At 41.3% G+C, this 72,089-nt stretch overlaps 1 protein-coding gene across 1 annotated transcript; it reads right to left on the reverse strand.

Moving 5' to 3' along the window:
- Positions 1 to 22,968: 22,968 nt before the first annotated feature.
- LOC147435536 (ras-related protein RABE1e-like) lies at positions 22,969 to 56,573 on the reverse strand. The gene is made up of 8 exons (XM_086488581.1): positions 56,417 to 56,573; positions 56,249 to 56,321; positions 56,010 to 56,110; positions 55,865 to 55,930; positions 55,658 to 55,755; positions 55,509 to 55,571; positions 23,256 to 23,348; positions 22,969 to 23,184 (listed from the first exon to the last, which is right to left on the reverse strand). The coding sequence occupies exons 1-8, from the start codon at positions 56,484 to 56,486 to the stop codon at positions 23,107 to 23,109; spliced, it is 642 nt and encodes a 213-aa protein (XP_086344707.1). The 5' UTR covers positions 56,487 to 56,573; the 3' UTR covers positions 22,969 to 23,106.
- Positions 56,574 to 72,089: the final 15,516 nt, after the last annotated feature.

Below are 72,089 nucleotides of genomic sequence, written 5' to 3' on the forward strand. Positions count from 1 at the left end.
AGGTTCTACGCATCTTTGGGGAAAGGTGGAGGAGTTGCTGCCATGAAATCTTTGGTCCTTGCTTACTCACATCTGCTACCAGGTCGTAAGGTATGGATCCTACCCCAAGTGGAAAGTCTTCTACTCCTATGTGCCTCCTTGACCTACTCTTCCTTTTCTTGTCTCCTATCACTTGGGAGGAACCCTCGTTCCCTTTATCCGGCTCTGAAGCTTCCATTTCATCAGTTCTTTGTCTCCTAACTCTCTTTATTGGCATGGCAACAGCTTCCTCCATTTTTTCTTTCCCTTTATCCTTACCATTGTCAAGACTTATGACAGAGACAGCCCTGTCCTCCCCTCCCAATGGTAGTGGAGGGATCTCTGCTGGTGCTTGTGGTGGTGGAGGAGGGGGTCTCAATATTTGGATTGGTGGAGCCACGTGTGCATTTTGTCCATTTAGTGGCCTAGCTCAAGGAGGAGTGACTTGCTGGCGAGGAGGTCGTCTTTGATTACCATTTCCTTGATAGCGTCGTGGATGGGGGCAATAATACATGCCGTGACCTACCTCTCCACAATTGTAGCAAATGTACTCACGTGCTTGCCTTTGTCCTTCTTGTCTATTTCGTTCATTTCCGGGTTGGGGAGCCCTTACACCTTGAACCAGATTGATGGACAGGCTCTCTAGTTGATTGGTGATTTGTTGAAGTAATTCTTGTTGAGAGGACTCTTGGTCTGTTGCTCCTGTCCCTGCTACTACCCTTGTCGTAGGTTGAGCTAGCGGTGGAGGCTCCATTCCCCCTTGTAGTTGAGCTTGGAATTTTAACTTCCTATCCTTCTCCCTTGCATAAGTCATAGCTTTATCAAAGGTATCTGGGAATTTACCTTTTACCTTTTCTCGAAGGATGGGGTAAAGCCCTGCCAGGAAACAGTCCTTCTTTAGGCATTCTGGCGCCTTTTCTCCTTCACCTAGTGATGCACACCATTTCTCCCACAGGTTGGAAAACTTTCCTTCATAGCTTCTATAGTCATTGGGTGATGTTTGGCGTAGCTCTAAGAGCTGTCTCCATATCTCCTCTGGAGGCTCATGGCGGCGAAATTCTTCGATGAAGGCCATCTTTAAGGACTCCCAATCTCTTCTTTCTTCAGGTGCCAAAGTTTGATACCATAATTTTGCACCTTCCCTCAAGACCAAAGGAAAGGCCCTTAACATAGTAGCTTCGTCATCCCTTCCCGATACCAGAAAGGCCATTTCCAAATTATCCAAAAAGTCTGGAGCAACCTCCCCAGGCTTACCATAAAAATTAGGGAAGGCCATAAGTGAGAGAGTAAACAATTACACAAACAGCTCCAATTTATTTTAAAATAGAGTATGGTAATTACAATTTGGAGCTTTAGCACAACTTAGCTCAAAATAGGATGAAGATCGACACATCAAAGGAATGGTAATAGTCTAGTAAGGGTAGAATGACAGGATGAGGAGAGCGCAAGATTTCCCCAAGTCTCTCGGCTCCAAACAACAAGGCTATTCTTTGCTGATAAAAGATTTTTCTATCAATACAAATATTCACACGGATATGACGCACAAAATGGAAAGGAAACATGCGGGGATCATCATTCTCATTATTGGCATCCATACTTACACACAAGAGCCTAGCTTAGTTGCACCACTTTGGGACCAATGAGCCTGATCAGCCACAGAAGGTCAGCACCTCGGATCACTTCGACTCTTCCTGATGCATCTGTGAAGACGTAAGGCGTGATGGCAACACTTTGTACAATGCTGAGCCTTTTAGCAAGCAACAATTGGATGCTATTACCATAATCAGCATGACGAATGAAAGTGACACCATTAATGTGCAGCACATCATCAACTAAGATAGTTTCCTTAGATTGAGATAACTTCTTGAAAATTAGCAGCAAAGGTAGGGCAGGGAGGCTTTTCACCCGGTCTCCAAAGAGCTTTGGACAATATCCAAAGTGATCTTCACGCGGACATGAGGTTGGCTTGGGATTGGTGGTGTCTGGATTCACAAAGTGCATTGGGAGCACTCGTAGACGGGCGGCAATCTTGTAGGCAAGCCTTCGCCTCTTTGCTTCAGGAGGATTTAGGGGTGAGAGTCGTGGTTGCAAGTTGGAGGTTGAAGTTGGTTGCTCACTAGCCTTTTTCTTGCCTGTGGTGGTCATGTAATCCCTTATTAATGAGATTAAGCCAAATGTTACCTTACGCTTGAGCACGCGCTGCGGCCTTGGGCCACTTAGGTGTAGAGGTGATCTTCCTCCTCTTAGTCGTCTCCTCAGGAAAGAGAGGTCTAGTGATGCTTTCTCTTCCCTTAATGTGTGTCATAGTACCTTCGTGTATGTTGATGTAGAATATTTCAAGCTCGTGTGCGTTGGAGGTTTCTGGAGCACTCATAGGTTGAGAGGAGAGGTATATCAAGCTCTTCTTCTTACTCTCCTTCGTTGGCGACGATCACGAACAAGGCATGTAGAAGAACTTACTTCTTGAATTTCAATGACACTGCAACCTGGTAACAAGACCTCGATGAAAGCTTTTAAGGCCTCTAAAGCCTCCTCCTCTTCTGTTCTCCAATTTGCAAACTCCTCACGCCATTCGTCCATGTTGTAGATTGCACATCTTCATTGCTTGTGGACTGAAGGTCTGTGTAGCCCTCCTCAGTGGGGGAACCAAAATGATAGCGGGAAAAAGAGCAGTGCAATCGGGTGGCCTCTTCACTCGTGCACACTCCACAAACCACGCCTCATGCAAACAAGCAAAGAACAAAACAAAGGGGGCACCACCCTAAATTAAGAGGTTTAGGGACCTCACACATAGTGCACATAGGCAAGTGAGACTTCTGGCATTATGATGGCATCCAAACATATGGCAAAACACATAGAAACGAAGCTTAGGGACCTTATGTAGCATATATATACACAAGACATCAGCTTAACAATACAATGGCATCTGATCATACATAACAAGGATATAGAGAAGCAAGCCAAGGATGGCATAATCCCTTGTCAAAAACAATCAACCCAGCAAGTAGGTATGATCCTACTAGCAACACATCAATACCTTAGAGAATGATGGCGAGGATGGTGGCCATGGAGCATGAGAGAAGACTCCTTATTTAGGTTTTAGGGCTAGTAATGTAGCATGCTAGAGGGAGAGAGAGTAGAGCTCCATCCATAGCTCCTCGTTGTGAGCAATGTCGTCATAGCTTCATTGCTTGGTGAAGTGGGTGAAGTGTTGGTTTTGAGTGAGAGAAGGCCTCCTTATATAGGTTTCTGAGAGGGTTTAGGATTAGGGATAAACATGCTTAAATCCGCTGATTGGGGTTACTTTTTGCTTAGGGTGATCAACAGATTGAGGTCACCTGATATGTCACCATCAAGATATTCTCTAGAGTGATGTGAGAGGGGAGGGTAAATGCTGATTTTTCTGATTGTGACACATGGGATAAGGCCTTGACCAGCATTTAAGAGCAGGTAGGTGACTGTTGAAACTGGAGGTTCTGCACATGTCAGGGGGTCCTCCTAAATATCAAATTCTCAAAAAATCCTCAACCATGGCCACTTTTGACATGTGTTCTTTGAAAAAATCAGCATGTCTCTTTTCAACTCAAAAGTCTTTATCCCTGTTGACTCACCTTTACCATAATATTTTCCCCTTTTCTCCTCCTGTAACTGCATTGTTGATGCCCAATCACTGCTTCTAGTAACAGTGAACTGTTACCTACCAAATACTTATGGTGCAGTAAAAAATATTTACCATGGGTAAAAAAAAGTTACTGTAGGTAAAAAGTGATTTGTATTTACCATGTAGGTGAAAAATATTTACTGTGGTAAAAAATATTTACTGTCGATAAAAAAGTGAAAACGGAGTATGTTGTGCTGTGAGTCCACACGAACATCCTCGTGTAAATTTCACTAGAAATTCACACCTAGAATGGGCTATTCTGTAAGATATAGGTTGTAGGCATGCATAAGAGCTCGTTCCCACGTATCTTCTGTCAATGGCACTTTTTACTCTTTGGTGCTTGTGAAGTAGATTTTTCTTCTCTTTCGAGATCCCTTGGACTAGAGTATCCTCATCTCCCCAACAACTGACTGTGCCTTTATTGCATTTTCAGAAGGGGTCCTAAAAACCATGCATCACCATGCATGCATCATGGACAGCAGGATTATATGTACACTCTGCACATTAAAATCCCATTCTGCATCAACATCATCATCACAATCTCCTTTCACAAAAGACTCAACAATAGTTGCATTTGTAGTGGAACCAGCATTTGCAGTGGAACCACCCTCTTTCTTCTTAGCATCTTTGGCCTTTAACTTAGCACACTACTTGATAAGTGATCATTAGCTTTACAATAATGGCAGCACATCTTCTTTTTGCCTTTATCACCAAAATTTCCAAGCGAATTGCTGTCAGCAGAAGCATTAGAAACAAGTGATTTTCTACTCGCAGAAGAACCATAAGAAGTGGTTGCATTGCTCTTACCACCCTTTCTTTCAGCAACAATTAAAGCCTGTTCAACTGCACACTGTCTAGTCCTGTTTTTTTGGAAAGTGACTCTTGCAAGCAATGTGCATAATGAATCAAACTTGACAACTTCAGGATTTCCTTGGGTCATAAGTCTCCAAGTACTAGCAAAAGTCTGGTAAGAATCTAGCAAGGCATCAAGAACACTCTGCACAAGCGAATTGTTTGAAATTACTTCACCTGCAGAAATAAGTTGCTTATTGATATCCTTGACACCACCAAGGAAAGTGTCCTTGTCATCTTCCTCATGCATAATCTTTGATTCTAGCTCTTTACGTAGCAATGCAATTTTAGTCTCATTGTGACTTGTATAAAGACCAGCCAAAATATCCCAAGCCTGTTTTGCAAATTTTGTTGAACGAATGTGGGGAGTAATAGTGCACTCCACAGACAATACAATCAATGCATGAGTCTGTGCATCTTTTACATCCCAGCGAGCTTGCTTAGCTATAGGCAAAACAACTCTAACAGCAGCAAGACCTGCAACATCCTCAACATCGCCTACATCTTCAGAACCACGACGTATAGCAATGCCCTACATAATATTCCAAATGCCCTTTGACACAAGAACATGTTGTATTATATAAGCCCACATAGGGTAATTGTCCCAATCCAATCTATCCTCAGCAGCAAACATCTTGAACACATCTGTGTTGTTGTCAGCCATGGTAAATGTTTCACCTGATGTGAAAACTGTCCAAAAAAATAGAAGAAACAAAGCGAGAACAACACTTTCTATATAGCACAAACTGTAGAAGACTGCAAGAGACCTGTTATGCAAAAAACGGTGCTGACCAAAATTCTGCACAAAATGGTGAAAAAGCTTGTGCAGTACTGCCTGTAGTAGTGGAAAACGGAGGCCGAAATGAGCTCGAATCAAAAATCTGAGCAGACTAGGCTCTTCGAGCTACCCCAAATTTTTTGTCGAGTTACGAACGCTCACCAAAGCTCATTAAAAACGAAGAAAGCGAGCAAGCATGTGCTGGAGATGCCGGCGACTAAGCCCAGGAGGATGCAACCTTCTCTGATACCAATTGTTGGAATTAGGGTTGCAGGAAAACACACACAGCTTAGAGAAGACAAAGGAAGCTCAAGACACACAACAGAGAGTGTATTACTTAGTGTGAAATGGAAAGATAGATAGCCCTAGAGTGATGGGCGTATGTACAATGCACGGGGAAAAAACCTCCTAAAGAGGGGGAAAATGCCCCGACGGTCCTAGTGTGTTCACACACATCACTACCACATGTATATGGTAACATTAACTAGTATTCTCACTAGCATTATGAGTATGTTGTTTACACAAGGTTTATGCTAGTTAGAATTTCTGGTATGTTGGGAATGCTATTTAGCATAATGAGTATTCTAGTTACCATGCCTAGTAATCTCCTAGCATACAGAGTATGCTAGTTAACACAATATTTATGCTAATTAACATGTAAGCAATCTTACAGAGTATGCTAGTTAGCACAATATGTATGCTAGTTAACACCCTGCATACCTAGTATGCTCACTAGCACGCTGAGTACGCTATTTAACATAAGCTCACTAACATGTTGAATATGTTGTTAAACATAAGGTTTATGCTCGTTAACATTCCTAGTATGATGGGTATGTTGTTTAGCATAATGAGTATGCTAGGTAGCATGTCTAGTAATCTACCTAGCATATAGAGTATGCTAGTTAACACAATATTTATGATAATTAACACCACTTATGCTAGTTGGCATGCCTAGTATGCTCATCAGCATGTTGCTTATGTTGTTTAACACAATGTTTATGCTAGTTAGCGTTCCTAGTATGAAAACTAGCATGCTGACTATGTTGTTTGATGTAATGAGTATGCTAGCTACCTTTCCTAGTATGCTAATTAGCATAATGGGTATGCTTGTTAGCACATTCTATGCTTGTATAGCATACCTAGTATGCTAATTACCTGGGTATGATCAGTTGCATAATTGGTATGCTAATCAGCACACCTATTGTTCTTGTTAGGATGAAAAGTATGCTAGTCAGAACCTAGTTCATGCTCATTAGCATACTTTCTATTCTTCTTATCACACATTCTATGTAGTTTAGCTTACCTCATATGCTAAACAACACATTGTTATGCTTGTTAGCACAGCTAGTATGCTAGTTAGCATCCTAGGTATGCTGATCAGAACATTGTCCATGCTAGTTAGCATACATGTTATGCTAGTTAGCATATCTAAGGATCACATAAAATTCAAAAGGAACAATGGCCTCCTATCTGTGTATTAACCTTTGAAAGAAATTTGGAAAGCCCAAAGTGTTGACGACAAATGAGTATCCCAAGTAGTCCCTTTCTTTTTGCACCATAGTGGTCAGTATTCTTTTTAGAGTGTTGTTGTAGATTTCAGCGTGTCCATTGCTTCTTGAGTAGTAATAGTAGTGGCTTGCCGATGCTTGATAGAAAAATCTTCATTTAGCTACTCAATCACTTTCTTTAGAACCATTATCAAAAATCGATTCCAAAGAGCAACATATCTAGTTGTGAGGTTTTTGTATAGGAATTTTGTAGTGCACCTGGATGTCTTATCCGACAATGCTTGAGCCTTAATCCATTTGGTGACATAATTTGTTGTAGTAGCAATGTGATTCTTCCCTCTGGTCATTTTGAAAATCCCCATGAAATCCAAACCCTGTTTTATGAAAGTTTCTAGGGGTGATATTGGGTGTAGTGGCATCATGTCCTTGGCATTGGGTCGACCTAAGTGTTACCAAGCATCACATTGCTTGGCCACCTTCCTTGCATATTTGAATAACAAATCTTGCCATAACCCAGCCTAAAGAATTTTAGCCTGGTGGTTTTACCTAAGTAGTTCCCAGTTGAATCTCCTTCATGAGCTCTAGGAGAATGTCGGTACTTTTAGTTTCATAGATGAATAATATATCTTGTCTTTCCCTAGTCAATATAATGTGTCATTTATCATGGAGAAATTTATAGATTGCCACAAGGTTTCCAATGGATATCCCTTGGAGCACTTCAATGTTTTCAAGAAGTAAACAATGTTGTCCCATGGAGTGCTTTTTGAAACATTGAATAGTATTGCATCTAGAAACTAGTCTTGAATGCCCAAGACATCTTCATTGGATTCAAGGGCGACCTTGGTCAAGAAATCGGCTTCAAATTATTATTATTTTTTCTTGTGGTTAATCTAAGTAATTTCCCCTTATTATGTACTTTATTTTTCAAAAAAACAAGGGCTTGATCATTTGTAAAGAAGATGAATTCATTGCCTCAGCAATGAATTCATTGCCTTAGCAAGTAGCGATGAAACTTATCCACCACTGAGTACACCATGCCCAAAGTTTCTTGTTCTATGGTGGAATATCCTTTCTCTACATCCAAAAATTGCTTGCTAATGTAGTAGATGGGATATTCTAGATCCCCATTAGGTTGAGCTAGAATAGCTCCTAGAGCGATGCCTGATGCATCCACTACACATGAAAGATGGTGTTCCATTTTGGCTGATGAAGGAGAGGTCTATTGTATACCAAGTCCTTTAGGGTGGGAAATGCCTCTTAGCACATGCTCATCCACTGAAATAAAAGTTCCTTCTTGGTGAGTGCATGTAGAGAATTATCTTTCTTTGCAAATCTTGGTATGAATTGAATATGAAAAGTGACATACTCTAGAAAGTTGCTAACCTCACTTGCCGATTTTGGTGCCTCTGCTTCCATAATAACTTTTATCTAAGCCATTTTCATACCTTTGTTGAACACTATATGTCCCAACAAGATTTCATTGAAAACTCCAAACACATATATCAGGGTTTAGATTGACTCGCTTTTCTCTACATTGATGAACACTATTTCATGGTATTTTAAGTGCTTGGTTATGGCCAAAGACACAGCTAAGTCATCCACAAAAATTTCCATTGAACTTTTTGAGGTACTTTTAGAAAATTTGCATCATTACCCTCTGAAAAGTGACAGGTGCATTGCACAATCCAAATGGAATTGCTAAGTACATGAGTGCTCCTTATTCTAGTATAAATGTTGTCTTATCTTTGTCCTCCAAATCTAAGGTGATCTAGTTATACTAGTAGACACATCTAGAAAACTAGACATCTTAGGATCCACTACCTAATCCAACATCATGTATGTGAATGGTAGGGGAAAGGTGTCATTGACATTCTTGTCATTCATTCTTCTAAAATCCACACACACACACATGTGTAGCTTCATATTCTTCTTTGAGACCAGTACTATAGAAACAACCAATCTCACTGCTCTCAACCTCTGCAATCAAACTTGCTTTGAGAAGATTATCAATTTCCTTTTGCACCTTTTCATGTCAATATGATACCACGCAAACACATCCTTGTACTCTCTAAACAACTTGATCAACTTTTCCTCAAGCTCTTCAGGCAAGTCCTTGTTGATCTTGACTATTTGAGAGTTTTCCATATCTCTTAGCTCCATTTCTTGTAGTTCCTCTTGTGGATTTTTTTGTGTCACCTGTATTGTCCTGTTTTGTCTAAGGGTTGCGAATTCTCTGACCCCCTCCTGACATTCTATGAAATGAGCTGGAAATCTTTGTTTTTGTTCCTCTAGCTTTAGACCAATAGATAATGATTTAAACTCAATGTGGTCATTGGAAATATGTATATTTCCCTAAGGTCCCAAAGCACGTTCTTGGTGGATTCAGTAAATCCCATAGCATTAGTTGGTACAGTGACGCCCTTCTTTCTCTTTTTTGTAGCAGTACGAGCGTTCCCACAGCATTAGGTAGTACAATGAGTCCTTCTTTCTTAACGTGATCATTGACTCATTGGTTTGTCTAGCACTCTTGTAGCTCTTAATCACGGTCTTCCCAATAGAATTTTGTAGGTAGTTCCAACTTCTAATACCAAAAATGATGCTAGAAACTCTCGAGGCGATCACTTTCTAAAATGTGTATCATATCATGTGAGTTAACTAGAGAGGATTAATAATAATCCAAAATGTATACTTTTATGAATACATTAGAGGGAGTGAGGGTTTTTTAAATAGGCACAGAGTGTAAATATAGCATGTATATATATAGGGGTATTAACACTAGGTTGGTAATGGAACACTTGTCCTGAGACACTTTTATGTCCTAGTGTTAAGTGAGCAACTTCCTTGAACTGCATCTACATCAGCATCACAATCTCCTTTCACAAAAAACTCTACAATAGGTACACTTGTAGTGGAACCAACCTGTTTCTTTTCATGAGGCTTTTCATTTTCTAAACTCACCCTTCACTTCACTTATGCACTCGATATGTGTTGAAAGTATTTCTATTTTTCCAAGATTGGGGAGACCTAATTCTTAGCCTCTTTTGCCTTCCAACTTAGGACACTGCTTGATCAAGTGATTATTGGCTTTACAATAATGGCAACGCATCTTCTTTTGCTTTGTCACCAAAATTCCCAGACAAAGTATTGTCAAGAGAAGCATTAGGAAGAGGTGATTTACCACTCGTAGAGGAACCATGAGTAGTGGTTACATTGTTGTTACCACTTTTCCTTTGAGCAGCAACAAAAGCCTATTCACTTGCATGTTGTTTAGCCCTGTTCTTTCTTGAAAGTAACTCTTGCAACAACAATGTGCATAATGCATCAAACTTGACAACTTCTGGATTTCCTTAGGTCATAAGTTTCCAAGTACTAGCAAAAGTCTGGTAAGAATCTCGCAAAGCATCAAGAACAGTCTGCACAAGGGAACTGTCAAAAATGACTTCACTTGCAGAAATAAGTTGTTCATTAATATCCTTGATACAAACAATAAAAATGTCCCTTTCATCTTCCTCATGCATAACCTTTGCCTCCAACTCTTTACGCAACAATGCAATTTTAGCCTCAATGCGACTTGCATAGAGACCAGCCATAATATCCCAAGCCAATTTTGTAAATTTAGTTGAACGAATGTGGGAGTAATAGTGCACTTCACAGATAATGCAATCAATGCATGAGCCTGTGCATCTCTAACATCCCAACAAGCCTGCTCAGCCGTAGGCAAAACAGCTCTAGCAACAGCAATCCTACCACTAAAACCTGCAACATCCTCAACATCGCATGTATCCACAGAACCAGGACGTACATCAATGCCCTGCACAAGATTTCAAATTCCCTTTGATACAAGACCATGTTGCATTATGTAAACCCACATTGGGTAATTGTCCCCATCCAATCTATTCCCAACAACAAACATCTTGAATATATATGTGTTGTCAGCCATGGCGATTGCCTGTATCTGATGTAAAAACTGCCCAAAAAGAGAAGAAATAGAGAGGGACTAATGCGTGCTATATAGCACAACCCAAAGAAGATTATAAGAGACTTGTTATGTTGAAAACGGCACTAATAGATATTTTGCACAAATGACAAAATTGCATGTGCAGCAGTGCTCGGAGTGGAAACGGAGGCAAAAATGAGTGTGAAAGGAAAATCTGAGCAAACCAAGCTCTACGAGCTTGCCCAAAGTATTTGTTGACCTGTTGATACTCACCAAAGCTCACTGAAATCGGTGAAAGTGAGAAGGCATGTGCAAGCGATGCTAGCGACTAAGCCCAGCAGGATGCAACCTGCTCTGATACCAATTGTTGGAAATAAGGTTGCAAGGAAACACACATAGCTTGGAAAAGACAAAGAAAGATCAAGGCACACAGCAAAGAGTAGTGGTACTTAGTGTGCAATGGAAAGATAAGATAGCCCTAGAGTGATGGGCGTATATACAATGCACGAGGGGAAAAACCTCCTAATGAGGAAAAAAATTCCCCAACGGTCCTAAGTGTATTCACACACATCACTACCACATGTATATGGTGACATCCGCAAGCCTCTGTAATGAAATTTAACATTGCTATTTATTGCACATCCATGGCGATCAATTTCAACCATTGTGCACATTGAGAAAAATCCTTCCCGAGCGTAAAGTAAATTTGATAACTCGTTTCCAATGTGACTACATAGCCAAAGTGAAAATCAAGTTGACTGATGCTTCGGCTTTGACATCAGTATTTGTTGGCTTAAGTGTGTTGTTGGGGTAGGTCCTCAACCAATATCCATTGATCGGCTTCTTTAGACACTCTCCATCAAAAGAAAAAATATTTCATCCACAAAGTAGGGACCTATCCACATCAATATCAACTTCCCTAGAATCTTGTCGGCTCTTGTATTGGACACTACAATAAAGCACTTTCCTTAAAATACCTGAATCTTTTAATGTCGATCTACAATTGTTTTCCTCCGCATTTGTGCTATATCACTTATTGCTTGAGCATGAAGCCAATTTTCTTGAAGCATCAAAATATTTTCCACTCAATTTCTCCTAGATTGCTCCATCAACAAGAATTCTTGCACTACAATGCACCTACTAGGCACCAAAAATTCCATTTTCATCATTATCTCTATTCCATGGACCATTTTGAAAAAGGTGGAGTTGGTACTTGTTTTGTATGTGGTTCTGAAAACCCATAATGCCATGTGTAGTTTCTACTCTCAATCTATTTTCTTCGTCTCAAAAATCTCAATCTATGTGTAGTTTCTACTCTCAATCTATTTTCTTCTACAAAAAATTTCTTGTCAACTCGGCTTGCCCATTGGCCTAGGAATAATAAAATCTCAAGTCCTTGTACACAGTCAAATGAGTTTGGACTCATAAACCACTTTTTTAAAGAACCTGATGTTACCATATACATGTGGTAGTGATGTGTGTGAACACACTAGGACCGCCGAGGCATTTTTTCCCTCTTTAGGAGGTTTTTTCCCCCGAGCATTGTATATATGCCCATCACTCTAGGGCTATCTATCTTTCCATTGCATACTAAGTAGCACACTCTCAATTGTGTGCCTTGAGCTTCCTTCGTCTTCTCCAAGCTGTGTGCGTTTCTCTGCAACCCTAATTCCAACAATTGGTATCAGAGCAGGTTACGTCCTCCTGGGCTTAGTCGCCAGCTGCTCCAACACACGCCTGCTCACTTTCTCCGATTATAGTGAGGTTTGCCAAGCGTTCGCAGGTTGACAAATATTTTGGGAGAACTCATAGAGCTTAGTCTAGTCAAATTTCTGATTCGGGCTCATTTCGGCCTCCGTTTCCACTACAGGCAGGTCTGCACATGCAATTTCGTCGTTTTGTGCAAAATTTTTGTCAGTGCTGTTTTCTGCATAACAGGTGCCTTACAGTCTTCTACGGTTTGTGCTATATAGCACGTGTTGTTCCCGCTCCGTTTCTCCTAGTTTTGAGCAGTTTTCACAACAGATGCATTACCATGGCTGACAACAACACAGATGTCTTCAAGATGTTTGCTGCTGAGGAAAGGTTGGATGGGGACAATTACCCTATGTGGGCTTATATGATGCAACACATTCTTGTGTCAAAGGGCGTCTGGAATATTGTGCAAGGCATTGATGTACGTCTTGGTTCTAAGGATGTAGGCGATGTTGAGGATGTTGCAGGTCTTGCTCGAAGGATTGCTGCTATTAGAGTTGTTTTGCCTACGGTAGAACAAGCTCATTGGGATGTAAACGATGCGTAGGCTCATGCATTGATTGCGTTGTCTGTGAAGCGCACCATTGCTCCTCAGATCTGTTCTGCAAAATCTGCAAAACAGGCTTGGGATATTTTGGCTGGTCTTTATGCAAGTCGCAATGAGGCTAAAATTTCTTTGTTGCATAAAGAGCTGGAGTCGAAGATTATGCATGAGAAAAATGATATGGACACTTTTCTTGCTGGTGTCAAGGATATCAATGAGCAACTTATTTCTGGAGGTGAAGTCATTTCAGACAGTTCCCTTGTGCAGACTGTTCTTGATGCCTTACCAGATTCTTACCAGACTTTTGCTAGTACTTGGAGACTTATGACCCAAGGAAATCCAAAAGTTTTCAAGTTTGATGCATTATGCACATTGTTGTTGCAAGAGTCACTTTCCAAAAAAAACAGGACTAGGCAGCGTGCAGTTGAACAGGATTTTATTGCTTCTCAAAGAAAGGGTGCTAACAGAAATGCATCCACTTCTTATGGTTTTGCTGCGAGTGGCAAAACTTCTGTTCCTAATGCTTCTGCTCACAGCAATTCGTCTGGAAATTCTCGTGATAAGGGCAAAAAGAAAATGCGTTGCCATTATTGTAAAGCTAATGATCACTTGATCAAGTCGTGTCCTAAGTTGAAGGCCAAAGAGGCTAAGAAAAAAGAGGGTGGTTCCACTGCAAATGCTGGTTCCACTACAAATGTAGCCATTGTTGAGTCTTCTGCGAAAGGAGACAGTGTTGTTGATGTTGATGCAGAATGGGCTTTTAGCGCAGAGTGCACTTACAATCCTGTTGTCCATGATGCATGCTTGTCAGTTGCTGCATATTCACATGTGTGGTATTTCGACAGTGGTACTACAAAGCACATTACCTCACATCGTGAATTGTTCACCTCTCTCGAGTCTATCTCTCATGGGAATTCTGTTACTTGTGCCAACAATGCCTCTTATCCAGTTCAGGGAGTTGGAAAGATTATGCTTACTGTTGCAAATGGTAGTTCCTTCACACTTGTTGATGCACTTTATGTACTTGGGATCAAGAAGAATCTCTTGTCTGTATCCGCACTTGCTAGACTTGGACTTGTAGTACAGTTCATGATCTCAGTTTTGGTGATGAAATTGTTGCATCTGGTCTTTTGTGCTGTGGGCTGTATAAGCTCACTTTGTATGACAAGTGTGGACAAAATTTTGCAAATGTTGTTGCAGATTCAAGGGCTATTTCAGATGCAAAATTTGGCATGCATGTTTTGGTCATCTGAATTTTGTCAGTTTGTTGCGTTTGCAGAAATCTGATATGGTTGCTTCTTTGCCGCCTCTTGAAGCACCTGTCAAGCATGTTTGTGAAGGCTGTATTTTGGGTAAGATGCAGCATTCTAAGTTTCCAAAGGATGGTTCAGTTCGGGCCACATGCAGGTTGCAGCTTGTGCATAGTGATGTTTGTGGGCCCATGCAAATTCCGTCCTTGGGCAATTACCTTTACTTTGTGACTTTCATTGATGATTACTCCAAGTCCAAAGTTTTTATGTGCTTCAAACAATTTCTGGCTATGGCTGAAAATGTCTCGAAATGTACTATGGGCACCCTCCATTCTAATCGAGGGGGGGAGTATATGTCTCATGAATTTAATGCATTTCTTACTAGTCGTGGGATAAAACACCAATGTACAGTTTCATATACACCTCAGCAAAATGGTGTTGTAGGTCACTTACGGAAATGGCACGATGTATGGTCAAAAGTCAAGCTTTGCCGCATTCTTTTTGGCTTGAGGCCATCATGTGTGCCACTTATGTACTAAACAGGTGTCCTACGAAAGCTTTGCAGTCTATTACTCCATATGAAGCATGGCATGATAGAAAGCCTTCTATTGAGCACATGCGTGTTTTTGGTTGTTTGGCGTATGATTTGGTGCCACAAACACAGCGCAGAAAATTGGATGATAAGGCTGTCAAATGTAATTTTTTTGGTTACAGTGCTGGAAGCAAAGGTTACAGGTTGTATCAGCCGCAAACAAAACAAATTCTGGTTTCACGGGATGTAGTGTTTGTGGAAGATTCTGTTCAACCCTTGTTGTCATGTACTAGAGACAGTAATGTAAGCTCACAGGACATTTATGACACTTTGTTGCCTCTTTTTAGTGCTGGAAATACAAATGTAAGTTCCAATGAGGCAAATGTACAGCCTATGGGGGTTTCTGAAAATGTTACAGATCAGTCTATTACTAATGCATATGTACATGATGTACTTGATGAGGAAAGGGCTGAAAATGAGCAGGCTAGAGGTATTCCAAAATGGCTGGTGCACACTTTGCGTGACAGTAAATTGGATGCACCTTTGTCTAGCCGTACTCGTTCAGGCTCTCGCCATGCATCTTATGCATCAGATTGTTATGATTTGGCTGTGTCTAGCTTACATGATGTTAAGGAGCCTCTGTCTTTTGATAAAGCACAGAATTCAAAAAATTGGATGGCTGCCATGCAATCAAAATATGATGCACTTATAGAAAATGACACATGGACTTTATGTGATTTGCCTCATGGCAAAAAGGCCATTGGTACAAAGTGGGTTTACAAGTTGAAACGAAAGCCGGATGGTGAGATCGATCGCCATAAGGCTCGATTTGTTGCAAAGGGTTATGCACAGCAAAAAGGCATAGATTATGAAGAGACCTTTGCTCCCACTTGTCGTATGACTACTGTGCGTTTTCTATGTGCATTGGCAGCTCATTTTGGTTGGAATGTACATCATCAGACATTGTTACTGCTTTCTTGAATGGTGACATATTTGAGGAAGTTTATGTAACGCAGCCTCGTGGTTTTGTCATAAAAGGACAAGAGGACAAAGTGTGCAGATGTAAGAAGGCTTTGTATGGGTTGAAGCAATCTCCTCGTGCTTGGTATGAGAAAGCTGACACTCATTTGTTCAAACGAGGCTTTCGTAACAATCCAACAGAAAGCACATTGTATGTAAAGCGTGAGGGTGATGTACTTCTCATTGTGGTTCTTTATGTCGATGATTTGCTGATCATTGGACCAAATGAGAGACATATTTTTGAATTTAAGGCTGATTTGAATGCTACTTTCAAGATGAAAGATTTGGGGCTGTTGCATCATTATTTGGGTATACAGTTTAAGCAGTGTGATGGTGGTATTGCCTTGTGTTAGAAAAGTTACATAGAGACATTTCTATGTAAGTTTGGACTTGAGGATTGCAAACCTATTTCCACTCCCATGGAAACAGGTTTGAAGTTGAGTCTACATGATGATGGCGATCCTACTGATGTCACTCTTTATCAAACTGATGTTGGCTGCCTCATTTATGTATCCAACACGAGGCCGGATATTCAGTTTGCAGTCTCACAGGTCAACAGATTTATGCATAGCCCAGGGTCTAAGCATTGGCAGGCTGTCAAGAGGATTTTCCGCTACCTTAGTGGCACTTTACATCTTGGCGCCGCCAGACTTACATGCTTTTTCGGACTGAGATTGGGCTGGTTGTTTTGACACGCGAGTGTCCACAAGTGGTTTTTGTTTCATGCTTGGCAGTTCATGTATATCATGGTTGAGCAAGAAGCAACCTACTGTGGCCACCTCGAGTTGTGAGGCTGAGTACAGGGCAGTCTTCACAACTACGGTTGAGTTGTGTATGGCTTAGACGGCTTATGGCTGATTTGGGTGTTGGACAGGACACTGCCAACACTATCTACACTGACAGTGATAGCGCATTGGCATGCTCGCACAAAGCACATTGAGGTGCATTACCACTATGTCATGGAGAGTCTCTTAGCAGGAGAGATTAGCTTGGCTTATGTGCCAACACAGGACAACCTTGCAGATCTTTTCACAAAGGCATTGTCTTGTGAGAAGCTTGAAGCTTTTTGAAGTAACACACTCTCTATTGTGTGCCTTGAGCTTCCTTCGTCTTCTCCAAGTTGTGTGTGTTTCTCTACAACCCTAATTCCAACACTTGAAACTCAAAATGAGGTTGCGGTAGGGTTATGTATTTTTTTACCTTGGTCGATTGTCAATTATACCGAGGTTTTGTAGTCAATATATATCGATGGTAATACTAACAATAATCTTGACACCATGTTTTTGCCCAAAAGGAACGAGCCTCAACCATCAATATTCTCTTAAATTCCTAGTAGTGATTGTTAGTCCAATTTTTAGGAAATCAGTATGTTACTATTAGAAAATCAGTATGTAATTAGTAGTGACTGTGAGTCCAATTGTTACAAAATTAGTATGTAAATCGATTAAAATTACTAAATTCAAAGATTGGTAAGTCGATCAAAATTACTGAAAATAAAGATTGATTGGTGATAAATTAGAGTGTAAACCAAAGGATCAGAGACATAGGAGGTGAAATTATGTCAGAGAATTTGATTCTTACTTTAATTTTGTCAAAATTTTAACTTATATAAATGGAGAGAGTTTTCTTCAAGAGAATTCAACAAGAGGAGACTAGAGGCTGTGATGGGCTTATTTCTTTACACAATTACAAATTAAAACACTAAAATCATGCACATAATTCAAAGAGAATTTCACAATTAAGATTGACAAGTTGATGAGGACAAAATTTGTTTGGAATCGGCCCCCCCTCCAAAAGGTCTTTGTATTATAATTTTCTCTCGCAGAGAGCTTTGATTACAACACAACTTGTGCTCTTGTGGATCTTTCTTGAACCAAGAAGATGGTGTTCTTCATGATTCCATTGTATAGCCCTCCTTCCCAAGTCCTAAACACCCCAACGGGGAGAAAGAACTACTGGGTAAGAGGTACATAATGGTGAAAGAAGTAGTTTTCAAGCAAGAGAAATAGTACTTTGTATATTCTTACTCATGGGAAAGCTCTTAGCATAGCTTAACACAATAGAATGGTAGAGATGAAGAAGAAGAGGATTTCCCTTGCTTGGATTTGCATCCATAGCCCTTTGCAGAAACCTAGGCTTTATGAAGTTGATCTGAGTTGCAACCTACCTGTTGATTTAGGACCTGCTAAATTAGGATGGACTTTGGTAAAAATAAAACTTATCCTTAGGTTTTAAAACTTCACCTTCTCTGCAAAACCTTACAATGCTTTGGAGGTGCCACCAAGCTGCTCCCAAAACCAGCTAAATTTAGAATTTGTGACAAGTTACTAGTTTATCCTAAGGCTTTTGAGACTTCATACTTGAAGTCTAAAGAGTTATTCTAGTGACTTGAACTTAGCACATCTACTTTCTATTTTTAGACTCCTATAATTGCTCTATGTCATCTCCTTTGTCATGTACCTTTGATCAACGCTTCTCATAAAAAAAATTCATTCTTCCTTGACCTATATCTATGATTGAGATTACTAAAGACAATTATCCTTGGTCTTTTATGGACTTTTCCCTTTTTGGTCTCAAGCCTTTGATCTTGCTGGTCCATAAGCACGTAATCAACTTCACTTGTTCTCTTTTATTTTCCTTGGACTGAAGTGGCCAAATTAAGATGGAAAACACTTTTAGAAGGTTAAAATTTAATTTTCATGAAAAATTAGGAGAAATTGAACTCGACGCTCATGTACAGAATTCCAAAATTCACAAACTTACGTCCACATGTATCAAATCAAATCTAATTACAGTGAATTTTAGTAAAACCCTATTCTATAATGCCTTGTTTGCAATAAAATTAGCCATTCAATTCCCAACAACCGCACCAAATATTAGAAAATTATGGCGCAATAGCTAACTGCGCGGTTAGCAATCCACCAAAAATCTCAATATGAGGATTGTTAACCCAACTAAAGCATTAAGACACTCACTAAAAGTAAGTGAGATAAGGAAATAGAAGATGTGATCTCTCTACAAAGTACTCAATGCTAATGGAGAGCAAAGTCATAGATTGATATTTTCTAACCCACATCTCCTCAGTTTTACTATCTCAATCATGCACACAAAGCAACAATGGTACGCGAATCTAGCAAATCTTTACATTACACTCTCTTCCCAGGCACACACAAATGGATCTAATGAGTCAAGCATACACTAATCAATCATATCAACATTTAGCAATAAACTAATGTAACCATGCAAATTTATGCATACTAATCTCCAATCATATTACACATGTAACTTCTCGGAATAAAATGCAAATGTTTATTACTAATGAGTGTTGAAGCAAAGTCAATTGCATGCACACATAAACAGCCTAAAAATATAAGAGACAAGGAGTGAAAAGATTAGAGTGTGTTGCATTAGATTAGCAAGTCACATGAGCATTGATGAAATGTTTCCCTAAGGATTTTTGTTTTCATCTGATCGAATACTTCCACCATATAGTAACCACTTTGGGTAGGGAAGTATACCCTAATCATGATAGGGGGTGTCTTCTACAACAAAGTTTTCAAGTAAAGATATAGTCCCAATACGAGGATACATCCCTTCAGTATTATCTTCCTAATCCAAATCTATTTACTTTTTACTTGTTTTACCATGAATCTTTTAGGCCAATCTACACCCAAGAGAAAACACAACCCACAATCCAACTTTCTCTTTCTATAGTAATGGCCATGACAGTTGTCCATGGGACGGACAAAAATTAGACAAGGGAGAGTTGTGCAGTGGCTTGTATGATATGTGTGCATTGGCTTTGTGAATGTATGCATGTTTATACCCACACCAAAAAAAAAAACTTTCCTTCCATAAGCTCATACCCTAGTGATCCAACCACAAAGATGGATAACAGTCGAAGATGCGATAGAGAACAAAAGACATGAATCCAAACTTGCAAATGAGCAATAGAAAGATTACTTGAAATCCTGGTGGCAAGCACTTTTGTAACTATCAGTCGATGGAGCTTGAATATTTTGTCTAAGAACTTGCAATTTTTGGTGGCAAGCACTTTTGTATCTCTCAATGGAGCTTCAATCTGAATCGCTTCGTGTTTTTGAGGTAAGGACTTGCAACTCAATGGTAGGAAGGGAATGCTATTGAAGTGTGCCACATAATGAGAAGCGCTTTGAAAGCCTTGAAGGAAAAGGACCTTCTTGCAAGCATTCTTCATTCACTCATATTGTAGGGAAGCTCATTGATCAAAGAATGGAAAGCATCAAAGTGTCCATAGTGCAATCTCCACTTAACAAAGGGTATGCATCTATCAAGGAAATGAGATCAAACTAGTATGGCCAAGTCAGGGAACAACAAGCATTACAATCATTATGTTTGTAGGAAACCTTGGTGATGTCACTCGCAAACAAAGCTCCAAGTGCATGTAAGCATGTTGTATAAGCAACAGCTTCACTATCTTCAATGTGTGCAAAAACATAATGTCTGTTATGCGTCCTTTATCAATGCTCACAAACTTGCTACTGGTTTACTTTCCTTGTCTACAAACTACTAAAAGGGAGGGAGGTCGATTGTAACCATCTAATGTTCAAGTGAATAGTTTTTAAAACTTTTCACAATATAGATGGGGGAATAAGAGCCAATAGTGCATAAAGCTTCCAATCCTACAAACTCTACACAAGATGCAACTAAGAAGTAGAGCAGCACAGAATCGAGCACAACGAGCAAGTGGAGCACAAGGGAAGCAGGAGAAAGTAGTTTTTGCAAATTCTAAAGCAACAAGAAGCCCAAAATAATCCTTGATGAAAAACCTGCATTCACATTTAATGTCATAATTTCAGGACTCGGGGTCTTGATAGATAGGAGATACGCATAATCTTTGATTTTGACAAATTTTACGTATTTTCAAAGATGTTTTAAAATGTCAAAGGAACGAGATTAAAGGATAATACTTTGAATATTCATTATGATAGTAACTCTCTCCTCATTCACTGAACATAATTCTCTCTCTAGAAATTGAATCCAAGTTTGTCTCGACGCTAGCTCAAAAGAGGTGTATATGCAAAAAAATTTGTATGTATGCCAAAAAATGTACAAAGGTGAATTTTTTTATTGAGTGCATCCTATAACGGGCAATCCTTGTGATTTTATCACCTTCTTTTGTTGGTAAGTAGGATAAGTTAATGAAAGCACGAGGAAGTGCAAGACTAACTATTCAAAAGCTACTTAATAGAAGTGGTGGAAATTGAAGGGACTCGGGGATCCAAAAATATATGAACTCTCTTTATCCTATACGTATATTTAAGGCCTATTTTGAAATCTCTTTTCTATCACACAATAGTTGATTATTCAGTTAACAAAGCTCCTTTCAAAAAAAAAAAAAAAGTTCATGGAAAATCACCGCTTTATGCTGATTAAGCCTTCACTCTTGCTACACTTGAGGTTTATGATCGCTGAATTTTGCTACGGAAGTATGTCAAAAAATAGCCTTACAACCGAGGAAAGTGGTAAAAGATTTTTTGCATCAGCTCTAATCCCATGAAGTTGAAGGTTTACACACCAACTTGTTTGGAGCTATAAGCTACGTGAGGCTGGATAGGGTTTGGTAGTGGGACAAGTTACATGAAAATTTATTCACTTCGTAACTTTTATTTATGTCAAAAGTATCTTTTCTACTACTATTTTGGATTGCATGCCTTATATGGCTGAATTGAACAGTATAAATAATTAAAAATTGCGATTTACTTAAATGTTAACCCAACACATCACGAGCTTTTGAGGGTTTTTAGGATGCCACCCAAAACTAGCCACAAAATGATTAATCAAATATTGTCATCTCCCCATGCTCATTGTCGGCATTCCCAAATAACAAAGTGATTACTCAATATATGACCCCTACAATGTTCCCAAAGAACATTTTTCCAAACAAATAGAAAGAATTGGGCTTTGTTTTCTCCTAAATTTTGCAGGCTTTTTTTGAAAATTATAACTAAACTAGGGAAAATTTTACAGTTTTTCAAAATTGTAAATTTTTATTTTACAGGTAGAAACCAAAACCTAGCAAGTGCAATGTAAATATTTACAGGTTTTCAGTGAACACCGGACCCCTGTCAAGGCAAGGAAGAAGATGATTGGCTCATGCACATGCTTTGGATAGTCTCCAAAAAAGAATAACCAGAAAAAACACTTCCAACCAACTCCTCTGTCCCCTGCAACATTTTTTTTCTATGGACTAAAACGAAGAACAGGTGTGCAAAAATCTCTCTCTATCTCACGCACACACAAAAAATCTCTCTATCTCGCGCACGCGCGCGCACAACACACACAAACAAACAAAATGAGTTCGAGACTCCTGGGATAGATTCTTGAGGTCTCGATGTTGTTTTCCAGCTTTAAAATTTATTCTCCTTCTCTGCGTGTGCATGCATGTGTTCATTTTCTGTTTTTTGCCCGCGGGGATGTTGAAGCACTCATCAATTACCAACCAATTACTTGCACCAAGACCAGTTTTTCCACCATCAGTAAGAGAAATGAAAAATGGCAAATTGCATTGAGGGACACCATTCATAAAAGGGCACACTGAAATGTCACTTCAGAGTACCTTCTTCACTTAACCCTGGTCTCCATACTTACGAGGCACATCAGACAGCCTGCAGCGCTAGAAAAATCCAGGTGTGCAGCCAGGGAGACCACTCCAAAGCAAAGAAAGAGGAAAGCACACTAATCAAACTTTAGACAAGCTCTGACTGCCAAACACAAAACTGCTAATTACTTAAATCAATTAGAGCCATAGAGGTTGGATACTCAGAAATTCTTCACTACAAGATATAAGGAGCTTCGAGAAGAGACAGATGATGAGGATCGACAACAAACTGATCATTTGTCCTTTTTGTTACTACTTGATTGAACAGCCCCAGAATATCCCTCGAAACCGCCAAAACTTTCATTGGGGGATTGCCCCAAAACAATGTTAAAACATGTCATGTATTCGTGCCTACATTATTTCATGTACAAAAAATCTAGTCAGAAACCAATGCAATTCATAAGCCTTTATGGCACATCAGATAAATAGAAGAGAAGTAGCTGCCAGCTGGCCCGCGCTCTTGTCTGCCCAACTAGTGTAAATCCTAGCAAAGAGCAGACACATTGCCTTCTTACGTCTCTAATGAGCGCTCTACTGGCAGCAGCCCATCCACACTTTCTAGATCTGGGGACCACAAAACACTTTACAATCAGCCTCACTTCCGCAGCTTGTCATGAGCAACAAGCAGACTTTTGATTGCTCTGAGGTGCGTCCTTCCCGGTATTTGCAGAGATGGTGATTGCAGGGGGCTGCATTACACAAACCCAACATTTAGTTCAAAACCCTTTTATCCTACACAACTTCAAGTGCATTTATATACCTCTGTCTTTGTGGAGGCCTCTGACAGTCTCTGCTTTATGTCTCTTGCAATAGTGAAAAAGACTTGCTCAACGTTCATATTTGTTTTGGCACTCTGATAGGGTTATGTTAAAAAAGACCAAATCAGAATAATTTGTAGTCTCCAAAATTTCCAACAACATAGATATCGCACGCACGTGCGCGCACACTTTTTTATGGGTGAATCTACATTTCCATTGATTAAAACAATATACAAGACATGGCCACCCAAAGTGGGTGAAGCTATGCCAAAAGGCTAGAAACAGTCATAGAAACCCTCAAACTGCTGAAGTAAAAGTCTCCAATACGGAAGCAATCACAAAAAGACCCAAGGAGCTGAGTACGACAGTGTGAGTAGGGTACACAATCACAAAAAATGTTTCCTGCATTTCGCCATTTTGTTTCGAACACATCAAGAAGACACAAATGGCTTTTGTGGAATCGTAGGGTAAATAATACCGAGAGCTGCATTTTGATAGTACTTACATGCCTGTTCATAAAACTAGCATTAATGGGCATTGCAACATGGAATCATCTAAGGTGGAACCATACAAGTCCATAGCAAACCATAGCATGCATGCGGTATATGTGCAGCGAAAGAAATTGTAACATGCCGCTAGTCCTTATTAGCAGTAAATATGCGCACGCATGCATGTGTGCACGCGCGCTAGAAAGATTACTCTACCAAAAAGAGAGAAAAATAGAAATAGAAATATTGTATTAACCTCTGCAAAAGACCATGTTGGCCTGTGAGAGAAATAATCATAGTGACAACCCAAAACGGAAACGGAAAAACCAGAGTTTCGGAGTTTCTACCAAGGTCTAAACGGTTAAGAAACGAGGTTTTTTTTTTTTTATATAAGAAAACAAGAAGCCTAAAAAGATAAGTCATTGATCATGTTATATAGAACTTCAAAAATTTTATGACAAAACCTTAGAACCTTCAAACCTACGGTCTACCAATGACCACTTTGAACTTTGAAGAAATCAAAAGACATTCAACTCAAACACAGTTTTCAATGTCATACAAAGACAGACGTACATGATACTACTCAATGTCAAAAAACTAAGCAAAAAGTGTCACAAACCGAGCACCACGTGCCAATAGAAAAGACAAATGCTCACATATGCACGTACAAGACATAGAAACATAAAGCCGCCAATGAACACTCCCCCCGCAAATAACCATCCAGGTCCGGGACATGAGCTGTTCAAGGACTCCCTCATCACTCCTCCCGCAAATAACCTTAAAAAAGCCAGGCCATGAGAGATAAGAGGACTTTTAACCGCAGTCTGCGTTGTTTGGAGGTGCTCAGAGTAACCACTGCTCAGACTTCTTAATACCCTTCCCGCAAATAACCACAAGGGTCCGGGCCACGAGTAAAAACAACACTTTCCGATTATTCAATACTCTGAAGGAGAACGAGCGAAATTGCGACGCGAGAGAAAGTGCGAGAAGAAGAGCACGACGATATGGTGAACTCACTCTACTGTAATGTGTAGAGCATAGTGAGTTCTTATTAGGTTTTTACAAAAGAATATGTGTACATACCTGGCGGCCCCCCCACTTACCTGGGCGACCACATTGGGCTTTATACCCCAACAACCTCCCACTTAAAGTCCAATATGGTACTTTAAGTGTGAGAGAAGCTACTATACAAGCTAACTTATACAAGAGATGTAGAGAAGTGATGTACTCCCTACACCTAACTGCTTGCGAAAATGCGCAAAGCTCTCTGAGGGAAGTCCTTTTGTAAGTAGATCAGCAGGATTTTCTGCGGTGTAAACTTTGACAAGCTGAATTTGCTTATCCTCGAGCATTTCCCTGATGAAATGATACTTCACATCCACATGCTTTGTCTTTGAGTGATAAACTGGATTGCGAGCCAATTGTATAGCACTCTGACTATCACAATATAACACAGGCATCTCTTCTTTGATTCTCAAATCTGTTACTAGTCGATTAAGCCAAATTGATTCTTTGCATGCCTCTGATGCTGCAACATATTCAGCCTTTGTAGTAGACTGAGTAACACAATCTTGTAATCTAGAATGCCATGATACTGCTCCACCAACCAATGTAAAGACATACCCTGATGTAGACCTTCGATTGTCTAAGTCACCTGCATAATCTGAGTCTGTAAAACCCTTTACACTTAGCTCCTGACTCCCATACCATATACGCATACTCTTTGTAGCTTTCAGATATCTCAATATTCCTTTCACTGCCTCCCAATGTTTCTTGCCTGGGTTTGACATGTATCGACTTACTACTCCCACTGCAAATGCAATGTCTGGGCGAGTAGCAATCATTGCATACATCAAACTACCCACTGCATACGCATATGGAATCTTATCCATTTCAGCCTGTTCTTCCTCAAACACAGGACAATCTTGTTTGCTAAGTTTCACATATGGTGGCAATGGAACACTCAATGCCTTTCCCTTCTCCATATTGAAACGTTGCAAAACCTTGTCAATATACTCTGTTTGAGATAACCAAATCAACTTCTTTGATTTGTCTCTCTCAATGCGCATACCAAGTATATGACTTGCCTCACCCATGTCTTTCATGTCAAACGATTTTGCCATCTTTGACTTCAAAGCTGAAATTTATTCCAAGTGCTTGCCAGCAATCAACATGTTATCCACATACAAAATAAGGATCAGCCACCTGCCATCCTTAGCCTTCTTTGTATATAGACAGTGATCGAACTCACTACGTTTGTAGCCTTGAGAAAGCATAAACTTGTGGAACTTATGGTACCATGCCCTCGGTGATTGTTTTAAGCCATAAAGACTCTTTAACAACTGGCATACCAAATCTTCCTTGCCTTTCTCAACAAACGCTTTTGGCTGTTGCATGTAAATTTCCACATCTAAATCACCATGCAAGAACGCTGTCTTGACATCCATTTGGTGCAACACCAAATCTAATATGGCAACCAATGCAAGAAAGCATCTCAATGTAGTCATCTTGATCACCGGAGAGAAGACTTCATCAAAGTCAATGCCTTGTTCTTGCTTAAAGCCCTTGGCAACAAGCCTTGCTTTGTACTTTGGCTGACTATCATGAGCGGTGATCTTATACCTGTAAACCCATTTACAAGGTAGAGCCTTTTTGCCCTGTGGTAATATAACTAGCTTCCATGTCTGGTTTTTATGCAGGGCTGTCATCTCTGACTGCATGGCCAATTGCCAATTCTCGAAGTCCTTCATTTGCACTGCTTCCTTGTAACATGAAGGCTCATTGCAATCAGTCAGCATGACATAGTTCATAGATGGAACAAACCGATCAGGAGGTCGCGTGATACGTCCAGATCTACGCAAAATAGGTGGCTCAAGCTCAACCACAACCCGTGGTTCCAATCTATCCTGTCCTTGCTCCTCTTGAGCCCTGACATTTTGTCTTGCACGTGCAGGTCCATCTTCTTGGAAGACAACTCTTCTAATCTCCTCAACCCTCTCTGGTTTAGAATGATATTTGGATTCATTAAGGTGAACATCATTGCTGCGGATAACCTTTCTGGATTCGGGATCCCAAAGTCTATACCCCATCTCACCAGAATTACCATAGCCTAGAAAGATGCACTTTCTACTCTTTGGCTCAAGTTTGTTCCTAAATTCCTTTGAAACATGAGTATATGCCTCACAACCAAAGACTCTGAGATGCTTGTATGAGGGCATTTTGCTTGACCATACCATCTCTGGCATTGAATCCTTCTGCAAAACCTTGCTAGGAGATCTATTTATGAGATGAACAGCTGTTGATACAACTTCAGCCCAGAACCCATTTGGCAGCTGTGCATTAGACAACATACTTCTGACCTTCTCTTGTATAGTCCTATTCATCCTCTCAGCAACACCATTTTGAGGAGGATTGTAAGGAGCAGTAAGTTCACATTTTATACCTTTTGACTCACAAAAGTCCTGAAAGGCCTTTGAAACATACTCTCCACCATTGTCAGTGCGTAAGCATTTAAGCTTCTTGCCACTCTGATTCTCCACTAGTGTCACAAACGTTTTGAAAACAGTAAACGCTTCATCCTTGTGCTTGAGAAAGTAAACCCATACTTTCCTCGAGTAATCATCTATAAATGTCATAAAATAAGAAGCTCCCCCTAGAGATAGGTTAGGCATAGGTCCACACAAATCACTATGAACAAGTGCCAACTGTGTATCTCTTCTACTCTATGCTTATGTGGCTGCTGTGTTTGATTACCATTCAGACAATGTTCACAAAATTCAAAATTATTAAATGAAAAGCCAGGCAAATAACCAAAACGAGACAAGATTTCCATTCCCTTTTTGGACATATATCCTAACCGGCTATGCCACAAAGAAACGTTCGGCTGCTCGATTACATTGATTACATTTTCAGAGACATTTGATACATAAATCATGTAAAGTCCTCCAGACTTTACTCCATGTGCTACTGTCATAGAACCCTTGGATATCTTCCACATGTTCTGTCCAAAAGTGGTAAAGTAGCCAGCATCATCAAGTAAACATGTGCTGATCAAGCTCTTTGTAATAGCGGGAACATGTCTCACATTTTTCAACGTGAAAGAAGAGCCATTCTGAAACTTCGATTGAACATCTCCAACACCTAAGATCTCACATGTCTACCCATTGCCTAACCGAACATGATCTTTAGTGGTCACATAAGAGGTAAACCACTCCTTGTTTGGAGACACATGAAGTGATGTCCCTGAGTCTATAATCCAGTCACTCAGTGCATGTCCATCAGATGCTGTGAGAAGAGCCGAGTCCATTGTATTCTTCAAGAAGTAGATGTCTCCTGACACTAGACTGTCATCCTCTGCAACAGTGTTTGTCACATTTATTTCTTGAATTTTCACAGAGGACTTGTTCTTCTCACCATGGTCTTCAGCTTTCTCTTTGCCTTTTTCTGCTTTCCATTCTCTGCAGTCTCTTTTCATGGGACCCTTCTTGCCACAATGGTAGCATTCTATGTCACTCTTGCCTTTAGCACTGCGAGACTTGCTACGAGACTGATTTCTCTTTCCACCTTTGTACTTTTGTTTGGTCCTTCTCTTGACAACTAAGATTGTTCCTTTGCCTTTGTCCATTGTCTTTCTATTGGTTTCTTCCGTAAGCAGACTGTCTTCTACACCTGCTATGGTCAAACCATCTGGAGGTGCAGAATTACTCAAAGCTGTGCGAAAAGTATCCCAACTTTCTGGCAATGTGATCAACAGGAACATAGCTCTAATAAGTTCATCAAACTTGACACCTTGAGCTGACAACTGACTGTAGATGGCGTTGAATTCATTCAGATGATTGGACATAGGTGTCCCTTCTTTCATCTTCAAGTCAACAAGCTTCTTAAGCCACTATACCTGTGAAGCTATACTCTGCTTCTCATAAAGATCACTCAGCTTCATAAACCGACATTTCGTCTGCTACATTGAAGTAAACGCTTTCTGCCAAAGTCAGCATAATGGTAGAAAGTGTCCATTCATCCATTTCGCTCCATTCATCTTCGTCCATATCTTGTGGTTTTATCCCTTTGAGCTTTATAGGTTTTATCTGCTTCTTTTGTACCAACACGTGCCAAATTTGCTCCTTCCACAATGGGAAATTGGTTCCATCCAGCTTCTTGATATTGTAAAGAGCAGTGTCCTGTGATCCACCCATAGCTACGCTTCACAGTAGTTTACTTTCCTGGGAAAAATTCAGTAGAGTTTCCCCTGTAAACTGACCTCTGAACCAATATCAACCTGTCAAATGAACCAAGAAAGCTTCAGATTGTACATAAATTTCGGCAGAGTCTCCTTTGTAAAATGGCTCTGGTGTACTCAAAAAACAGACCAAAAACAACTCAAAAAACCACTGTCTCTCTAACACTAAAAGTTGTGGATAAACCTGTCCTCCACCTGTACTGTCTGTCACTGTCCTGTAAGCATAGACTGCGACAATGCCTCAACGGCAGTAAAGCAAAGATGCAATCCCAACTGTCTAACTCCAAGTCAATACATCCTAGCTGCCTATCTAAGGGTGCTTGAGGGATCGCTCCAAGACCTGTATCACCGAAAGGATCTCAACATTCGAGAATCCCCCAGCTCAATAAAACCTCACTCGACCTTCAACAAAGGCTGCAGTAAATCTGACAATACATAAACTTCCCACAAAGTCATACATCCACAAATTTCCCACTATATGTTGTAACCGCTGCGGCGGTTGTTTGCTGCGTGACTCACAGCCAGCAAACCCTCAACAGACATACATCATCTCTGACAATACATCCCATGTGGTGGAAGTACCTGCAATGTCAGGATGAAATCTGGAATATCAAGCCACAAACACAAGCTACCTGATGAACTAGTGGATCTCGCCTACAGTCTGTGTGTAGATGCGTCCGTTTCGTATGTGACACGCCTCCAAGAACTGTGAGCCGTCCTTCGATGTGTAGACAGCCACAAATCAACACTCTGGGAGTGCCGATATCCTCAACACCTGCAGTCGTAGGCCGAAACCCCAAATTTGCAGAGTCGGATCTGCACCCGTTGAGACCACGTAGTCGAAAATGGCCTGCGCAGAACTTTGTCGAAGCCGAACGGTGGCCGAGATGACCTCAGAATGAAATTCTGAGAACACCAAGGCCTTCGGGCTTTCCCACAGGATTTGGGGCCGTGTCTTCGCCTGTCGAATTTCACTTCAATCTGAGCAGGTGACTCTCGCTACCTGCAAATGCTGCCCCGAGCCTCGATCTGAGCTCTGATACCAGTTGAAGGAGAACGAGCGGAAGTGCGACACGAGAGAGAGTGCGAGAAGAAGAGCACGACGATATGGTGAACTCGCTCTACTATAATGTGTAGAGCATAGTGAGTTCTTATTAGGTTTTTACAAAAGAATATGTGTACATACCTGGCGGCCCGCCCACTTACCTGGGCGACCACATTGGGCTTTATACCCCAACATACTCCCCCCCGCAAATAACCACAAGGGTCCAGGCCATCAGTATGAATGAGCAAGCATTCTCAAACAACACTTTTCAATCATTCAATACTTCACCCGCAAATAACCGCAAGGGTCTGGGCCATGAGTATGAATGAACAAGCATTCTCGAACATCATTTGTCACTACTCTACCCAGGAGTAAAATCACCAATCAATGAAACCAATATTAAAACCAGAGTCAAACATTTCAAATCAGCACCAAAACAGGTTCAAAACAAATACCATCCATTTCAAACAAATTCCAAACAAGATCACCAAACAAGTTCTCAAACAGATTTCAGACTTAAAAAGCAATCTCGACATCAATCGAGCTCGAAAAGTCGACTGACTTTCCATCCTAAAACCTGCACCAAAAATTAGGATTAGGTTCATTCCATAAGGTCGTAGCCGAGTACAACATGGTCCATCAGCTCTTGGACAAACAGTGTTTCTTTGGCGGCGATGGTAGTCCCAAGATAGCAATCGCACTAGACCTCCAAGGTCATTTGCTCGTAAATAGACATCTATTGAGAGGTGTCGAGAAATTTCAAGTTATAATCTGCTAGGGTTTCCATGGCAAGCATTTCAGGATACCCCATTCTGCCAGAAGTTGCACTCCGAAGGAAGATGTCAGAAACCATATAACTTCGGACAAAAAATTTCTTGAAAGCTTGCCAAGTCCTTGGAGTGTGCGGCTTGGTAGCTATAGACATCAACATCAGCAAGGCACTGCTTTTGAGAAAAAGAGTGACTCGAAACAGATCTTGGATCCTTCTCTTGCAAGTGACCTTTATGGCTTATGCCCTGCAAAACATGAGCGGTGAAGACGGGAGCACGCCCCATGCGTGATGAAGTAAGGGTGGGAGTGGCTAATAAGTCTGGGGTCGGGACCCGAAGATACTTCAAATCCAATTCCAAAAGTCTCCGGTTTGCTCTGTCTTCTCTTTTATAGGACCGGTATGCTTTCATAAAAGCACACACCTGATGCTCTGATACCACTGTCACAAGCCGGGCACCACATGCCAATAGAAAAGAACAAATTGAACAGACTTTTAGCACTGCAATAACAACTGAACTGAGAGAGAGAGAGAGAGGGAGAGAGAGAGAGAGAGAGAGAGAGAGAGACAATACGCAACACTGAGTGGCGGAATTCCACCCCAGAGAGTATTGGCCCCAAACCTTGGCACCCCTTTCGGTATTTCTTTATATTGCATCAACATAGTACAAGCCGGTACTCCAAACTCTGCACCTTCTCCAAGCATGCCAGAGAATGAGCCCTTTGCACATATTTAAAGGCCCTTGGTGTCATGTACACATCTAACCCTATGTATACGTGGACAAGCTACTTCAAAGTTCATGACATGGGTTCAATTCAATTAGCTTAGAAACAATTTTGGCACTTTTGCGAGTCTGTTCGCAGACTGTGCATGTCCAGACACTTAGAGTAGATGCGTATCCTCCGGTTGCACACAGTATGATCATCAGCATTACCATCACATTATATCAGGAGCATTTTACAGTGCAGAAAACCTATTTTCCCTATTTTAGCCATTTTTCACTTATTATTTTTAAGTGACTTTTGTTGGGAAACTGGGTAGGGCAATTTAGCCAAGCCTATATATAAGAAACCTAGCGCTAGTGTATTCTGGCAGAAGAAGAAAGGAGAGCACAAGAAACTACTTGCAGCAGGCTCTCTAGCACCCTTCTCAAGCAAGAACCCCCTGCAAACCCTGGCGTTTTTCATCAGATAAACCCAGCGTATTCAACAGCCATTCCAGCGTTGCAGATCAGCCTTTGGACTAGCGTTTCCCCAAGCATTTGCAGCACTCAATCAAGACAGCGTTTTTTACAGCAATCAAATCAACATTTTCAGCCCTGATCCATTGGCGTTTTCAGCCTGCTGTCCACAGATAAAACCAGCCAAGAATCACAGCGTTTTTTGACACGACTACATCAATGTTCTCAGAGTTCTGCATCAGCGTTTTCAACAAAGTCAAACCAGCATTTTTCAGCCATACAGAACAGCGTTGTCGTCGCCTCACCGTCACCATCGTCACCGACCTAGAACCTCACTGCATCATAGCATCAAGAACATTGCATCAGCACCTCTGTACCAGATTTGTGCAATCAATAGTAGACCGCTCTCGCCATAGAGAGTGGGGCCTTCGGAGGAGGGTTTGACAACCTTCTAGTGTTGTATTCTCTTCTCTCTCTATCTCTCAATCTCAGCACCTTCATTCACAGTGTCTACCACTTTGTTTGTGATCATTACCACTCTCTCACTAAAGGAATGGAAGGCTCTCCCTTCCGTAAGTAAAAAGAACCCTTGAGCACAGTTCGGAGCACTCATATTGAGCAAAGTTCAACTTTCACTTCACTTGCACCTTACATTGGTATCAGAGTTTTGGCAGTGTTCTGTATCACTCAAGGAAAGAACCACAGATTTTCTTTTTGCTTGTTGCGGTCGCACATAACCCAAGTCCACTTGGGCGTGTCGATTCCTAATCGTGTTTTGGAAGAGTGATAGGAAACCCAAGAAAGAAGGGCTTGTCCAGCCTCCCTTTGTGCCTCTTTTCACTCATTGAGAGCGGACCGTGCACTTAGCGGCCGGCCAATCGACGTGAGGTGGAAAAAAGCAACCTTGGTGTGATCGCAAGGCCGCCAAGGGGTGCGCCCGCAAGAAAGGGAAGAGCTCGAGTAAGAAAAGATCCTTCTCTAACACAGATTGCAAGCTAAAGAAGAACCTCAAGAACCTCAAGAACCAAGACCCACAAGAACCAAGTTCCTCGTGAACTTAAGAATCCAAGACTTCAGTGTATAGTCATCACACGAAGCGGAATGGATACTTCGCATGAAAGTGGTGAGCATGGGAGTGGCGAAGAAGAGTTTTCCCCACCAGGAGGTTTTCCGACCCTCCCTCTTTCCCATCTACGCCAAGGATTGTACCAAATCCAATGGAGGCTTTGGTCAAGTCGATGATGGACATGATGTCACAACAAGAAGCGAATCCCGTTGCCTTGGGAGCGCGAGCGCGAAGAAAGAAAAGCAATCTTGGATCACGAGCACGAAGAGAGCAAAGAAAGAAAGGCCATCTTGGAGCGCGAGCGCGACGAAAGAAAAGCGGAATTGGATCGCGAACGCGAAAAGAAAAGAGCGGCCTTGGAGTTAGAGCGTGACGCACTGAGAGACCAACGCATGCAAGAGTTGGTCCTACAGGTACTCACCTCGAAACCCGAGCTGGCCAAAGAGGTTGGTGGTTCATCCAGTGGCACAAGCCGACATTCGAACTCCAACCACCCCGTCACCGAGAAGTTGACGTTCAGTAAGTATGATGGTAAGATGGATGCTACTATTATTCATTCTTGGTTGCATCAATTTAATGCTTATTTTGCGACAACTAAGAAGACAAGAAATAGCAAGGTTTTGACGATAGCTATGTACCTTGCCGATGATGCCATTAATTGGTACCACACATGGCAAGAGGCACAGTTGGCCGCGCACCTAGAGGCAACCGATGAAGACGCACCCCCTTCCTTCAATTGATCGATCTCAACAAGGTGGTAGCGATTGCTCTCGCACAAGAGATGAAGCACAATAAGGGAAAGCCTAAGGAGAAGAAGACTTCTCAAGGAACCTCTCAAACTCCTCAGAACCCGCAGAATGGTAAGAATTGTAACTCTTCTGGCCCATCTTCCTCTAATTCTTCGAAAAAGAACTCTAACAATGAATCTAAGGGTAAAGCTAAAACACCTGCTAAACCTAAGCTAACCCCTGATAAAAGGGCCGAAAAAGGAATTACAGGAGGATACATGACGACAGAAGAACAAGTCATTTATGCTAAGGAAGGTCGTTGGGATCAATGTCACGTCAAGGGTCACATTGAAGCGGCTTGTCCTAAGACAGTCCCACCTAAAGAACCTAAGGAACCCGCACGCGCAGCAGCACTTTAATGAACCACACTGAATCTTCTTATGTCTCTGATACACACATTGATGAGTCTCTCATGAAGTGTTATGGTCATGTAAAGGGTCAACGTTTTGTCATATTGTTTAATCCAAGCAGTATACATGATGTGATTGGTGCCTCTCTTGTAGAGAAAGCCCGCCTAGAGGTTAATCAGACATCTTCTCCCGAGGTGACTGGCTTCGCTCTCGAGATGGACTCTCTCATCACGCAAGAGTACCTTGATGTGTTGATTACAGTTCATCAAGCTGCCTTCCGTAGGAAATTTCTCGTGTCTCCTCTCTCAGGATGTGATATAATTTTGGGCATTAGATGGTTTCGTGAGCATAACCCTCTCATTGATTGGGAGGACAACACTCTCACATTAAATGCCAAAAGCGACTCTCCTATGATCATTCGTGCTGAGGAGGGTCTGCATTCTTTGCCTCTCATTTCTCATATACAAGCCAAGCGTGAATTACGACGAGGAGCACAAGCGGCATTCATCTATGCCTCTCCAATTACCCAGAGCATTTAGGCTCCAGACAGGTATTCAACTTTGTTTACCAAGTTTTAGCATCTCTTTTGCAAAATTATCTTCCACCCCGTCTCCCACCCAAGCGGCCGGAGAACCATCACATCGAGCTTACGGAGGGAGCACAGCCTGTCAATAAGGCTCCCTACCGTTTGAACAAGACACAGGAAGAAGAGTTAGAGCGGCAACTGACGGAGTTGGTGGCTAGAGGATTTATACGTCCTAGTGTAAGTCCTTTTGCTGCTCCTATTTTGTTTGTCTACAAGAAAGATGGTTCGTCTCATTTGTGTCTCAATTACAGGGCATTGAATAAGATGACCGTCAAGAACAAGTTTCCGATGCCTCGCATTGAGTATATCCTTGATAGGCTCAATGGGGCAAAGGTCTTCAGTAAGGTCGATCTCAAGAGTGGATACCATCAAGTAAGGGTGTTCAAAGGCGACATCTTCAAGACCGCTTTTTGCACAAAGTGAGGGCAATGGGAGTATGTTGTTATGCCTTTTGGATTGACAGGTACCGTGGATACATTTAACCGTCTCATGGTAGGCCGATTTGGCGATATGGTTGGTATATGTGTATTCATCTTTCTGTATGATATTCTCTCTTTTTTTGCATTGTGGGAACAACATGAAAAGGATGTAGAAAGGGCATTGACCCGTTTGGATGAGTGTCAGCTGTACATTGCAACTAAGAAATTTGAATTTTTTCTCACCTCATGTTACTTATCTGGGTTATATCATTTCTGCAGAAGGCGTCAAGCTAGACCCCACGAAGGTGGAACAAGTACGTAATTGCGATTTGCCCAAAACTGCATATGATGTGCGTTCTTTTCTTGGTTTATGTCAAGCATATAGTTCGCACATAGAGAATTTTACACGCATTGCCGCACCTATGACTGATGTTTGGAAAGGAATAAAGACTTGCCCAAAGCAACCATTGAGGCTTTCGCAACTCTCAAGGTTGCGGTGACAGAAGCACCGTTTCTGACCCCTTTGAGGTATGGACAGATGCGCGCAATGTCGCCATAGACGCTGTGTTTCAGCAGCATGGTCGTCCAATAGCTTTCCTTAGTCGGAAGCTCAATAGTGCAGATAAGAACTATTCAGTTTATGATAAAGAACTTTTGTCTATCATTCACTCTCTTAAGCATTGGAAGCATTTTCTTTATGGTAGAGAGTTTATAGTTCACACAGATTACCAAGCCCTCAGGTGGCTCCAGTCTATGCCTAGTGCACATTGGAGTGATCGCAAAGAACGGTGGTCACAATTTTTTGAGCAATTTGGAGGTTTGATTGAGTATGTGTCTGGAAAAGCTAACCCTATTTACATATGCGTTGAGTCGCAAAGGACAGATTTTGGCTCTTGAGTCAAGATCCACAATTTCTCTTCAGGGTGTGTCTTTCGACAACATGAAGAGTAGTATGCGGATTCCGAGTTTCGTAAGCAATGGTTGCAGACTCTTGCTTTCCAAGGGCCAAGCAACTATCTCATTCGTGATGATTTGTTGTATTTTCGTCAACGTTTATGTGTGTTGCCCTCTCTGAGGACAACCATATTGCATGATACACATGACTCTCACGGGTGGGCACAGGGGAATGAGCACCACTCTAGAAAAAATAGAAAGATTCTGTTATTGGCCGAAAATGCGAAAAAATGTGTTTCGTTATGTCACACAGTGCACTATTTGTCAAAAAGTAAAAGCTCCTCAAGGTAAGCAACAAGGCCTCTTGCTTCCGCTACCTAAAACTTATGCACCTTTCCAGGATATTTCCATGGATTTTGTGACTAACTTTCCACCAAGTTTGCATTCAAGGAACACTCAGTGTTTGACAATTGTTGATCATTTCAGCAAGTTTTGCATGTTGATTCCTTGTAAGGCCACAGTCACCGCACAAGATGTAGCACAGTTGTTCATAAAGCATTGGTACCCCCTCTATGGTTTGCCAAAACCGATTGTTTCAGATAGGGATGTTAAGTTCACGTCCAATTTTTGGCGCGCACTCTTTGAAAATTTTGGCACTAAGTTGAATTTTTCATCGGCTTTTCATCCACGGTCAGATGGTCAAACAAAGATTTACAATCAGTTGGCTTTTGATGTTTTAAAGTTATATGTGCATGATCAGCAGTCTCATTGGGAGCTCTATCTTCCATTAGTTCAGGCTATTTTGAATGACTCTTATTCCTCTGCCATTGGTCGAACTCTGTATAAGGCAGCTTTTGGCCATCCGTTCTAGTCACTCTTGACTCGCTCAGTCAGTCAAATGCCTGATGCCAATGTTGAAAGTCAGTCATTGGATGAAATTTCTGAGAGTGTGAAGCTTTGGCTAAGCAAGGCTCAGGAGTCTTATTCACGACAGGCTAATAAGCATTGTCAAGATGTTTCGATCAAGGAAGGGGATTGGATGTATTTAAGAATCATGAAGCAACGTCTTAAGCAAGTTCGAGAAATGTCCTAAGTTGCCTATTCGAATGTATGGTCTATTTCCTACTATTAAAAAGATAAATGAGGTTTCGATGAAATTGCAATTGCCTGTCAATGCACAACATTTTCCATGTTTCTTGGTTGAAAGTGTTTCAGGGAACACCTCCAAGGGGCATTTCCTCCGAAGAAGAGTCGGAGATCGTCAATGAAGCTGAAGTCATGGAGCCGGAGCAAGTGTTGTTGCATCGATTTCGCCATGGTTCAAAGAAGCAAGTGAGACAGTACTTTTTGAAGTTCAAGGATCGAGGAACCCACGAAGCAATGTGGGTTGTTGAAGAGTTTTTCAAAGATTATCCCGAAATATTGGCAGCCTACAAGGAAGCCATGCAAATCACCCAATACCTCACTTTAAAAAGGAGGGGATGTCACGTGCACATCTAACCCTATGTGTACGTGGACAAGCTACTTTATGACATGGGTTCGGTTCAGTTAGCTTAGGAAGTGTTCTGGCACTTTTGTGAGTCTGTTCGCAGACCGTGCATGTCCAGACACTTAAGAGTAGATACATATCCTCTGGCTGCACACAGCATGATCATCAGTATTACCATCAGTTTCCATCAGGAGCATTTTACAATGCAAAAAACCTATTTTCCCTATTTTAGCCATTTTTCACTTACTATTTTTAAGTGACTTTTGTTGGGAAACTGGGTAGGGCAATTTTGCCAAGCCTGTATATAAGAAACCTAGCGCTAGTGTATTCTAGCAGAAGAAGAAAGGAGAGCACATGCAACTACTTGCAGCAAGCTCTCAAGCAAGAACCCCCTGAAAGCCCTGGCGTTTTTCATCAGATAAACCCAGCGCTTTCAACAGCCATTCCAACGTTGCAGATCAGCCTTTGGACTAGCCTTTCCCCAAGCATTTGCAACACTCAATCAAGACGGCGTTTTTTACAGCAGTCAAATCAGCGTTTTCAGCCCTAATCTACTGGCGTTTTCAGCCTGCCGTCCACAGATAAAACCAGCCAAGAATAGCAACGTTTATGACACAGCTACATCAGCGTTTTCAGCAAGGTCAAACCAACGTTTTTCAGCCATACAGGACAGCGTTGTCGTCGCCTCGCCATCGCCATTGTCACCGACCTAGAACCTCACTGCATCATAGCATCAAGAACATTGCATCAGAACCTCTGTACCAGATTTGTGCAATCAATAGTAGACCGCTCTCGCCATAGAGAGTGGGGCCTTCAGAGGATGGTTTGACAACATTCTGATGTCGTATTCTCTTCTCTCTCTATCTCTCAGTCTCAGCACCTTCATTCACAATGTCTACCACTTTGTTTGTGATCATTACCACTCTCTCACTAAAGGAACGGAAGGCTCTCCCTTCCGTAAGTAAAAAGAACCCTTGAGCAAAGTTCGACTTTCACTTCCGTTGCACCTTATACTTGGCCTATGAAAAGCAGTTTACATGAAAAGCCTTCAAACTCAAAAGCTTCTGGTCCAAAAGCAATACCAAAAAGCTGCCAACGTAAATCACGGAATTCCGTACAACTGCCACGTCAGCACTCTCAATGCGTTTTGCGGAAATCTGCCACATCAGCATTGTCAGCGGAAAATCCGAAAAACTACCACGTCATCAGCTGCTACGCAAATCCTTCTTTGTGTGTGTGTGGGTCTTGCTTTATTTAATCCTTTATGTCACTTGGGCCCCATCGAAAGGGGTCCCATAAGTGGGCCCCATCGAAAGGGGTCCCATAAGTTGGTAGGACTTCTTCTTCTCTTGTTGCTTGTTCTTCTTAGGATTTAGGCCCTTCGGTCGTGATCTGCAAGTTGGCTCCATTCTTCAAGGCTTGACATGTCAACAATTGTTTGATCCAACTCGACAAATAACTTCATCTCACTGGACATCTCAAAATCGCTCGATCTCACTCCCGAGAGGTTGGAAACTCCAATTGGTTCTGGTTCAGCCTTCGAGGGGTTGACCACAAACTCTACTCTAGCGCAAGGATAATTGAATTTGAAGATCGAAAGTACACCGATAGAGTCTTTCTTAGTTGCTCCAATACAAAGATGCAATGTCATTTTGGGAATGCCTTGGATTGAAGGGGATCGGGGAGCACCACAGACAGAGAGTGAGAGAGAGAAGGAGACACACACACGATGTGGGTGGGGAGACTCTGAAGTGGCAGCTCCCCCTATACAGTATACTCACTATAAGTATAGGGTAACAGTGGGCGGGCGCCCATGACCTGGGCGACCGGTCAAGGCACATAGGCCTTAACCCCAATGACCTGGGCGACCGGTCAAGGCACATAGGCCTTAACCCCAACAACCTCCCACTTAAAGGCCAATGTGCCTTTAAGCAAGATCTACTAGTGTACAACTAATAGAAGGTGAGAGATTCTCTCGACCTATGCCCACTGACTCTCGATGAGCTAGTGCATCCGGCTCTACTGATAGACAAACATCCTGCTGCGGAAGCCACACAGAGCTAGCTCCAAGCTCTGCAAATAGTCTACAAGAGCTCATGCACTCCTGCAAGTATCGGTCCAATACCTACAAACCTCCCCTATGCTCTATGCCGAGATCAGTCATCGAACAACTAATCAACCCTGCTGCAAATGCTCCCACTGCAGTTGCTATGCCGGGCCTCGAGATCAGCATCTCGTACATGAGGACACTGAACGTTGATGCAACCTCTGCCACCTCCAACTCAGAACTCAACTCATGGTAATCCTGTCCCCTATCATAGAGACCATGGCACTCTGACTCCGAGCTCTGGAGTGACTCCTCGTGCCCACCACATATCACATGTGTACCAAGAGTATCCATCTATCCTGAATCTGCATCAAGCTCTGGCATAAGCATATCAAGAAATGACTCCACAATAGCTGACATCTCAGCATCCATGCGAGTCATCTATGTCATCACCTCTGATGACTCATCCTCCTGTGACTCACTAGAGCTGTCCCGCTCTACCTGTGCATCCGTAGACGCAACCTGCACAACAAAGTCACTGCTCTGCACTCCATGCAAAGCATCCTGCAACCCACAAGCAAAAGAGACTCGCCTGCTCTTTCGCTCTCTACCTGGCTGCATGATCACAGAGACAACACCGTCTCTCCCGTGATCCACATGCAATGGGTAACCTGTACCACTCCTGGCACCTCTCGCAATCACTAGCGAACCCAGATGCAACGCAAAACATCGCTCAAGCAGCGATACCCGACATCCACTATCCCGTAACTGTCTGACTGAGATCAAATCCCGTCTCAGATCTGGCACATAACGCACATGACGCAGGGTAAATCTCATGCCACTGGGCAAGGACAAACATACGTCTCCTGCACCCTCAATGTCATACACAACACCATCAGCCATGTGCACACAACCAAGTCTCCCACTAGAAAACGTGCTAAACCACTCACGATGCGACGTGACATGGAAAGTAGCATCTGAATCTAGTAACCACTGTGAAGACAATGTGCAATCCGATATGCAATCTGTAGACATAAGATCGTCTGAAGACAAGCTAGATGTAAATGTGACATCGCCGTCACAAGCATACTCAGTAACCACCGTACTGATCTCACTAGCATCTGTCGTGCCCAAATCTGCATCACGCATCTGTCGCCTCCGTTGTCTCAAACGCCTGAAATATCGACGCCTAATGTGCCCTCTATGTCCACAATGCCAACATGTCAAGTCTCTACGCCGTCGAGACTTGTATGTGGGATCAATCTCTCCCATGGACATAGAAGTGGGACTATACTCCCCTGTAGACATGGATGTCGCGTACATAGCATGTAAACTCTACCATAAAGCATGAGTTGTAGTCTCGCTCAAGACCTGCCAGTAAACAGACTCAACCAGATGCAAACAAATCGTAGACATTGCTAACTCATCAAGATCCTGCCAATCATCATCACGCATAGACTTGGGCTTCGCCGATAAACCACGCAAGGGTTTATCCTGCCCCAAATCCGCCAATGCAACAAGCATATGCTCCTTCCAAGCAACAAAATCTGCACCATCAAACTGTGTCAGACCATAACGCTGGAAGTCAAATGAAAAATCAGCCATAATACTCGCAAAAGAGCAACCAACAATGAGTAGCAAATGTCAACCAAATCAGCCCTAAACTGGCTCGAATCGCATCAACAAAAGTCTGCAAATATGGCTGTAAGATATGGCTGCAAATCAGCCCCAAAACAGCCCCAAAATTCAGCTCTTAAACAGCTGCATAAACAAGTCACAAACATGTCCAAGATCAGCCTACAACTGAGCCATACATGGACACCTGCAAAGAGGAAACAATGGCTGAAAATTCAGCGCCCAAATAAGCCCTCAAACCTGCCTATAAACTTGTAAACCTATAGCTGAAACCTGCTGAAAAACCTAAAGCCATTAGTGCTCGAATCCGGCTACCTAGCTCGTAGCCACACAAGCATACATCACAATACTCACTCCTGTGAGTGTGCCAAGATAACTGTACGCCTGTCAAACCCGTGAGCTAATCACCAAGCCCACAATGTGCGGTATCGATGCATACACACGCACAAATCTCCCACCTGCAGAGAACCCCGCACGCAAATGCTGAGTGCAACCCGCAATCTCTACCTAGATCGCATAAATGATACGCATAAAACTCCTGGGAAAATTTCGCCAAAGTTTTGTCAGTAAAACGGCCACAAAACCAGTAACCAAACTGACTGCACACTCAAAATCATGAGCAACCAAAGCGCATCAAACCGCACTCCAAATGCATGCACCAATCTCCACAATTTGCATACATCATTGCAAACACCTGCAAATCTAGTACACAAATATCTGCTCTACCTGTGACTGCCAAAAAATATGCTCGAGGCATACATTGCCGAGCTCAGAATGCAATCACATTAGTCTCCCTGAGCATCAAACCACATAAGGCATACATCGTATCCTCCCACCTGTGAGGAAACTTGCAGCAAATATCACTCTCACATCTGAGAGCAAACCATGTGTGGAATCCTCGACACACAATAAACAACTGCTGCTGCAGAAAATTCAGCATTCAGAATTTTAAAATTCTGATATGACGAGCGCATCCGGAGCGTGCCAAAACCCCAAGGTAGACTCCTGGATCACATGTATCCGAGTCCGGGTGTGAAAGCTATGCCAAAAACCTCCATTTCGACCCAAAAACGCAGCATAAACTGCCAAAAGAGGGCTGAAAAATGCAGCTCCTCAACCGTAGCTCGAATGAAGTTTTTGATGGCTCGAATGGCTTCGAAAGGGGGGTAAAATGCCAGAACGCCTGATGGAAACGCTCTTGAAAAGCTGAATTTGTCGATGCCGAAGTCGAAACCCTGTTTGCACTCTTGAAAGTGCGCGCGTGCATGGACGCGATTTCGGGAATGAAACTGGCTCTCCGTTGTCGTCGTGACTGTGCACACACACGCTCCCTCCGCACCTACGCTCTGATACCAATTGAAGGGGATCGGGGAGCACCACAGACAGAGAGTGAGAGAGAGAAGGAGACACACACACGATGTGGGTGGGGAGACTCTGAAGTGGCAGCTCCCCCTATACAATATACTCACTATAAGTATAGGGTAACAGTGGGCGGACGCCCATGACCTGGGCGACCGGTCAAGGCACATAGGCCTTAACCCCAATGACCTGGGCGACCGGTCAAGGCACATAGGCCTTAACCCCAACACTTGGCATAACAAAATTCATCCTATCCCTGATTATGTAAATACAAAATTGTCATCCTCTTTCAAAGGGTAGAAGTATGATGTAGATGCAAGTGCTAGTGATTGGCCTATACCCATGGTCAGTCACATCACTGTTAAAAGAGTAATAAAGAAGTGTCTTTTCGCTTGCTTGATCTTTTGTCAAAGAGAGAGAGTTGAGTGGTGAAAATGTGTTGTCAAAATTGGATAAAGATCACCTAACTTTTCTTAATCAGTATCAGAATTACTTTTCTGACACTCCAAGATGAACTACCTCCTAAAAGACCGAAAGATCATCGTATCGATTTAAATCCAGACAGTTCACCCCAAATCAGCCACCTCTTACAACAACAAGAAATTCTTAAACAAAGTAAATGGACTTTGGAGAAGGGTCTTGTTTGCCCTAGTACTTCTCCTTATTGTTCACCACTATTGCTTGCTCAAACGAAAGATGGCACTTCCAAATGTGCAGCAATTAACGTTCCCTAAACAAGATTACGATTAAGAATAGATTTCCATTTCTCGAATCCATCATATCTTAGAGAAGCTACAAGGCACATGAATTTTCAGTAGTATCGATCTCAAGAGCGGCAACCATCAAATTCATATTGCTCTGAAAGACATACATAAGACTATATTCCGTACAATAGTTTTTTGAGATTCCTTTCGACCTTACTAGCACTCCCCTTTCAATCGAATGATGGATCGAATCTCAACCTCATCGACAATTCACACGAATTTTCTTTGACACTCCAGCAACTTTCAATCGAATGATGGATTGAATCTTTCGACCTCATCGACAATTCACATGAATTTTCTTTGACGACATTTCTGTCTTCTCTCACACAGGAAGAGCATAAACGACACTTGCAGACTGTGTTTGACCATAAAGTTCAAGTTAATGCTAACAGAGATTCACTATTTGAGACATATTGTCTCCCATAATCATGTACGCAAGGACCAAGCAAAGGTTTAAGCTATTTCAGATTGGCCACAGCCTGCTTCCGTTCATGATGTCTGAAGTTTCCTTGGACTATGTTCCTACTACAAACATTTTATTCACCATTTCGTGCATGTTGCACCTCTCCATGATCTTACAAAGAAAAAGATATCCTTTGTATGGGGGGCTAAAAAGAAGGAAGCTTTTAAAAAGATTAAGTACCTTCTCACCCATGGACCAATCCTCATTGTACCTAATCTCCGAAAACAATTTGAAGTACATTGTGATGTTTCAGGCGATTGTATTGGCTCAATTCACGCAATAGCTTATGAAAGTAGACGACTTCATGATGTGGAGCTCCATGCTTCCATCTATGAGAAGGAACTCATGGTAGTTATTCATGCTTTCACTTTGGAAACCTACCTTCTGGGAGCGGATTTTTCTATCAAGACGGATAATCAAAATCTTCAATATTTTCTCTCCCAACTTAAGTTGTCAGAGAAACAGATGAGATGGGAAAATTTCCTCTCCAACACACTTCTAGAAGCAAGAATGTATGCTCTTTCTCGACGGTCCCAAGTAAATGCTATAACGAGCATACATCATCAAGAGTTAGAATCTCTACCCGAGATGTATCCTAACAACTCCGACTTTGGTTAGCAACAGCTACAAACTCCGAACTCGTACTGGAATTTTTCCCTACTCTATTAAGGATGGTTATCTTTATTTTCATCAGGCTCTTTGTGTGACACGACCGCTTAAAACGAAGGTGATGGACGAAGCCCATGCTTCTCCTTACACAGGACATAGAGGTCTAATGTCCACAACAAAAGCCTGAGAAAGATAATTTTATTGGCCAAGAGTGCAAGTTGGCATAGATAAATATGTCAGAGAATGTGTACCATGCCAAAAAGCTAAGTATGATCGCCATAAACTCTTGGCTTACTTCAACCCCTATCGATACCTCAAGTACCCTAGGAATGCATTTTATAATGGATTTGCTACAAACTCCGAATGGAAATGATGCAACCTGGACTATAGTAGACAGATTCAGTAAGCAGGCTCATTCCATTCCAAAAGAAAGACCATCAAAGCTAATCACATGGCCAAGATCTTTTTGGTCCAGATTTTTAAGCATCATGGCATGCCCTAAACAATTATCAGTGATCGCGACCCACGAATGATCGGAAATTTCTATCGAGCACTTTTTACGAACCTAGCTGAATTTTTCTTCAGCATATCATTCTCAGACAGATGGACAAAGCGAAATCGCTAATTCTACCCATATGGGATTAGTTAACCCGACATCAATGAGGTCCAGAATGGATCTAGATGTGGTTACTAAATACATTTTGGCAGTCATTGTTTGAGATTTGGAATGAATATTTGTGCGATTGATTGTCATGTGATGTGATGTCATGTGCAGTGATGTGACTGTCGTATTTGTACATGTGCTAGATGTGTTGTGTCTAGTGCATAGGTACTAACAGTTAGTGTCTACTAAGACAATTTATGGCTTCTGTTTATTTTGCATGCGTAATCGAGAGCGATTACAATTCTTTCAAGAGGGGGATATGTCACAAATTGATGACATGACAGTTCTGCCAGGACACACACGCATGCTGATTGTACGGACCCTGACGTGGCAACAGTACGGATCCCCGAAATTTCCACTGACATGCTGATGTGGCAGGCTGTACGGACATGCCCGCTTTTTGCGCTGACAACTGTACAGAATTTCGAATTTTGTGCTGGTTGCTTTTTGTGGCAATTTTTAGGCCACATGCTTTTAGGAGTTGAATGCTTTTGAGCCTAAAGCTTTTGGAACTTTTGCTTTTGAGTTTAACTCATTTTGGGGCTCTGCTTTTGGCATCCCTTGTAAGAATAAAAGAGCCCTAAGGCCTCACTTCTCAGAGCATCTAGACGCAGAGTTTGAGAGCAGAGGACCCTACAGAAGTTGTACTTTGCTCAAAAGATTAATATAAAAGAAATACCGAAAGGGGCGCCAGTCTTTGGGGCCAATCTCTCTGGGCACGGAACTACGCAAGGCCTTGTCAACCAAATTGAGCCGTAATTTTAAAGTTGTGAAGTATTTTAAGTGATTCTCTCTCGTGTCGCGACAGAATCTAGACTTGGGGTGTCCAAGTATGTTACAACTGTGCACAAGGAATGGGCAAGCACTTGAATGAAGATGGGTTCAAAGGAAACTTTGAGGAAATATAGTTGCTTTCTGAGAAAGCAGGTTGCTTTTCGGAAAAGCAGATGCTTTCCCATGAGGAGGTCTATGTCTGCATTGCATATGTGCATGTGGTTGCATCCAGGGACGCCTGGGAAGTGTTGTGTAAGCATTGCTTTCAGCTTATAAGGTTTTATTAAGTTTTTTGGCAGGTTCAAACCATTTTTAAAAGGTGACCGGCCGTCCACTTAATAAGTGGCCACCATCTGATAAATAAGGCAACAGATCAACCAACGCTTTCTCTCTCCCTCTTTCTAGCAGAAGAGTTTTTTTTTTTTTTAAACCCGCCAACCATCTCTACGCATTCAGCCAACACACAGCTATTCTTGCCGTGGCCACTGAGCTGTAATAGCATCTCACGCCCTCTCTCAGAGGAGGAGTAGCCAACGCCAGCAAGAGGAGACTTTGCCACCAAAAGACGCAAGAGATCGCGAGACTACGAAGAAAGGAGGTCGCTTTTCCCACGCAAAGAGCGATAGGTATCAATTGTGGATTCGCCAAACGAATTATGATCCCGTGTTTGTGCGTGTTTGTGTGTGTTTGCAGGGACTTCATCGCGAAGGAGAAGCGGGAAGGCCTCGGCCTACACTTAAGAATTCCGGGAACGGGATTCAGAAATTCACGCAAGTCTTCTGTGTGCTTTATTTTAATGCCTTTAGTCACTTGGGCCCCATCGGACAGGGTACCATAAGTCGGTGGGAACCCTTCTTTAAAAAGAGGCCTCTTGGCAAGACTTTGAAACTTCTTGTATCGCTTCTACTTCTTCTGTTGCTTCTTCTAAAGGTTTAAGTCCCTCGGCCAGGATCTACAAGTTGGCTTCGTTCTTCAATGGCTTGACACGTCAGCAATTTGTGACGGACACGCCCAAGTGGTCTTGGGTTACATGCAATCTCAAACAAGCAAAAAAAAATTGTGGATCTTTATGGTTGATTGCCATTAAGACAAAGCGATGAAGACAAGAGCGCGCCTGATGCGCAATGGACTAAGGGTGGAAGTGCCTAATAAGTCCGAGGCAGGGATATTCGTTAGGGTCTTTTCTTGAGAGAGGTTTGTTAGGGTCCATTCTTGAGTGATGATACCCGAACATTGCCAAAGAGCTCTGATACCAATGTAATGTGGAGTGGAATTGATTGATGTTGAATGCTCGGGATGAGTGCTCAATACATACTCAAGGTTCCTTTTTACTTCATGAGAGATGTGCAAAGACTAGAGAGAGAAGAGAATGATATTGTGAGTGAAAGTTCTATGAGTTAAAGAGAGAGAGAGAAAGGAGACTTTAACACCAAATGGGGTCCCAAACCCCCCTCAAAGGGCCCCTCTCTCTATCACTAGAGAGGTATTTGCTTTAGAGTGAACAAATGATGATACAATGATCCTAGATGCTCAAATGATGATGGGACCTTGCCGTCGATGCTTGGATCTGCGAGGCTAAGGGATGAAAATGCAAAACACTAGGAATGTTGAATGGGATTTGCCACTTCGACAAGGCTATGGGCTGATCTATTGTCGCCGATGTTGGCGATGGGCTGAAAACTGAAAAACGTTGGCTGATCTGAGGCTGAATCTGGAAGCGTTGGGAATATGGCTGAATCTGCAACTTCTGAAATTGCTAGGGCTGAAATTTGTTGGCGACAGGGATCTGCTACTGATGGCTTAAAATGCTGATGGCCTGCTGGTCATGGCTGAAAACGCTGATGCAAAAATGCCAAGCATTTAATGAGGGTACTGCTAGCAAAAACGCTAGAGGGTGCTTGAGGGTATTGTAGGTACTTGGTGTTGGTATTGAGGGCATTGGCTTATACGCTAGAGGGTGCTTGAGAGTATTGTAGGTACTTGATGCTGGTATTAAGGGCACTAACTTATGCTTGAAAAGTGACCCCTAGGGTAACACTTACATATAAAATTAAAGCTGGGTTGGGCAATGCCACTAAAAATCCCACAATTTCTAAAAATGTCACTTATTAGCGTTAATAAACTCACTCACAAAAGGTGCTTCACATGCAAAGAAATACCCAGGTTGGGTACTAATGCAACTATATGGGAACACTCCCTAGTGCCTACACTTAGCAGACACCAGTTGTGCTCATGTGCAATCAAAGGTATGCAACTACTCTAGAGTGCTTGGACATGCATGTCCTGCGTACAGGCTCAAAAGGGTGCTAGAACACTAGCTAGGCTGTTCCTAAACCCTAGAAATAGGAGTTAACTTGTCCATATGCACATAGGGTTAGATGTGCATGGCAAGGCCAAGAGGGGGCAACGATCTAACTCCAAACGTTGTTAATAGGGCGCCCACATTACAGAATGTGTGGCAATCATAGTTTGCAACATACATGTATGTTTGAGGTTTCAAATGTTTGCAAACGTATGGTATGTTTGGAGAATGTTAGACCCAAACATTCTTGTCTTTTCGAAAAGTCTAAGAAACCTTGAAATTTTAAAATTTAGCCTTTGGAGCTTTAAAAGCAATGAAAGCTAGTAATGATGTTCAATGTTAACTTGTAGCTTGTAAGTTTCAACATTGTTTGAACTTTTAATGGCTTTATTGATAGCATATTCACCAACAAAATTGGCTAGAACTTAGGGTCACGTATTTTCAAGCAGCCCCTTTGAAACATACTATCACATACTTCCATACCCGTATGCGTATGCATATGCGTATGCGCATGTTTCCCATATGTTTCAAATTATGGTGGAAAATTTAACAGTGGGTTGGGCATGTGCGGGTTATCCCTATATAGGGACAACTGCACCATTTCTCATGAAACATTGTATCCAGCGTTTTGGGGTCTCTCTCTCTCTCTCTCTCTCTCTCTCTCTCTCTCTCTCTCTCTCTCTCTCTCTCTCCATATATATATATATATATATATATATATATATATATATATATATATATATATATATATATATATATATATATATATATATATATATATATATATATATATATATATATCTGTGTGTGTGTATGTATGGGGGTTATCCCTATATAGGGACACCTGCACCATTTCTCACGAAACATTGTATCCAACGTCTTGCAGTTCTCTCTCTCTCTCTCTCTCTCTCTCTCTCTCTCTCTCTCTCTCTCTCTCTCTCTCTCTCTCTCTCTCTCTCTCTCTCTCATCTAGCGTTTTGCTCTCACCTCTCTCTAGCGCTTTTCAGACGCACCCTCTCTAGGTTGCAGCGTCCAGATTCACCCTTAAAGGAAAGTGCAAGGTATAGACCCATGGTAGTCACCCACGAGACAACATAACCATTAGCTCCATCATGCATAGTATAGACTAAATACCACGACCTCTCCACTAACGTGGACAATGGCTAGTAGTGGGTGTAGAACTAGGTACTAACATATGCTCCCAAACACGAAACACACCACGCACACACACATGAGCATACATCAACACAAAGTTCAACGTACTGAGTATGCTCCCAAACACGAAACACACCACGCACACACACATGAGAATACATCAACACAAAGTTCAACGTATTGAGTTTCTATCATCACTCCAGAGATCAAAGGCAAACTCAGCAATAATGAAGCCTAGCACTAAAAGACGCATTAAATCGAAAAAATTAGCACAAAAATGAGGTAGTTGAAAGGGCATAAGCACCCCAAAAGATAGAAAGAAACCCAATTGCAGATACATTCAGTCACGAAGGATAGATCTTGGCTCTTAAGTCACGGTCCACAGTACCCATTCAGAAGGTATCTCTTGATAGCATGAAAAGTCAATATGCATTTTTTGAGTCTTTCATTTTTTACGGTCTCCGGTATTTTTGTTACAATGTTTGTGTTTTACCTTCTCATAGGAAAGCCATATTGCACGATACACATGATCCACTCACGGATAAGCACAGAAGCATGAACAGCACTCTAGCAAAAATAGAAAGTTTGAATTCAAGGAATACCCAATGTTTCACCATTAAAAATCGTGTCAATATATTTTGCATTATTCCTTGGCAAGTCATAGTCACAGCAAAGGCATTAGCACGATTGTCCATCAAGCATTGGTATTCCCTTTGTGGTTTGCCAGATTCCATAGTTTGGGGTAGAAAGGTCAAGTTTAGATCACATTTTTGGCATGTACTCATTGAAAGGTTTGGCACTCCGTCGCAATTTTCATATGCATTCCATCCTTAGTCTTTAAGGAAGCTTAGTCTTTTTCCAATCATCCGAAAAATAAAAGATGTGTATGAAATTGTTGTTGAAGTTGTTTCAAGGAGATCCCCAAAGGAGATTCTTGAAGAGGACGAAGCCGAGATCGTAGACAAGTTTAAAGACATGGAGCCTACGCAGAATATTCTACATCGCTTTCATCATGGCTCAAAGAAGCAAACACCCCATCCTTTTTGAAGTTCCAAGTATCACAAACCCCACACAGTAATGGACCAACGAAGATTTCCCCGGAGTTGTTGGCAAATTGCACGGAAACCATGCAACTCGGTATCAATACCTCACCTTGAAAAGGGGGGGGGATGTCACATGCACATCTAACCCTATGAGCATTTGGACAAACTAACTCCTACCTCAAGGGTTTAGGGCAGCCTAGCACCCTTGTGAGCATGTACGTAGGACATTCATGTCCAGGCACTCGAGAGTAGTTGCATACCCTCTGATTGCACTTGAGCACAACCAGTGTCTGCTAGGTGTAGGCACTGGGAGTGTTCCCATTCAATTGCATTAGTACCAAGCCTCGGTATTTATCTACATGTGAAGCACCTCTAATAAGTCATTTTATTAACTCATTAATAAGTGACATTTTTAGAAATCGTGGGATTTTTTGTGGCATTGCCCAACCCAGCTTTAATTACTTACATAAGTGATCCTAAGGGTCATCAGTGTTTTCAGCCATCAGTAGTAGATCAGCCCTAGCGATTCCAAAAGTTATAGATTTCAGCCATAGGCCCAACGCTTCAACTTTAAGCCTCAAACTGCCAGCGTCTTCAGTTTTCAGCCATTGCCGACATCGGCAACAGTAGATCAGCCCATAGCATATCACAATCGTAGATCCCATTTAGCATCCCTAGCGTTTTGTATATTCAGCCCTTGGCCTCGCAGATCCAAGAATCGACCACAGGATCCCATCTACATCTCAGCATCTAGGATCATTGTATCATCATTTATGCAATCTAAAGCAAAACCTCTCTAGCAATACAAAAGGGAGCCCTTGTAGGGGGGTTTGGGACCCCATCCTGTGTTAAGACTCCTTTCTCTCTCTCTTTCACTCACAAAACCTTCACTCACAATATCATTCTCTTCTCTCTCTAGTCTTTGCACATCTCTCATGAAGTAAAAAGGAACCCTGAGTACGCACTGAGCACTCATCCTAAGCATTCACCATCAATCACTTCCACTGCACATTACATTGTGCGCGCATCTGTAGCCCATCATCCTTTCTTCCCTCACATCCCATTGCCTTGGAGCCAAGCCGCATCTACTACCCATTTGTCATCGCGATGGATTTGCTGCATTTTCAACGTTGCATATCTATGTTTTGGCATATCACCGCCGTGGTAGCCGGGTTACAAAGGCACATCAAATCAACCCCAGAGGTGGTGCATTCTAAAAAGTTACCACGACCACATCATCCATTCGAATCGAGTTAAGTCGAGTTGTCTTACAATGAGGTATTGCATTGGTGTACATTCCATTTACGCAATCTAAAGCAAATACCACATCAATAGCAATGTTGGGGGCCTTGAGAGGGTTGATTAGAACCCCATCGGTTCATCATCTTCTCTCCCTCTCTCTCTTAACTCTCTACCTCATCTCTCTGATTCTCTCTCTCTCTACAAAATAACTAAAAAAAAACATCAATAATGCAAGGAAAGAAGGAAGGAATATGAAAATGTAATTGCTAATTTGCTTGATTCTACCCATTCTCTCAATTCTGCCAACTGTGACAATGCAAGTGCGGGTCATACTTGTACAAAATGGGAAATTGGAACAGGGAACGGGGAACAAGAACTAGCATGGAATGCCATTTCCTATTATGGATACTAACGTCGGAAACACGAAACGGGGATTCAAAACCAGAAGCTGAATGGGAATGGGGAATAGAGACCTGAAAATGGCCATTCCCCGTAACAATAGTGTGGGTCAGGCAACCTCTTTGGAGGTGTATGTATAGAGGGGGGGTTTGACATGCTATTTGAGCCCAGCAAGGGACACTTCATTGGTCAGTCCTAGAGGGGGCAGGCATGTTGAGATTCTTGGCAAGCAAGCAAGAGGGTAGCCCTCAGTTGCGGATTTGAACCACCCACCCCGATGTTTTGGGCGACAATAGCAGTATGCCGATTCATCCTCAGGTGCCGTCCCTCTTCGTTTAGTAGGCAACAAGGCTTCTTCCCTTGCGGGTTTCTTCTCAGGGAAGCCTTTCTCAGACTTTGTGATCTTGCATTGACATAGTACTGCATACAAGGTGCAGGCCATGGAGAGGAGTGACCCGATGACCTCTAGAGGGCAGCCACACAGAGGTGGCCTGAGTCATTTCTCTCCCCCTCCAAATCTATTCTCTTGCCACGAGGAGATGTACCAAAATTATGCCCTCAGAGCATGTGGGGGATGGTACCAATGTTGATGCTCAGTCGCATGTCTCATGTGCAGAAGCAGATGGTAATAGCAATAGCAATCTTTTGTGCCAAGGGTCTTTCCATCGAGGGCATGTCACATCTATGCAGGACCACCCTTGGCACTTGTATATGCAGCTTTGTTATCAACATGGAGACCCGTCTTTCTCTCTCTCATTCTCAGATGTCTACTCTCTTTCTATCTCAAAGATCTCTCTTCTCCACAGCTACAGTTTGCATGTATGTGGCATTGTAGGCGTTCTCAACTTCTCATGCACCAAAGAATATTGTCGAAGTCAAACCACCTTGCAGTCGAGATGTCCACCGGATCAGAGGTCAGTCCGTGTCTTCATCACATCTTTAGCTGCCTATTCTAAGAAGAAATGCTTGAATTGGCTTGAAAGAGTATAAGGACAACTCATTTATCAGGTTACAACTTATCCACATTGAAAGAGGTTTCCAAGGACTCTTGATGTCAAGCAATAGGTTTATGTAAAGATACCCAAAGACTCCAAGACTATGAAAGTCTTATAAGATTTTGCCGTTGTAATCACTCCCAAACAGAATCCGATGATCCAGACAATCACACGATCACTAACAATATCCTCTGGCATATCATGTAGCTTAAGAAGAGCTGATTGACAAACCAAATTGGACCCAAAAAACTTAAGGCAACTAGTACCTCATGTTGGAAATGCTCCAACAACCAAATTGAAAGAAAACTACTGAAAACAACATTGAAGCCTTCAAGAGGAATGTACATTGCAAAAACACCCCCTTATAGACCCTAGGAACACAAGGACACAATTCCAACCAATGGATGTTCACGAAATGTCTGCAACCTGATCTCAATTCACTTGTCAAAGACTTCTAACGAGAGAATTTTTCAAGGGTTTTTAGATAAAATTCATGCTTTTCTGGGCAAGTATGAGCCCATTTCATCATTAAAGCCTAGCTCCTCAATGAAACCTCCATTTTTCTAATCTTCTCTACCCTCCCTTCCACCTTCCTTTTTTCAAGCCCCTGATTTCTATTCTCTACTTTCAGCCATTCTTCTCGTTCCCCACATGAAAATATGGAACATTGATTCCAGGCCTAAGAACGGAATAATGCCGATCCAACACGGTGGGTGTTCCCCAATGCCAATCTGGCCATATGGTGTAGGTTTCGAATATAACACGCATTTGAGCTAGTTTCCAAAAATGTATTCACATCTCATTCGGTTGGTAGGCCTATTCAAAGATTGGAAAGAGACCAAAATAGGGTTTTTGAGGATTTTGTACATGATACTCTTTTCAAGAATATTAATGCATATTGCTCAGTACAGCCTAGCTCCTCAATAAGCCCTTCACATTTAATCTCCTCTACCCGCCCCCTCCGACTCACGGTTGCCAAGAAACCCATTTCTTCTACAAAAGATATACCTTCATAAGTTCAGAATAGTCTGAACTCACGAATTATAAGAGGGAATAAAGCACTCATAAAACTATAAAAGCAAGGGACACACGAAAAGAAGAGAAAAACAAAAACAAACAAACAAACAAACTAAATCACTTTGTTTGCTTCGAAACAAAACTAGATAAAACAAAACATTATTAACTTAAAAATGTTTTTAGAAAAGGCATGTGTAAAATAAGTTGACGCAACTTACTTAGCTTAAAACAAGTACTCAACTTTAAGCAAAAAAAAAAAAGGATAAGACATCTTAAAAACTTCATCCTAGAAATCAAACTTCACACAACAACTTATAACGGAACACATTCTTAAGTCCTCAGGTAAGCTAAATATGAAATCGAAAAATGAATTCTACTACAAACCTACGAAGAGCAAAGAACCAAACTTGACAATATGTGATCTCAACTTCACTGCTTGTCCAAACAGGAAGAATAAGATTATCACCTTTATCATGCATAGCTTGGACAACAGCTATGACATCCCTACTCACGTCGTCAGTGCCCAAGAGTAGGTGCAGGTTTATATAGAGGTCATTTCTTCTACAAAAGATGTTTGGGAGAACATTTCTAAAACCTTTGTTTCTTTGAAGGCCAAAAAAAATTCTAATAGTGTGGTTCTCACCTATGCTACTTGAAGTTTCAATTACAAGTAAGCCACGAGTTCTCTAGCACATAACGCTCATAAATCATGTCTTTGATGTGTTGTGCAATGTACATGATCATTTAGTGTCCATAAATATGTGCCCACATTTATCTCATGGTTTCTTGCAAAACCTCTAGAATGGCATTTCAGCCATGGACTATGTCCTCCCCTTTCCTCGTTCAGAGCCCCATTCCCATTCCATACGATGGTCGTTCTCATCAACATTCCCATTCCCCATTCCATGAGTCCATGCAAAACATCCAGCTTTGCAATACGGAGACAAATAGATAAAGTGCTATTAGTAACGCTCGCACACTAACTTGAACAAAGTAGTATCGAAGGGCTCAAAAAGGCAACCAAATAAAATGTCTTAAATCTTAGCCCTGGCTGAAATGTGCCTGATCAACTCAAGTAACAGAAATTTCTTGAGCCTAAAGCCTACCTTCGAACAAGAACAGAATATCAGTAAGGAAAAGCTCATATGCTCAATAAATCCCTCGGGTGAAGCTTCAACATTGCCAAAAATGTCATCACCAGACACTTTTCTCCAAAAGATTTTAGAAAGGCAATGGCAAAAGTCTTGATTACTTTTTGCTAAACATTTCTAGGACAAAGTATGAGTAAGTATCGTGTAATTTTTAAGAACAAAATCTGATCAAAATCACAGTCCTCCTTTTCTACCAAACAAGTGATGTCCTACAACTCAAGCTATCTAAATAAGAGACGTACAAGCAGATTGCAGATAAATCACACAGAAGCTTTTTACTCCGCCACATTGTTCAGATGAAGAATAGCTTGTTTTGGGCCACTCACCGTCTCAAAAAAATTGAGCCCATATTCATTAGCCAAAGCCTGACCGCGAGCAGTTGAAACAGCCTATGAAATTACAAGTACAACATTAGAGACAATCAGTAAAATTTTGTAACTTTCTGGTGTAATAAGGAGCTCCAAATTTCGCTGACCCGTTTGCTTTCATCCATATCTGCTTTATTCCCCACCAGAATCTTATTCACATTGTCTGAGGCATGTTGTTCAATGTTCTTTACCCAATTCCGAATATCTGGCAATGCTGATAAGGACACACCTTTGAATACAGCAAGTTGCAAGTGGAAAACTCAAACAACAGCTCAAAATGTCACTTATACAGAAATTTCAGCATGGAAAGATACTATTGAAACTGGACTCATCGGTGACATCATAAACAAGGATGATGCCCATTGCTCCTCTGTAGTAAGCTGTAAAAATGGAGGTGGAAAATCATTGTGAAGTACTGCAGAAAGATGTGGTAAAAAAATGTGGAGTCTGAAGGTTGACCTGTAGTAATTGTACGAAACCGCTCTTGACCAGCAGTATCCCAAATCTGCAGTTTGACACGTTTTCCATCTAGATCTATGGTTCTGATCTTGAAATCGATTCTTTACGAAGACAGGCCAGATCCCCAGGAAAAAAAAAAAGGGAAACGTTGTTGGGATGGATTTCGGAAAAAAGACAAGACCCGAGCCTTGTCCAGCGCACGAACACTCAAAACCCTAAAGTGGAAACAGGCAGCATACCCTATAGTGGTGATAAAGCTAGTAGTGAAGGTGTCATCGGAGAATCGCAGAAGCAAGCAACTTTTGCCGACACCTGAAATAACAGATCGTTGCGAGTCGAGAGCTAAAGAAAACGCTGCTGCAAAAGCAGAGGCTATGGAGGGCAGAGAAAGTGAAGAGGAGACTAACCGCTGTCGCCGATGAGCAGAAGCTTGATGAGGTAATCGTGATCCCGAGCTCTAGCTGCCGCGGAGGCCATGGCAGCTTCACACGCAAATGAACACAATTCAGAGTAGTTGAAAATAATGAATGAGAGAGCTCTATAATTCGCGATTTGGCCCGACCTTTTTTTCAAAACCAAAAGGTCAAAATGTTAAATCGAAGGGAAAGTTACCAAAAATGCCCCTGAAATTTTTGGAAATTCCTATAATACCCCTCAAATTTCACAAATTCTCTAGACACAAACCCCTCATACTTTGCAAATTTTAAGAAGATTATCCAAAATGCCCTTAAAATCCTCATATTACCAGACAATGTCTATTGCTACTTTTCGCAAGATTTGGTTCTCCCTAGATAGAAGCGAACAAAATTAGGATAACTAATGAAATTATGAACTCATGAGATGAATTATTAGTCATTATCTTCTAGCTAGTTGGTGAAAACTCTTGTACAAGGCTTTAAAGATAGATCTTTAACATCAAAATTAACAAATTGTGTCAGATTTGGAGCAACCCGTCCAAAATTCATACAAAGGTATTTGGGAATCTTTGAAATTTCAGAGATGTTTTGGGAACAAATTGATGCATTTATGGTGTGTTAAAACTCAAATCCAAGTACACAACCAAATTAAACTCTCGATTGCATTGCCTGCCTTTTTGGGATGCTTCTTGGGTCAATTCATAGAAATAGTGCTCTTCTTTGATGAGATCAATACCTCAAACATTCAAAGTTTCTAAGCTAAAGTTGAACAATTCTATCCTTATCATTTAAATTGAGTCCCTTTCCATCTTTACCATTCGAGATGAGAAGAAGGAAACTTGTTTGAATGTTTTTGAATGAGATTTTCAATCATGTGCTCTCCAATGATTTAACAAAGAAAAAGATTGGTGACTTTTGCAAGTCAACATATCGTCGTCTTCTTCTTCTTCTTCTTCTTCTTCTCTCTCTCTCTCTCTCTCTCTCTCTCTCTCTCTCACACACACACACACACACACACACATATAAAACAAAACAAACCAAAATTTAAGAACGCTCGATAGATCCTAAAGGGTCTCTTGAAATTGTTTCCTACTATTTCTCTTCTTTTTAGTAACAATTTCAAGAGGCCCTCTCTGATCTATCAAGGGTTTTCAAGTTGTGTGCATGTGTGTGTGTGTGTGTGTGTGTGTGAGAGAGAGAGAGAGAGAGACTTCTTCTTCTTCTTTCTCTTTCTCTCTATAATAATAATTCTTCTGTTTCTTCTTTTCTTCTTCTTCTCTCTCTTTCTCCCTATAAAAATAATTCTTTTGTTTCTTCTTTTCTTGCTTCTTCTTCTTCTTCTTCTTCTTCTCTCTCTCTCTCTCTCTCTCTCTCTCTCTCTCTCTCTCTCTCTCTCTCTCTCTCTCTCTCTCCCTCCCCCCCACACACAAAGCTCTCACGGCAAGAAAGGAAAAAGAAGGGGGGGGGGGGGGGGGGGGGGGGGGGGGGGGGGGGGGGGGGGGTTGTGAAATGCTAATCAATGTGATTCTACATGTCTTAGATCACGTGAATTCAATGGTATATAATTATGTCTTTTTGCATGTGTTTTTTTCTACATAGAACGTGTCTTGTTAAGGCTAATAGAGAGCTGTGCAAATTATTCTTACACTTATATTGTGAAGATCAATCATCCAACCTATTCTATTTTGCGGGTTTACATGAAGGAGACACTTTCTTGACAATTGAAATTTGTCAAAACAAAATAGATGTAGTTGAAATTATTTTTATCATTTGTGACAGTGTTTGCATAAAATGATGATATATAGTAGCAAATGGTAACTTCTTATAGAAGGATGAAGATTAGGCATGAAATTAAATACTCATTGAAAAAAAAGAGCATACAACATGGTTTTAATTGACAATCATAGAGACTATTCATCTTTTTTTTTTCAAAACTCACAATGGGTGACTAGATTATATTACCAGATCCATAAATTACAGATTCTTGAAATGCTCATGATGAGCCATGACCACTTCTCTGGATTCTAGATACATCGGTTGATGGGGGAGCCACCCCTTGACAATGGATGATCCCACACATTCACATTTGCACGTCCTTCACAGCAGCCCTGAGGGTCCTGCTCCACTCTTTTGAGTTCTTTTGCTTTCCAATGGCGATGATCGTTACCCTACTTTCTTGGACTATCTCCACAAACTTAGCTACCTCCAGAGAGTTCTCGAAAATTCGATCGTTCCTTGCCTTCCAAATGTGTTTAAAGTAGCAATACCTCACGATTTGAGTAGCAATGAGCAGTGTATGACTCTTGAACGTCTTTCCTCCCAAGAAGAGATCGTTCTTGAAGAATCCTATTTTCCAGGTTTTTTGGAACCATTTGCAAATCTTACCTGCAAGTCCACAGATTGATGGACACTCCTTGAACAAGTGGGAAAGATCTTCACAAGCCATTCTACATTGAGAGCATCTATCTGGACCAATTCCCCTAGCAAGGATCTTCGCTCCAGTCGGCATGGCTCCCCATAGCACCTTCCATAGAAAAACCTTTCATCCTATCCGGCCATTGAGGGCATCAAATGTTCTTGACGACTGTTTTCCACCTTGACTCTGGCCAATTCTTTTCCCATTGTTTATTGAGTGGGGAGAACCAATCCTGCGATTTCATAAGAGAGAGATACACATTCTTTGTTTGGGGTTTTAGGAAATGTCTTTTCACAGGCCAGTGCCAAGCTTTCTACTCGAGCTTGGACTCAAAGTCTGGTAAATACCACAAAGAGATATGTTACGGGGCTATGCTAACCAACAATCTTTCTAGCCCATTGAGGGTAAACTCAGAAGCCAATCGATCAAGTCCTTTCCAACAGCCTCTACTATAGTCCCATAGTTGGCCTATACGCATAATACCTTTGTTATTAACTTTTCTGGCCACTTCCCTCCAATAAGGGTTCAAAAGGATGCCTCCAACCTTGGAGAGCCAAGGGGACCAATGAGATATAGAATTGTGGAAGTACCTTGATAACTCTCACCATTCCAAAGACCAATTACTCTGTTGCATTTACAAGTAATCTCACCTGTCATACCCCCGAGTTTTAGGATGACCCATTGCGGAGCCAACAGCTTGTTGTGTACATCGACCTCTTTCCACTGCCCGCCTTGTGAGCGAATTTTGGAGTTTTCCATCATATCTTTAGCCATAATAGCCCAAGCCTGGTGTTCCTTAGTGAGGGCAACTGAAAACTTAGCACATTGAGCCTCCGCGTGAGTGTTGGGGTTAAGAATCCCAAGCCCACCTTGCTCCATAGGTCTCACAACCATCTCCCATTTTGCCCATTGCCAGCGTGTTGTGCCTTTAGTGTTGTTCTTCCAAAGAAATCTCTTTACTGGTTTCAAGAACTCTTTCCAGTTGCATTTATCTAGCTTCAGCAAAACGGACCTCAGGGCAAGCTTTAAGAAAGAGCACGGAATCAGAGACTATTCTTCTTATACAAGCATGGAGACTAGCAAAATATGAATGATAAAGAACAAAGTAAATAACATCCCAATGAAAGTTGCAATTGGTGAGATTAGTTGCTCTTGAGTGGCCTTTGATGTATCAAATTGGCCACTTATGATGCCATGATTACTCTATAAAAAGGCAACCATGAGGCTTGCAGAATGTTCCATGCACGTTTTTTAAAAATGAGCAACCTAATCACTGCACCTATATCCAAGTATGGGTGGTTCTAACTATAAGAAAATCTACTTATGGAGTGTTGGAGACCATGAATATCATTTATCTTAATTGGAATAGCAGTGAGTATGAGATGAAGGAACATAGGGAGATGAATAGAGCTCTATAGCAAGTAAAGATAGACTCCCTATATGCCTAATTGACAAAACATAAACAAAGATCCAAATATATGCATACATTTTTAGCATATTCTAGAGTGGAGCACTATTGCTGCTTGACTAATTTTACTAACCTTCTCGTCTCCTTTAGAGGATACATCTTGGATATTTTTCTCCAACTTTCCTCTTCTTTGGTGGGTCGACCCCTTCTTTTTGGGTTGATTTTTGTGAACTAGAAGATTCTTAGCTTGCATAGCATTTCTTTTCCTAGCTTCCTTGAGAAGATAATTAGAAAAACACATTTTAGCTCCACCCATTCCACTCCATTTATTGGCTAGCATTGCTCACATAAATAGGACCCCTTGCCATGTGCACGTTGTCATGAAAATTAAGTTCTGACCTTCTTTAACTATTTTCCATCTTAATTTGGCCATTTAAGTTCGGGGAAAATAAAAGAGAACAAGTGAAGTTGATGAAAGTGCTTGTGGACCAACTCAGTCCAAAGCTTGGGACCAAAGGAGAGAAGTCTATAAAAGAGCATGGATAATTTTTGTTTAGTTATCTCGGTCAAAAGTACAAGTCAAGGAAGTGTGATCTATCTCGAGCATCCTTGATCAAAGGTACACGACAAAGGTGATTACCTAGATCAATTATAGGAGTCTAAAAATACAAATTAGCTATGCTAATTTCAAGTAATTAAAATTACTCATTAGACTCCAAGTATGAAGTCTGAAAAGCCTTAGGGTAAATTTCAAGTTGCCATAAATAGTTTAAATTTAGCAGGTTTTGGAACCAGCTTTGGGGTATCTTCAAAGCACTGTGCTAACCTTTTGCACATGATGTGAAGCTCTATAGCTCAAGGAGACGTAATTTTTTGGCGAGCACTTTTTTGGAATCCGACAAGCAAATTCCAAGAAGATTCTTTCTAGGACTCAACCCTTGGTAGTTGAGGATCTGCTCTTTTTTCTTCTCTCTCTCTCTCTCTCTCTTAGAATTCTTTCCCTGGCAACAACACCTTGATCAAACATTCATTATTTACAAATCTCCATGTTTTTTGCACTCTCTCATGTACACTCATATACAAGCACAAAAATACACTCGAATCATTACACACACACACACACACACACACACACACTTTCAAACATAAAAATCTATGTCGAGCAACAAGTTTAACCACAAATGGACAATGGTACACCCAAATTATTCACAACGAGAAAATTTTAAGGGTTTTCAATCCAAAATAATCTAATCCAACTTCGCCTTGATAAATCTCCCTCTTTTTTGCCTCTCTCATGTTCACTCATACACATACACTCTCGCACTCTTTCAAACATCATAATCTATGTCAAGCAACAAGTGTAACCACCAACCGGACAATGGTACATCCGAATCTTTCACAACAAGCAAATTTCAAGGGCTTTCAATCCAAAATAATCCAATCCAACTTTGCCCTGATAAATCAATGGATGAACAACATGGAAAGACTACTGAAATATGCCCATATAAACTAATATTGAAAGGCTTGAAAGTAAACATCTTGAAACAACAAATGCAAAAAGATAGATATGGAGTGAAACAAAACAATAGAATATTCTCATATGGGCTCACGGGATTATTGTTCTAACACTAACTTACAATGGGAAAATCTAGTTATCATCGTCGCTAATGTCATCGACGTTGTCATCGTCCTCATTGTTCCATTGGCTTGTCTTGCAAAGCAATGTATGTCATCCACACTTCTATCCAAGCTTCCACATGTCTCTCGAAGGCTACCCACTCCTGTGGGGTGCAATATCCATGTTCCCCCCAAAGCATTATTGCAATGTGGGCAAAACCGACAACTTACTCAACATCCTCTTTAGTTGGATGTGCATTTTCATCATGGTGTTGATGAGGGTGTGGTGTACCATGCTGAGAGCCATGCCCTGAGCGGCTTGCCTAGGCTATTCGCATTGTCCACAATTTCCCCTCCACATGGTGAATGTGTGAACATGAGGAGACTAAAAGAGAAGCTTGTGAAAAAGAACACAGAGAAACTTGCGAATGAAGGATACTATTGATTTTTTGGCTTTTAATAGGAAATCCTAAGTGAATTTACTTCCAAGACCATTTGCACCATGTCCTTTGTCTTCTTTTTGAATAAAATAAAACATTCAATAAAATGTCACTTCAAGATTAAACATCTTCAGTTAAATTATATTCAAACCAAGGATTATTTAACATCACAATTGCACTAAGCTCACTAATCAAAAAACAGAGAACGATCCCTTCAAAATTTCAATATAGTGAGAAGAACAAATATCAAGTCTGAATGTGGCATTGCGTAGAAAATGAGTACATATGAAATAATCAATACATCATGGATTTCAGGTTCTTGATGGCCACAATTCTGGTGGTGGCTGTGTTGGTGGTGTGCGTGTAGGTGGGGGACCCATGGATAGCGAGGGAAATAGTAGCCTATTCGAGCAATTGACCGTGGCATGGCCAACCTAGTACTACAAGTGGTGGTCTACTCGGGGGTGGAAGAGACGGCACCCTAGGCTCGTGGGGGACATGGTATAGGCGATGTGGGTGGTTGTGACTATGCTGAATGTGAAACCTCGTCCAAATGAAGATTCGACCCTAGCCCACTAGGAAGTCGTTGCTGTGGTAAAACATGCCAGCAACAATACAGTCTCGCTCAATGCTAATGCAATGTCATTGTAGACACTCACATTCCATCGCCAAGCCGCCTCATCCAACAAGACAATCCAAAATTGTGTCTCTAACCTTCGTGAATGTACCCAACAACCACCTGTAGAATAACACATACATTAGCGGACAATGCAATGACAACTATACATATAGGGACTTCAACCACTCCTCAACTTACCGAGCAAAGAACTTGCTCTTCTCCACACTGGGCCGCCGGGCCAAAAGGGTGCTCCAATGCCATCTAGCATCTCTCTAGCATCCATGGCACTTCTTGGAATGATTCCTGAATCATATCACTATCGGCATCAAAACCATAATTGTCGATGGCCACATCTTTGGCTTGACAATCGTACAATGGAACAACTACAAGGCCATCAAATCTATGAATGAACATGGCTAACATCAAGGTCTCAACCTGTAACATGGTTTACGTTTAATATGGAAACGCACCAATGTCTATCATGAAACTTGTAGAGGAATCCATGAAATCATCTATAACAGCATATGTGCGTGAAAACATCGAAGAAAGATGGTACAAAGATTTAAAAAATTGCACACGCAAGCCTCCTCGGCGACGAGTGTCAAGTGGCTTGCTCGACACGCCACCACAACTGCACCATCCGATAATAAGAACTTTGCAACTATGGTGAACACACTGGAGATGACCTCGATAGAGAATACATTCCACTAAGGGACGCCACCAATGCCAACACTAAGTTTGCAATGTGTCGGTAGGTTTGGCCACACAAGTCGCACCCCTCCAAGCTGGAGTGTGCACAACAAAGGAAAGAAAGCAATGAGAGAGAGAGAGAAGCACGTCGACACCCAAAAAAAAAGAACACCTTGTATTAACTTTGATTTGTAAAAAGCCTTTATATACATCTCTCTCTCTCTCTCTCTATATATATATATATATATACATATATACATATATATATATATATATAGATATAGATATAGATATATACATACATAATATATATATATATATATATATATATATATACATACATATATACATATATACATACGTGCCGAATTTTTCCCAGGACACTGCTCTTTACAATATCAAGAAGCTGGATGGAACCAATTTCCCATTGTGGAAGAAGCAGATTTGGCATGTGTTGGTACAAAAGAAGCAGATAAAACCTATAAAGCTCAAGGGGATAAAACCACAAGATATGGACGAAGATGAATGGAACGAAATGGATGAATTGTCACTTTCTACCATTATGCTGACTTTGGCAGAAAGCGTTTACTTCAATGTAGCAGACGAGATGTTGGCTTCTCAAGCATGGTTAAAGCTGAGTGATCTTTATGAGAAGCAGAGTGCAGCTTCACAGGTATACTGGCTTAAGAAGCTTGTTGACTTGAAGATGAAAGAAGGGACACCTATGTCCAATCATCTGAATGAATTCAACACAATCTATAGTCAGTTGTCAGCTCAAGGTGTCAAGTTTGATGAACCTGTTAGAGCTATGTTCCTGTTGATCACATTGCCGAAAAGTTGCGACACTTTTCGCACAGCTTTGAGTAATTCTGCACCTCCAGATGGTTTGAACATAGCAGGTGTAGAAGGAAGTCTGCTTACTGAAGAAACCAATAGAAAGACAATGGACAAAGGCAAAGGAACAGCCTTAGTTGTCAGGGGAAGGACCAAAGAAAAGTACAAAGGTGGAAAGAGGAATCAGTCTCGTAGCAAGTCCCGCAGTGCTAAAGGCAAGAGTGACATAGAATGCTACCATTGTGGCAAGAAGGGTCACATGAAAAGAGACTGCAGAGAATGGAAAGCAGAAAAAGGCAAAGAGAAAGCTGAAGACCATGGTGAGAAGAACAAGTCCTCAATGAAGATTCAAGAAACAAATGCGACAAACACTGTTGTAGAGGATGACAGTCTAGTGTCAGGAGACATCTACTTCTTGAAGAATACAATGGACTCGGCTCTTCTTACAGCATCTGATGGAAATGCACTGAGTGACTGGATTATAGACTGAGGGGCATCACTTCATGTGTCTCCAAACAAGGAGTGGTTTACCTCTTATGTGACCACTAAAGATCATGTTCGGCTAGGCAATGGGCAGACATGTGAGATCTTAGGTGTTGGAGATGTTCAATTGAAGTTTCAGAATGGCTCTTCTTTCACGCTGAAGAATGTGAGACATGTTCCCGCAATTACAAAGAGCTTGATCAGCACAGGTTTACTTGATGATGCTGGCTACGTCACCACTTTTGGACAGAACATGTGGAAGATATCCAAGGGTTCTATGACAGTAGCACATGGAGTAAAGTCTGGAGGACTTTACATGATTTATGTATCAAATGTCTCTAAAAATGTAATCAATGTAACCGAGCAGCCGAACGTTTCTTTGTGGCATAGCCGGTTAGGACATATGTCCAAGAAGGGAATGGAAATCTTGTCTTGTTCTGGTTATTTGCCTAGCTTTTCATTTAATGATTTTGAATTCTGTGAACATTGTCTGTATGGTAAGCAAACACAGCATCCACATAAGCATAGAAGTAGTAGAAGAGATACACAGTTGGCACTTGTTCATAGTGATTTGTGTGGACCTATGCCTAACCTATCTCTAGGGGGAGCTTCTTACTTTATGACATTTATAGATGATTACTCGAGGAAAGTATGGGTTTACTTTCTCAAGCACAAGGATGAAGCGTTTAGTGTTTTCAAAACGTTTGTGACACTTGTGGAGAATCAGAGTGGCAAGAAGCTTAAATGCTTACGCACTGACAATGGTGGAGAGTATGTTTCAAAGGCCTTTCAGGACTTTTGTGAGTCAAAAGGTATAAAACGTGAACTTACTGCTCCTTACAATCCTCCTCAAAATGGTGTTGCTGAGAGGATGAATAGGACCATACAAGAGAAGGCCATAAGTATGTTGTCTAATGCACAGCTGCCAAATGGGTTCTAGGCTGAAGCTATATCAACAGATGTTCATCTTCTAAATAGATCTCCTAGCAAGGTTTTGCAGAAGGATTCAATGCAAGAGATGGTATGGTCAGGCAAAATGCCCTCATACAAGCATCTCAGAGTCTTTGGCTGTGAGGCATATACTCACCTTCCAAAGGAATTTAGGAAAAAACTTGAGCCAAAGAGTAGAAAGTGCATCTTTTTAGGCTGTGGTAATTCTGGTGAGATGGGGTACAGATTTGGGATCCCGAATCCAGAAAGGTTGTGCGCAGCAATGATGTTCACTTTAATGAATCCAAATATCATTCTAAACCAGAGAGGGTTGAGGAGATTAGAAGAGTTGTCTTCCAAGAAGATGGACCTGCACTTGCAAGACAAAATGTCAGGGCTCAAGAGGAGCAAGGATAGGATAGAGTGGAACCACAGGTTGTGGCTGAGCCTGAGCCACCTATTGTGCGTAGATATGGACATGTCACGCGACCTCCTGATAGGTTTGTTCCATCTATGAACTATGTCATGTTGACTGATTGCAATGAGCCTTCATGTTACAAGGAAGCAGTGCAAATGAAGGACTCCGGGAATTGGCAATTGGCCATGCAGTCAGAGATGGCAGCTCTGCATAAAAACAAGACATGGAAGCTAGTTAAATTACCACAGGGCAAAAAGGCTCTACCTTGTAAATGGGTTTAAAGGTATAAGATCACCGCTCATGATAGTCAACCCAAGTACAAAGCAAGGCTTGTTGCCAAGGGCTTTAAGCAAGAACAAGGCATTGACTTTGATGAAGTCTTCTCTCCGGTGGTCAAGATGACTACATTGAGATGCTTTTTTGCATTGGTTGCCATATTAGATTTGGTGTTGCACCAAATGGATGTCAAGACAGCGTTCTTGCATGGTGATTTAGATGTGGAAATTTACATGTAGCAGCCAGAAGGGTTTGTTGAGAAAGGCAAGGAAGATTGGGTATGCCAGTTGTTAAAGAGTCTTTATGGCTTAAAACAATCACCGAGGGCATGGTACCATAAATTCCACAAGTTTATGCTTTCTCAAGGCTACAAACGTAGTGAGTTCGATCACTGTCTATATACAAAGAAGGCTAAGGATGGTAGTTGGCTGATCCTTATTTTGTATGTGGATGACATGTTGATTGCTGGCAAGCACTTGGAAGAAGGCTAAGGATGGTAGTTGGCCGATCCTTATTTTGTATGTGGATGACATGTTGATTGCTGGCAAGCACTTGGAAGAAATTTCAGCTTTGAAGTCAAAGATGGCAAAATCGTTTGACATGAAAGACATGGGTGAGGCAAGTCATATACTTGGTATGCGCATTGAGAGAGACAAATCAAAGAAGTTGATTTGGTTATCTCAAACAGATTATATTGACAAGGTTTTGCAACGTTTCAATATGGAGAAGGGAAAGGCATTGAGTGTTCCATTGCCACCATATGTGAAACTTAGCAAACAAGATTGTCCTATGTCTGAGGAAGAACAGGCTGAAATGTATAAGATTCCATATGCGTCTGCAGTGGATAGTTTGATATATGCAATGATTGCTACTCGCCCAAACATTGCATTTGCAGTGGGAGTAGTCAGTTGATAGATGTCAAACCCAGGCAAGAAACATTGGGAGGCAGTGAAAGGAATATTGAGATACCTGAAAGCTACAAAGAGTATGCGTATATGCTATGGGAGTCAGGAGCTAAGTGTAAAGGGTTTTACAGAATCAGCTTATGCAGGTGACTTAGACAACCGAAGGTCTACGTCAGGGTATGTCTTTACATTGGCTGGTGGAGGAGTATCATGGAGTTCTAGATTACAAGATTGTGTTACTCAGTCTACTACAGAGGCTGAATATGTTGCAGCATCAGAGGCATGCAAAGAATCAATTTGGCTTAATCGACTAGTAACAGATTTGGGAATCAAAGAAGAGATGCCCGTGTTATATTGTGATAGTCAAAGTGCTATACAATTGGCTCGCAATCCAGTTTATCACTCAAAGACAAAGCATGTGGATGTGAAGTATCATTTCATCAGGGAAATGCTCGAGGATAAGCAACTTCAGCTTGTCAAAGTTCACACCACAGAAAATCCTGCTGATCTACTTACAAAAGGACTTCCCTCAGAGAGCTTTGCGCATTTTCGCAAGCAGTTAGGTGTAGGGTAGTACATCACTTCTCTACATCTCTTGTATATTAGCTTGTATAGTAGCTTCTCTCACACTTAAAGTACCACATTGGACTTTAAGTGGGAGGTTGTTGGGGTATAAAGCCCAATGTGGTCGCGCAGGTAAGTGGGCGGGCCGCCAGGTATGTACACATATTCTTTTGTAAAAACCTAATAAGAACTCACTATGCTCTACACATTACAGTAGAGCGAGTTCACCATATCGTCGTGCTCTTCTTCTCGCACTCTCTCTCGCGTCGCACTTCCGCTCGTACTCCTTCATCTACTTGGTGTTTGAGAGACGTCGTCATCACAAACATGATTCTAAGCATGCATACTAGTTAAATTTGTGCACAAGTAAAAAGAGGACTAGTCTTATAAGACAAAAACATGAGTCATTTAAAAGAAATTTGTACATTTGCTTCTAATGTAGCATTGTAAGCATTGACAAGGTTCATACTATCCTTAAGCTGTACTCCTTGCATCCATCTAGCATCTTCAAAAGGATAATTTTTGAACTTAATAAGATACCGTCGGATAATCTTACCATGTCGTAGTACCTTGTCTTCATGCCGAAGGACGGCTTCGGGTTGTAGCACCTCTTCTTGGTCTTCAACTTCGGGAGGGTCTTCAATAATTGGTTCAGTTGGTGGCTCTCCTTTAAAGGGCTTAAGTAGGCTTACATGAAAGGCATTGTGTATAAGACAATGGTTGGGCAACTTTGAGTAGAGACCTTAAAGAACCTTTTAATAAGATTAAGGAAACTATATACATCATGCAATAGAAGCAGAAGGCTACTGTTGATAAGCATAGAAGAACCTTGACCTTCAAAGAGAATGACTGGATATTGCTTAAGCTTCCCAAAGCATGCCTAAGCCATACTATGAGCAAGGGGACAAAAGGACGCCCAACGGGTCACCAAAAATATTAGTCTAAGCTAGCAAAAAGATATTATGGCCCATTTCAAATCCTTAAGTCCATTAATGATTTGGCTTACACGTTAAGGTTACCAAGCACTTGGCTCATTCATAATGCCTTTCATGATGTGAGCCTTTTGCAACCTTATAAGGACAAGCCACCCAAAGAACCAATAATTGAAGAATTGCCCGAGTTTGAAGGACAAGAAGAGATCTTGCATCTGGAAAGTATTCTACGACATGAAGACAAGGTTTTAAGAAGTGGTAAGGCTATCCGATGATATCTTGTCAAACTTAAGAACTGTCCTTTTGAAGATGCAAGGTGGATGCAAGACATCCAGCTAAAGGATAATGTAAACCTCGTAAATACTTCAATGAATCAAGTCAAAGATAAGAACTGGGTATGAACAAACATGTTTTATAAATAATTTTGTCTTGTTTTGACTCTAAGATTTCTTTTGAAATGTTCATAAGTTTTAAATGTATACATATAATGATTACACACTTCCGACAGCGTATCTTCCAAGAAATAAGGGATTTAGTCACCACTGTTCGGAAGAATGTCGACGTGTAAAAAGGGATCCTCTACCCAAAGCAACATGACTAGCTATCACTTTATTTTCCCTACTCTATAGTTGAGGACGATTATGATTTCAAGGGACAGAGAATATCTTGAAAATTAATGTCTAACCTTCTTAAAGTATTTTCCATCTCAATTTGGCCATTTAAGTCCAAAGAAAATAAAAGAGAACAAGTGAGGCTGGTTAAAGTGCTTATGGACCAACTCGATCAAAGGCTTGGGACCAAAGGAGAGAAGTCTATGAAAGAGCAAGGATAATTGTTGTTTATTTATCTCGATCAAAGGTACAAGTCAAGAAAGTATGAATCTATCCCATGCAGCCTTGATCAAAGGTACATGACAAAGGAGATTACCTAGAGCAATTATAGGAGTCTAAAAATAAAAACTAGCTATGTTAATATCAAGTATTTACCATGTAATTATTTCTCCCCGCTGGGTGTTCAGGGCTTGGGCCCGCTGGCTTGGGAAGGAGGTTTACACCATGGAATCATGAAGTTCACCATTCTTTTGGTTCAAGAAAGGCTTTGCAAGAGAAAAAGTTTGTATTGTAATTAAAGCTCTCATCGAGAGAATTATAATACAAAGTCCTTTTGGAGGGGGGACTAGCTCCAAGAAAATTCGGTTCTCATCAAGTTATCAATCTCAATTGTGGTATTTTCTTTGAGTTATGTGCATGGTTTAATGTCTTTATGTGTAAATATGCAATGAACTTAGCCCGACACAATCTCTAGTCTCCTCTAAAGAATTTTACTCTTCCTTTCATAATCTAATTTTGCTGAATCTATATGAAGATGCTAGATTCTTTGATACACATACCCTCAAATAGGGATATCCCCAGGTCCCTATTCCCATAAGCTCCTATACATAGGACTTCGTTTCTTAGCATTACTCCCCTTGAAGAAGATTTTCATCGTCAAAACGAAAAGTGTCAATCTTATCTAAAAAATAAAAACGTTTCCATGATTTGTATATCTCTTAAAACTTCCTTTGCTAGCAACATCTTATTCTACATAAAAAGGAGTTACCTTGTGTTCATACCTTGAATGTGCTTGGACTACTAAAACTTAATCAGTTTGTACATGGGTAATTACAAGTGGGTGTTACCCCAAGTCATAGCCTTCATGTGGAACAACTAATCCTTTTCGGTCATGAAACATTCATAGATTTCAAGTTCTAGTCCCTTTTGTAAAATCAATTGATGAAAGTGCTCCTTTGGCATAGTACGTGTACTTGAATTGCACCCTATGACAAGGTTACAAATTGTACATAAACCTAGTAATCACTCATAGAACACCAAATTACTACCAAATTAGGATAGCCATATGAATTAAGTAGCTAGGTCCTATAAGCATTAAACAACTAAATCTACAAAGTGATACCAAGTCCACTAGATATACTTATTTATGAAACTTATACATATAAACAATTTTTATGTTCTTTCATTGATTAAAGAATCTATCTCCGTTGAGGTGTTTTAAATGTATTGATGACACCATCATACCTGTGCCACTAGACATAAGTAGAAGCTTATCATGGTTTTGTAGAGATAATTTCAATTTGCTGCTAGGGCTAATTACACCATCATACCTAATGACACTAGACATAAGTAGAAGCTTATCATCATTTTGTAGAGATAATTTCAATTTTCTGCTAGAAATCTCTTGTTGAAAAGTGCTCCATGTCATCTCATACCTTACTTGAACATCCTTACTACGAGGATGTATCTCCTAGGGGCTATGATCTATGGGAATGGGGACTTTAGTGAGTTCTATTCTAGGAGTGCACACATGGAAAGGGGTCATATATATGGCGGAATGACTAGCCTATATAAGGAGATGATTGGTGGATCTTCAATGTGCTATTGTGAGTCCCTCTACAATGGTCAAGGCATGCAAAGATTGTGCATGGGACCTTTTGATGGTATCAAATCAAAGGATCCTCTCCTATGCACTCTCTATTTTGTGTGGCAAACCATCGGACAAAAATCGTGCTAGGTATTGGCACCATAGAGGCTAAAGAGCAACCATAATCAAGGGAGAAGGCGTGCAGTTTGACATGAGCCAAATCTCAAGAGAGAAGTGTTAGCTGCACAACTAACTTGTGAATCTAAAGCCACATTTATGAGCCATCATTGCAATTTTTGCTATTCTTTTGATCAACTTGGACATCCAAAAGCCTCAAATTTATGTAATTTATTAATTTTTGTGTCTATATGTGTAATTGCAAGCTGAGCAGATAGGTTAGCTTGATTTTAGCCACATATGGGATATGAAATCATTTATTTTTCACCATAAAACTTTGGCTAAGGTATACATACCAATTTTATAAAAGGTCCTTCAAGTTTTGGATAATAATGATACATCATTCTCTCTAAGCATTGTGTACTCTCCCTCTACCTTTTGATCTATCCATGGGCTAAGATTTATCTAAATGCAAGTTGATGGCCATGGTATGGGTTGAGGAGGAGGCTAGAGCCAATAAGCAGGAAACTTTCTACATGGATGAAACGAAACTCAATACCTAGAAATTGTAAGTCCTAACACTATGGATAAATGGGG

This window comes from Adiantum capillus-veneris, chromosome 18 (assembly GCF_014529385.1).
Source record: "Adiantum capillus-veneris isolate H3 chromosome 18, ASM1452938v2, whole genome shotgun sequence".
In the NCBI taxonomy this organism is placed as follows: Eukaryota; Viridiplantae; Streptophyta; class Polypodiopsida; order Polypodiales; family Pteridaceae; genus Adiantum; species Adiantum capillus-veneris.

What these genes read in the sequence shown, in the direction of transcription:
- LOC147435536 (XM_086488581.1), bottom strand. Translation starts at nt 56,486, where the DNA reads ATGGCCTCCGCGGCAGCTAGAGCTCGGGATCACGATTACCTCATCAAG. An exon ending in TCTGCTCATCGGCGACAGCG is followed by an intron (nt 56,322 to 56,416) that starts GTTAGTCTCCTC and finishes CTGTTATTTCAG; the next exon opens with GTGTCGGCAAAAGTTGCTTG. An exon ending in AGCTTTATCACCACTATAGG is followed by an intron (nt 56,111 to 56,248) that starts GTATGCTGCCTG and finishes GTCTTCGTAAAG; the next exon opens with AATCGATTTCAAGATCAGAA.